The 72,089-nt window shown below is 44.3% G+C and overlaps 3 protein-coding genes across 6 annotated transcripts; 1 reads left to right on the top strand and 2 right to left on the bottom strand.

Annotated features, from left to right (window-relative positions):
• The first annotated feature begins 47,245 nt into the window (after positions 1-47,245).
• On the top strand, positions 47,246-48,095 carry LOC124649494 (transcription factor WRKY19-like). Its single transcript, XM_047189116.1, has one exon. It carries the CDS (start codon positions 47,331-47,333, stop codon positions 48,093-48,095), a length of 765 nt encoding a protein of 254 aa, XP_047045072.1. The 5' UTR covers positions 47,246-47,330.
• A 123-nt stretch (positions 48,096-48,218) lies between these two features.
• Positions 48,219-50,683, bottom strand: LOC124649493. 4 transcript variants are annotated; one of them, XM_047189112.1, is made up of 3 exons: positions 50,350-50,683; positions 48,709-48,759; positions 48,219-48,617 (listed from the first exon to the last, which is right to left on the bottom strand). In XM_047189112.1, the coding sequence occupies exons 1-3, from the start codon at positions 50,666-50,668 to the stop codon at positions 48,433-48,435; spliced, it is 555 nt and encodes a 184-aa protein (XP_047045068.1). In that variant the 5' UTR covers positions 50,669-50,683; the 3' UTR covers positions 48,219-48,432. The 4 variants fall into 4 exon arrangements, with proteins under 4 accessions (XP_047045068.1, XP_047045071.1, XP_047045069.1 ...); XM_047189115.1 differs by having other exon boundaries at positions 48,709-48,746; XM_047189113.1 differs by having other exon boundaries at positions 48,709-48,726.
• A 10,362-nt stretch (positions 50,684-61,045) lies between these two features.
• On the bottom strand, positions 61,046-62,352 carry LOC124650460 (ethylene-responsive transcription factor ERF061-like). Its single transcript, XM_047189978.1, has one exon. The coding sequence runs from the start codon at positions 62,239-62,241 to the stop codon at positions 61,342-61,344; it is 900 nt and encodes a 299-aa protein (XP_047045934.1). The 5' UTR covers positions 62,242-62,352; the 3' UTR covers positions 61,046-61,341.
• Positions 62,353-72,089: the final 9,737 nt, after the last annotated feature.

Here is a 72,089-nt window from a genome sequence, read left to right as displayed (position 1 = left end):
ACCAGAGAAGCGCCAGGACGACGCAAAGGAGCCCCGGTCACTGATCCGGTCTGACCGGCCTCACGGCCGGGCTGTCCGGTCTGTGGCCCGGTCAACCGGGTTTGTCGAGGAAAAATGCTGAGGTGGCAAGTGGCAACGGCCAGATTTTTAAGAACACTATAAATACCCCTTCTTCTACCTTGGAAGGGTTAGGCAACATACTACAAGCTGTTCTTGAGCTCTCTCTCTCTTACTCCATTGATAGAAACACCAAAAGCCTCAGATCTCCCTCCTCCTCCACCCAAACTCAAATCCCTCCGGGGAATCATTAGAGGAGGACCCGATCTACCGTTCTACCAAGCCAAATCTCATTCCCCCTTGTATTCATTGAGAAGCTTGCTTCCTAGGGTTCCTTGGAAACCCTAGGTGGGCAAGAGGAGTCCGAAGCATCCAGGCCGTGGATTTGCTCCGGGCAAGATTGTGAAGGTTTGGAGGCTACCTCAAAGTCTACCACAAGTGAGTGAGCTATTCCTTCGTGGGATAGGCTCCGGAGAATAGGGTGAGCCTTCGTGGCGCGGGGAATCCTTCGTGGGACCTCCACTCCTCCAAACGTGACGTACCTTGTTGCAAAGCAAGGGAACACGGGAATACATCCTCGTCTCCGCGTGCTATCGGTTATCTCTAACCGATCTCCTTACTTGTGATTTAACTGCCTGTGAGAGCCTTCATGCTCGAGTTAGTTGTATCCTCATATAGGTTGCTTCACCTAGTTTGCATTAGGCTCACCTTTATATTCCACAAAGCCTAATATTGCAAAGAAAGAATTAAAATCTGTAGAAACCTATTCACCCCACCTCTAGGTTTACCATATCTATACTTTCAATTGGTATCAGAGCCTGGACTCTTATTAAGGGCTTCACCGCCTTAAGAGTGAGATGGATAAACTCTTCGAAGGTCTAGATGACGACTCTAACCTTTCGGTTAAAGAGATGAAATCTAGATTCTTGGCATATGATGCCGAGAAGAAGAAAAAGGAGGATGAGCTACAAAACCAAATGACGTAAATGACCGCCATGCTTAAGAACCTAACTGCTAGGTGGAACTCCTAGTGGGGCTTCGGCCTCTAAGGAAACCTACCATGAAGCTAACCATGACTATCCCAAAAACACTTCACCCATGCCTCATATAAACCATATTGGGACCGTTCCCCATTTTGATGGAACTCACTTTCCACATTGGAAATCTGCTATGGAATCTCATATTCACAGCTGCAGTGTGGAGCTATGGGAGCTCATTGTTCATGGACATCGGGAGCCACAAGATCCTACTCGGCGACCTCCACCGAGTTCTACAACCGTCAACTCAATGCCTCCGCACGTGACAAGATTAGAAGTGGCATCAACCGCAAGCTCCTTGATCAAGTCGATGACATTGTCTCCGCTAAAGAGTTGTGGGATCGGATCATAGTACTCCAAGAGGGAACCGATTTGATCCAATCAGCTCTCTATGAGACCGCAAAGCAAGAGGCCCACCAGTTCATGATTCGAGATGGAGAATCCGTATCCGATGCCTATGCTAGGCTTGGTGCTCTTAGAGTAAGGGTCAAGGGACTTGGTGTTGAGAAGTGCAATGATGGCTTCGAGATGAATGAAGCATTCATAAAGTCCAAGGTCATTTCTATGATTGCCGTCAAGCAAGAAGACACCAACCTTGCACTCAACTTGCAAATCATGACCAAGAGTGCCGATCTCAACTCCGATGATCTCGTCTCCTATGTGGCCGCCAATGAAAACATGGCCAAAGCGGGAAAGAGGCTCATGGCAATGAACCGTGTGGATGAAGCCTCGCACAACCATGAAGGGTCACACAACCTTGCTCTCAAAGCTAGGGCCGATCATGGGAGCAAAGAAGACTATGAAATTGAAGAAGAAGAAGAGATGACTTCAACTAGTGACATGGCTACCGACTTTGCTTTCTTTGCCAAGAAATACAAGGCAAAGTTTCCAATGCTCCTCAATGACAAGAAGAAGAAGAGAACTTGCTACAATTGTGATGAAGATAGCCACTTTGCAAATGAGTGCCCTTATGAGAAAAGGGTAGACAAGCCAAGATTCATCAAAGGGGTCAAGCCAAGATTGAAGCCAAACCCAATCAACGATCGATTCAAGAAGAACAAGGGAAGAGCTTTTGTTGGAGCCGAGTACTTGTCCGATGATGAAGATGAAGATGAGGAGAAGGAGGCCGGGGTGGCCGGTTTGGCTTTCTCCAAGCCCGGGTCACTCTTCACATATGACTACTCCAAGGACTACTCCACGGAGAATGATGTTGGTTCCTTCTTCATGGCAAGAATCACTCAAGATGATGACTCCGATGACTCTTCCTCCTCTACAATCGTTGGCTCTTGTCTTATGGCAAGGGAAACCAAGGTAATGGAACCTCCACCTTCCCTATCTAGTGTTCTTGATGATGAAAATGAAAATCAAGATGAACTAATTGTGCTTAAGGAACTTTACAATGTTAGATGCACCCTTCGTGGTGAAGCTCTTGTCAAGTTTGATTTCTTGATGGACTCTCTCAAAGAAAAGGATGAGTCCATTGAGGAATTAGAATATCAACTGGATGAAAAGGAACGGAGATTCAATCTCCTAAGAAAAGAGCTAAAAACCGAAAGGTGCATATCTCAAGGCCTTAAGCAACAAATTGAAACCTATGAACTTGATAAAGTTAAGGACCTAGAAACTATTGATAGGGCTCAATCTTTGACTCAAGTGCTCCATACCTCAAAGGAGGAACTTGAAGTTGCTCATGCTTCTCTCACTAGGGATCTTGACCACCTTGAAAGAGCTAACAAGCTTGTAAAGGATGAGCTCAAGAAACTTGGAGAGAACCATGACCTACTCCAAGAAACCTACATGAAAGCACTTGAATCAATGAAGGATCCCATTGTTGTTGAAAAGCATGCTAGTTCCCCTACATCTTTTACTAGTGAGCATGCTAAGCTTGTTGAGGAACATGTTCGTTTACAAGAGGAACTCTCTTTGCATGTTGAGACCAATGCATATCTTGAATCCTTGGTGACTAAATATGGTCTCGACTATCATCCTAATGAATCCTCTTGTGAGCATGCATCTATTCTTGAGGAAAATGTTAGGTTAACAAAGGAACTTGCAAAGTTCACCACCGCCAAGAACAAGATGGGATTGGATGACCTCTTCGAGTAAGCAAAGGTCAAACCATCAAAAGTTTGGACTTGGATACGTTCCCAAGTCTCACAAGAAGAAGAACTACAACAAGGAGAAACCCGCTCAAGATAAGAACAAGAAGGTCACTAATAATGGCAAAGCCTCAAGGGGCAAAGCCACTAGTGGTGACCGCACGGGCCAAACGATCACTATGCATTATTTGTTGATTATTATGGTGATGTTTATGCTAACTATGTTGGCCCTCCTAATGGCTATGCTTATAGAGAGTACTCAATTTGGGTACCAAAAGATATTGTTGCCATTGCAAAGGAACCCATTAATCGATGGGTTCCTAAATCTTCTACTTGATTTTGTAGGGGTATGCCTCCGGTGGTCCAAAATGGGTGTTTGATAGTGGATGCACCAATCATATGACCGGAGGAAGAGGTGTACTTGATCAATTTATTGAGGATATCAACAAGAAGTCAAGCATTACCTTTGGTGACAACTCAAAGGGAAAGGTACTTGGGTATGGCAAGGTAGCAATCTCTAAGGACTTGTGCCTTGAGACGGTTATGCTTGTTGAACACCTTGGCTATAACTTACTTTCTATATATCATCTTGCCGATGCCGGTTACAATTCATATTTCACTAAATATTATGTGCAAGTCTTTAGGAGTGACAATCTCAAATTGGTCCTTGTTGGATATGTGGAGAACAACCTTTACGTGGTTGACCTCTCGAAAGAGAGCCCCTCCTTCTCCACATGTCTAATGGCGGCCAAGCATGACGAAGGTTGGTTGTGGCATCGCCACCTTGGTCATGTTAACATGAGGAATCTTAAACAACTCCTAAAGGGTGAGCATATTGTGGGACTAACCGGCGTTTCTTTTGAGAAAGATCGTGTTTGTAGTGCATGTGTAGCCGGAAAGCAACTCAAGAAGAAGCATCCCATCAAGAGTATTGTTACCACATCTAGGCCTTTGGAGCTCCTTCATTTGGATCTCTTTGGGCCATCACATTATGATACTCTTGGTGGGAGCAAGTATGGACTTGTCATTGTTGATGATTACTCAAGATACTCTTGGGTCTTTCTCCTTAAGTCTAAGGACGAGACCCATAGAGAGTTCATCACCTTCGCCAAGAAAGCTCAACGTATGTATGAATCCGAGATCAAGGCAATTAGGACCGACAATGGCACCGAGTTCAATAACTACACTATGCAAGAGTTTGTTGATGATGAGGGCATCAAGCATGAGTTTTCGGCGCCATACACCCCTCAACAAAACGGTGTTGTTGAAAGGAAGAACCGGACTATCATTGAGATGGCAAGAACCATGTTGAGTGAATTCAACTCACCCCACAACTTTTGGGGAGAAGCCATCTCTACGGCCGTCCACTACTCCAACCGGCTCTTCCTCCGTCCCCTCCACAACAAAACCCCATATGAGCTCCTTACCGGTAACAAGCCTAATGTCATGTATATTCGTGTCTTTGGATGCAAATGCCTTGTTAAGAACAACAAAGGAAAACTTGGTAAATTTGAAACTAGAACCATAGAGGGTATATTTGTTGGATATGCGGAGAACTCTCACGCCTATAGATACTACAACCGGTCCTCCGGGACTATTGAAGTATCTTGTGACGTGGTGTTCTGTGGTGACCCGGCATACCACTGCATGGTGTAGTATGCAAGTCTGATATAACACCAATGAAACACCGTTCCACTAGTATTATATCGCTCAGAGTGGTACAACAGAAACATATGCGGGTCCAAGGTATGTCTATAGAATTACACCATTGACTTTGTTACATAAGATCATCACAGCCTCCTACTTTACAATGAGGTAAATCTGCAAATAAACTCCAGAAGAACGACTCGTAGTCTAATCCTATCACGAACTCTATTTGTAGAGTATTTGACTAGCTATAGAGGCTATGAATAGATTCTAGCTAATTAGGAGCTAGGTATAGGAAGCTAGTTCCCTTCTATGGCTAAACTAGATTTTCTCCTTGTTGGATGTGTAATCGACTCCTCCGACGAGGTCCCGTCTCTTGAAGTAGTTGTTGACTCCTCGGTCTTCGAGTTGCACCGTAGATCCTCCTTCGATGCCTCCATATCTAAGCAGGGGATTTAAGAGTGGGATGAGTACGAGCGTACTCAACAAGTTCATTATAGGAAAGAGGTGTTTAATGCACTAGCTACAGCATTAGACCGTAAAGTCTAATACCAATGCAGGTTTTCATAATCATTTCTTCAAGAGGTTGCTTTTATTCGGAAGAGCTATGTCCGTCAGCCTTCACCGGTTTACTAGAACTTCATGGAGCTCCTTTCCGGCCGCGTTCGCAGCTTCCATATCCCGAACAGGGAGTGACAGGTCACGATTCATTACACTCGCAGAGGTGTGTTGCTTTACCCATAAGAGATCTTAACCTTGGTGCCAACCGGGTGATCTTCCCGTCCACACTTCCTTTGGTGTGAGGCCCGGTATAAGGTCATAGCCAATCATATTCCTCCGCTGCCTCATACACCCACCCGTTGTTGCAAACCCCGACCCTGGGTCCTCGCCAGTCCTCTTACTCCAATTAAGGATGGACCCCGACCACGACAACAGTTCAGGTCTCTACCATGAACTCCTTCGCCGGCAGCTGCAACCCATCATAGACCGCAATTACCGTGGGGACTTTATCGGGACCCCCACCCTACCACTTGTCCTCTCTTGGATCAAGGGTACCACTTGTCCTCTCTTGGATCAAGGGTCTACGGTAAAGCGCATCCGTTGATGTACAAGAGGTGGAAATACAATTGACTATTCCGTCCCACTCCGCATCTTATGGTTAACACGGGTATTACGGCACAAGAATCACTCGGCGACATTTGTTGTTTAATCCTAGATGGATATAAACCCTTGCAATGGAACCTCCACCATAACAACACAATCCATGGTTCCAATGCCCACCACATAGTCATATTCATAGTTATGAAAATAGTGGTTTTGCTTTTTATGCAATAGTGATAAACATAGTACTTTGCAAGTAATTTGGTAAAAATACTCAAATGACATGAGCAAGTGATGAACTTGCCTTTCTTGATCGCAAGATTATGCAGACAAGGTCTTCGATACGCGATAACTCCAAATTCTGAAATAGCATCATCGTCCGGTAAGGACGATGTTTAAAAGATTGGCAAGGATGCAATAATGCATAAGTATGAGATGCAATCGCTCTAAGCGTGATCTAACCCCGATGATTTAGGATCGGTGAGTTGTAATGATTGGTTCAGAGTGTGTTACACTTTTAGAGTGATTCACAAACAAGGTTCTTATTCGGGGTTGTGTTGTTTTAGAATTATAAGCGGTGGCAACATGAATAGTAACAATCATACACAACCAGGAATAGTAGCTGTATAATAAGTAAAGAGCAGGTTGTCAATTTTAAGTCCTATAATACATGGTTGATGATTACTTATTATATAATTTAAAAGAATAATTTTTGAAGGACATGTTCTTTAATAAAGAACAAGTATGATATCTAGGTTTGTGGGGTTCTATGGTTTTCTATGGTTCTAATTGGTTTCTGGAGTAAGTAGTAGATGGATCACAAAGTAAATTCCTACATATGGTTATTACCATGGTTAACCATATGATATTATATCAAAGCATGGTGATCAAGGTGGTGTCATGAGTTAATCATTAGAGTTCACTATTATTTATTGGCATTTGATTACCAAGGGTTTAGAAAGAGATGAAATGTCAACTCCATTTGTAGGTGGAACTTGTACTACTCTAGTAGAACAGGTGTATGCATTTATTTGTTGCATATATGTATCTATAAGTAAGGTTAAGTTTATATCATTAAGTTTTATAAGCTCCTAAGGTTTTAGAGTTGAAAGCAAACTAGGCTACATTTGAAATTATGGAATTAGGGTTTAATACATGGTGGAATTAGGTTTGATGACATGAAATTAAAGAGTTAAGGTTTATTCTTAAATGATCATATAAGGCTAACTCAACATGAGTGCATCAAATGACTACCTTATTGGCAAAAAAGAACTTGTATAATTCTAATAAGGCATGGACAAGCATTTCATTTGCTTGGCAGTGGTTTATAAGTAGAATATGATCATGATTTTGATTTGTTTATTAAGGATGATAGAATTACTTGTTTAGGATAATGCAATCACTATCAATATCCTTTTAGGTTCAAATAAAGGAAATAGTTTAAGATTTTTCTTAGGTTTATAAATCTTAAAATATTATGAACATATATTTAATTATTTATTAAAATCATGGAACATTTTAAAAAAATAGTATCAACGTAGTTAACATCTTTATATGTTTTTAGGTCTTATATTAAGTAGATAATTCATGAAATCAAAAATTTAAGAAGCTTAGGAATAGTAATAGAAATGTGATTCATACATATTAGTTAGAAGTTAGGAATTAAGTTCCTAGTTTAGCACTTAGTTGTACTTGATTTTATGTATTAAATTAATTGAGGAAAAATACATTTTAGAATTTAAGCCGTAATAATTTAGGACTTGAGAAATTTTATATATACATATATATATGTAATAAAGTAAACTTCCTATACGTATATATATATATGTTTGGAACTAGTAAATATTTTACTTTTCTATTTTTAGGAGTTTCTTATTATCAAGTGGAAATGGTGTGATGGGATTTATTTTATCCTTTTAATTTATCAAATCTATATTATTATTATTTTTTAAAAGAAAAATAGGCAAAATGATTTCTTGGGCTGGTCTAAGTGGACCAAAACGATCCAGATTTGGCTGTGGTCAAATCCCCACCGTGACCCATCTCTCTCACTCTCTCGTCTCTCTCCTTTTCTCCTCGTCTTCTCCCGTACGCGATGTCGCCGCCGCCGCTTGCTGCTCCGGCTACCGCCGGCCGCATCCGTCGCAACTGTTTTCCGATTCATATATGCCTCGGGTATCCTCCCTCGACTCCCTGCCGCCGCGACGCCTCTCCTCCGTCTCTCGTGCACCCAAGGCTAACCCTAGCCCGCCATGATTTGGCTCGCCGCCGGCGTGATTCTCGCGCCGCCGCGCCTCCGGATGGTTCCTCCTCGGCTACCTCGACTTCCACCTCGAGCCGCAGCTCGACCTTGCTGTGTCGGCCTCCTCTATTCTATGGTGGTTTGATGGTGTGGTGTGGTGTTGCTGCTGCTCGCTGACCGTGGCCTCTCGCAGCATGGTGCGGTCGGCCGACCCCTGCTTCGACGACCTCGCAGCAATTCCTTGCCGTGGCTCGGATCGCCGATTCGGCCGCTCGCCGGCCACCTCTGGCATCGCTGCCAGCCGGTCTCCTCCACTGATGCTGCTCCCCGGCGTGGTTTTGCCACGGATCTCCCTGCCATCTACCGCTGCCTCGACGCCGCCCCTTCCCCGCACGTGTGCCTTACGGCAACCCTAGCCGTTGCTAGGTCGCCGGTGTTGCCACGCCTCCCGCCGTGTGATGACGATTAACCGGTGCTGCGGTGCTGATGTACCGGTCGAGCAGCCGTGGTGTTGGGGTGACTACTGCATCCTCGACGCCGGCCGGACGGCGTCTGCGACTGCAACCCCGGCGTCGACGGCTTCATCTCCTCCCTGGAATGCACTGTGAGCTATCTCCCTCCTTACTCCTCTGCCTATGGTCATAGTGCTTGGCTGCATCCTTACTACTCGCTCCATTTGTGCTACATGGTGTATATATGCGTGTGTAGTGGGGCTAGATAAATTGTGCCCATGTAGTGGAGGCAAGGATTATTATTCCCTGTGAGGTGTGGCTTGATCTCGGCAATGCTTTGATCCATATATACACTCGCCATGTGCTATGGTTGTTGCCTCCATTTGAATAATTTGCCCATCTCTTGACATGATGGTTGGTCGCTACCTAACCGATCGAACCTCGGAAACTTCAACCAACTCGAAATACTCTAGTTATCCATCCGTGTTTTATTTTAATGGACTTTGACCTCGCAAGATGCAACTACCCTCCTTGCGGATACATGATTTACTTGACGTGTTAAATACTACTACTTGCTTAGGTTCTATTTGGTTGGCCTGGAACTTATTTTCTGGACCCCAAGTAGTTCCTGGAGTGGGTTATGTATTATTGGCTGCTTATGGTGATGACTAAATCAAGTTCATACATGATACTATACAATAAGTGGGTTTGGAATGCACAAAGTGAGACTTTGAGTTTCTTGAATATGATATAGTTGCTTATTAGCAACTAAGAAATGATTTTTGGCGTTGTTGGATTTTACTTGTGGATCTTGGTGCCCCTCGTCTAATTATAAACCGATAAGAACAGATATGACTTGCTTTCTTGGCTTAGCCTCGTGATGCATAGGCTGAGGAAAAATATTGGATAAGAACATATATTATGGCATAGCTCTTATTTCTCTCGTGATGATCTTGAATAGCATTTCTATTCAAAACCGAGAGAAAAATCTATCTCGTAACTCAACCGATGATTTTATAGTTTATGATTGATTCCTTTTTATTTGGCTTGCATAAACACATGTGCCATCTCGCTAGATCGTAGTTTCTCCGTGGTGCCTCATGCGAGTGTGCACGGAGTGACAACATGCATAGCAGGATTTGGTTTTCCATGTGTTTGTGTGGTGATTTAAATAGGATCCGAACATAGCTATGGTCGGATGATGTTAAAAACTGCCCCAAACAAGCTCCTTTTGATGCTTTATTAAAAAGATTGTTGATTCAACCTCGTCGTTGCGGAGAAGCTTGACCTTCCGGATTGTTGAAATAAAGCATCTCCTTGTGAGTTCCTCGCACCTCCTTGTGGCTTGACTTGCTTCCTGATGGTGAATCTTGATCAGCCTGTTACTTGTGGTTGTTGGCATGTTCCTCTTCCCACTTCTTGATCTACTCAAGTTGATCTTGCTCCCCTTCCGGAAGTCCTCCTCTTCTCGGTTGTTGTCTTGACCAGAACTATATCTATCTAACCATAATGGTTGTGTAATTTTTGGTGAGGAACCATGGATGAGCTGATGGTGTTCTTGGGTGGATATGGTGCGGTTTGTTGTGGAGAACTCGTGAAGAGTTTCTAGCAGCCTTAGCTGCGGCTGGTTTGCTTCTTTTATCTACTTTTTGTTGTTGTTGTTGTGTTGACAAGCACAACAGATTGCATGTGTGTGTGAGCTGCCGTTGTGTGGCCCCTCCTCCTGTGCAGGTTGACAAATTGGTTTGCTTCTACTCCCGCCGCAAGCAACGGCTGGTTGATCTTTATCCCTTGCCGGACCTTTTTTTTATGTGCCGCCAAGTGGTTAATCCTTATTGGCTAATATTATTATGTGAGCTAAATACCTCCAAGTATGCCCCTCAAAATATGATTAAGCTTTGCTTAATTATTAAGTGGTTTATGGTTAGTTGGCTTAGGATCATATTGACTATGCTATGTCAAAGATGATCCATTTAAAATAATTGGTGGGTTTTCTTAAAACAAGAACTTGACTAAGTTAGAGGGATTAATTATTTGCCTTGACGCCTAATAGAATCGGATCTTAATGTTGCCTCATGTCCTTGTTGCCCCGTGATCCTAATGATCCATTTGCCCCTTTTTATGATACAAAGATGATCCATAATCCGAAGTGGCTTATAGATTGAGATTGATCCCTCTAGGCTGACACTTAGATATTAGGACAAGTTCCTAATGTCTACTAGTTGAGTTCTAAAACATTAAGATGCCTCATCTTTGATGATGGCAACATTTTAATCATAACAAAATTATCTTCTTTGTCTTTGTTGTTTGTTTTGCAGGGAAAAGTAGAACAAGAATATCAAGATTAGATTTAGGGATTCTTTTTGTTTCTTTGTAATCTTCTATTTCTTTTGTAGCTTGTAAATAATTGAATTATGATAATTGTAATAAGATTCAAATTATTATCTACTTTGAATTATCAAATGTGTTAACTCTTATATATTGTATTTCATATTATAATCTAGAATTCAAATTTCAACCCAATATCTTATTTGAATTCATATTACCATATTTGATTTGGATTCAAATTTGTTCTCCCCAAAACACATGAATTCACAAAGGTCATGTCGAAATTTGTCACACCCACATCGATGACTAACTTAATTCCCTCGATGTAAGAGACCTCGATCACTTTGATGGTTTTAAACAAAAACGCGAAAATTCCCCGGATTTTCTATGCATGAATGCAATGCACACATCTGTTTCCTCTATTTTTGTAACCCCATTCCCTGGGATATTACAGTCTCTACCCCTTAAACTAAACTTCGTCCTCGAAGTTTGATATCTCTCACGTTTCGGAGTGTGGATCTGTCTTGTGCAGACTACATCTTTTCTCAAACTCTTTAACGATCTCATTGGATATAATTGAATATATCCCTTGTCCAGATTCTTCCTGGAATCCATTACTGTTTGACATCAAACAACTATTACTTCCTTTACTTCCATGATTTCCTCCAATATTATAAGCTTGTTTCCTTTCTCATTGAATATTCAATGATTGAGACTTCTTCTTGTTTTGACAGTCTTAATTGAGGACTAATTGGATAACATTCTCCTATTTGATAAAATAGGTCTTTCTTTTTCCCTTACTACCAAAATTGCAGTAATGGTGCTTGGTAAGGTACTTACCATAAAAATGGTCTTGATAGTTTATTTTCCTAGGAATGGATAGACTCATTTAGTCCATCCAATCATGGTTTATTATTGATACCTATAACTATTTTGGGTTCTTTAGGTTCCATGAAAGGAATCATTCAAAAACTTTGATATTGGTATATTCAATCTTCTTCATTCTTTGACCATCTTGGGCTTTATTGGTCTACGGTATTTCCTTCATCCAACTTCTTTATGCTTGATTTACTTGAGCTTTCGTACTTCTGAGTAAATATTACTTACTTGCTCAAGTTATAATCCACTTCTTACGTCCTCGAGGTATGAACCTCGGCTTCTGGTCTGACTTCCTTCTGAAAGTAATGTTCAACAATCTTATGAAAATAAGATCGAACTTCCTCTCAGTTCAGACCTTCTTCTTCTATCTAGCTTAAAGTATTGAGTCATTGTACCTACAACTCAATCTTTACTCTACCCCTTGGAGTTTTCTTATGGTCTTCAATTCCTTTTATTCCAACCATTGGATTGATGGTTAGAATATTAGTCTAGGTGTAGCTTGTGGTTTATATTCTTCTAAGGTCTTGTGAAGGATCCTTGTGGTGTATCCACTCAATTGTGGACATCCATTATGAATCCTCCAACTAAATGATTATAAGTTATAGTTATTTGGCTGATAGGATTTTTATTTGTTCACATACTTTTTTTTTTTTTTTTTTTTTTTTACAACTAATTAAATCGTGGACTATTTGTAATATCAACTGATACCAGCTGTGGTTATTATACCAACTGTGGCTATTTGATATCTAAAATTGGATTCTATTGTAGGTTCTGATCATCTGGATGAGACATCTTCTACTTTATCTCGCAGTATTGATCCTATACCAATTGTGGTCTTCTGATATCAACTATGGTCTTCTTATATCTGCTATGGTTTCATATGTTATCTTCCTTCCTTTAGGGTTTATTTTGCAAGAAAACCACTAGCTGACACTATGAATATAGTATCCTAAGTGATTTCCCATGCATTCCCTCTTCTATGTTGACTATGGATCTGCTTGAGCTTCACCATAATCACCAGCTTTCTCACCTTCATGCTTCTTATGTACTAAAGTACTTCTCTGTTGAGGTAAAGCATGAGTTTAGGTTGGTACTTCCTTCAGAGTATTGTGGTTGCTTCCCACAACTTTGTTTCCTTTATCTGATGAACCTTCTTCTTGTCTTCATAATCTTCCGAAATCGTCACTTCCTCACACGTTTACCATTACCCTCTAGATCTATAGCATCAAGTAAGGACTTGATATTGCAACATGCATTTGCATATCAAAGTCAAACTTCATGTATGGATCTAGTCAAACAATGAAAATCCAATAAAATCCAAGAAGATTCAGCTTTGTGCATATAATACACATCATCATAAGCCTGAATAAAATAGTTGAGTAAGACATCTCTAAACATCAGGCTCTGATGTGTAGTATATAACACCACATAAGATAGGTTTATATCGTGATACTCACGAATATAGGGAATTCTACTATTTGTCTCAACATTTACCTTAATTGCACAATTGCAATGAGATAAACTTGACACAAAGTGGTTTAGGATAGTTGTGGTTAACCTAATTTTCTTTGGAAGTACTAACAAAGTATTATATCATATATAAGTGTTGTTGAGGACTATTTTGTATGATACCACTAGTTCTAGTATGGTTACTCTAAACACATAATATTGGAATGTAGTTCCTATACTTCTATGTATTCTTACCATGTACTAGGGTTCTGATGTACTTGACACAGTTCCCATGGTTTTGGAACACAAATCTGGCTTTATTGTTGATGACCTGACTTCTTATTGTACTCCTCCTAAATACTTTAGATGTTCATCACATCATGATCCTCAGATGAATCATATATGATTACTACCTCTAATCTGTAAGGAGTCAGGTTTTATTTCTATTTCTCTTCCTTACTTTCCATGATTGACTCATCATGGTCTATACTACCTTAAATAACTATAGTTATTACTTTCTATCCACTGTTTCACATGTCTAGATAATTTTACTTACTTATTATTTGTATTGGTTTACACCTTCTAATAGGATATCCTGCTTATCTTTGTCACTTAATATTACTCCTATTACAGTTATGGATAACTCTTGTTTAATCAAAACATAAGTTGGTACACATCTTCCAATAGGATATCTTCCTTATGGTTGTATCCTCTCTTTGGACTACCAGGTATTGTATACCAACTGTGATCTACTCATCTATTGTTTAGGAACTTAATTGTGTACTACATGTTTGGGATTAGCTAACTAACTTCACTTAGGAAGGATAGGTAGGAAATGTTGACTCAAGTGTGTCAGGATTATTCTCAAGTGAATATCCATCTTAAGTCATAAAAATATTTGGTTCACTTAAGACAACTTCCTATAGACACTACCAATCCTATAGGTCTCCTTTAAAGGGTTTTAATCCTAGGGTCAAAGCATTTGCTCTGATACCAACTGTGGTGACCCGGCATACCACTGCATGGTGTAGTATGCAAGTCTGATATAACACCAATGAAACACCGTTCCACTAGTATTATATCGCTCAGAGTGGTACAACAGAAACATATGCGGGTCCAAGGTATGTCTATAGAATTACACCATTGACTTTGTTACATAAGATCATCACAGCCTCCTACTTTACAATGAGGTAAATCTGCAAATAAACTCCAGAAGAACGACTCGTAGTCTAATCCTATCACGAACTCTATTTGTAGAGTATTTGACTAGCTATAGAGGCTATGAATAGATTCTAGCTAATTAGGAGCTAGGTATAGGAAGCTAGTTCCCTTCTATGGCTAAACTAGATTTTCTCCTTGTTGGATGTGTAATCGACTCCTCCGACGGGGTCCTGTCTCTTGAAGTAGTTGTTGACTCCTCGGTCTTCGAGTTGCATCGTAGATCCTCCTTCGATGCCTCCATATCTAAGCAGGGGATTTAAGAGTGGGATGAGTACGAGCGTACTCAACAAGTTCATTATAGGAAAGAGGTGTTTAATGCACTAGCTACAGCATTAGACCGGAAAGTCTAATACCAATGCAGGTTTTCATAATCATTTCTTCAAGAGGTTGCTTTTATTCGGAAGAGCTATGTCCGTCGGCCTTCACCGGTTTACTAGAACTTCATGGAGCTCCTTTCCGGCCGCGTTCGCAGTTCCATATCCCGGAACAGGGAGTGACGGAGTCACGATTCATTACACTCTGCAGAGGTGTGTTGCTTTACCCATAAGAGATCTTAACCTTGGTGCCAACCGGGTGATCTTCCCGTCCACACTTCCTTTGGTGTGAGGCCCGGTATAAGGTCATAGCCAATCATATTCCTCCGCTGCCTCATACACCCACCCGTTGTTGCAAACCCCGACCCCGGGTCCTCGCCGATCCTCTTACTCCAATTAAGGATGGACCCCGACCACGACAACGGTTCAGGTCTCTACCATGAACTCCTTCGCCGGCAGCCGCAACCCATCATAGACCGCAATTACCGTGGGGACTTTATCGGGACCCCCACCCTACCACTTGTCCTCTCTTGGATCAAGGGTACCACTTGTCCTCTCTTGGATCAAGGGTCTACGGTAAAGCGCATCCGTTGATGTACAAGAGGTGGAAATACAATTGACTATTCCGTCCCACTCCAGATCTTATGGTTAACACGGGTATTACGGCACAAGAATCACTGGCGACATTTGTTGTTTAATCCTAGATGGATATAAACCCTTGCAATGGAACCTCCACCATAACAACACAATCCATGGTTCCAATGCCCACCACATAGTCATATTCATAGTTATGAAAATAGTGGTTTTGCTTTTTATGCAATAGTGATAAACATAGTACTTTGCAAGTAATTTGGTAAAAATACTCAAATGACATGAGCAAGTGATGAACTTGCCTTTCTTGATCGCAAGATTATGCGGACAAGGTCTTCGATACGCGATAACTCCAAATTCTGAAATAGCATCATCGTCCGGTAAGGACGATGTTTAAAAGATTGGCAAGGATGCAATAATGCATAAGTATGAGATGCAATCGCTCTAAGCGTGATCTAACCCCGATGATTTAGGATCAGTGAGTTGTAATGATTGGTTCAGAGTGTGTTACACTTTTAGAGTGATTCACAAACAAGGTTCTTATTCAGGGTTGTGTTGTTTTAGAATTATAAGCAGGTGGCAACATGAATAGTAACAATCATACACAACCAGGAATAGTAGCTGTATAATAAGTAAAGAGCAGATTGTCAATTTTAAGTCCTATAATACATGGTTGATGATTACTTATTATATAATTTAAAAGAATAATTTTTGAAGGACATGTTCTTTAATAAAGAACAAGTATGATATCTAGGTTTGTGGGGTTCTATGGTTTTCTATGGTTCTAATTGGTTTCTGGAGTAAGTAGTAGATGGATCACAAAGTAAATTCCTACATATGGTTATTACCATGGTTAACCATATGATATTATATCAAAGCATGGTGATCAAGGTGGTGTCATGAGTTAATCATTAGAGTTCACTATTATTTATTGGCATTTGATTACCAAGGGTTTAGAAAGAGATGAAATGTCAACTCCATTTGTAGGTGGAACTTGTACTACTCTAGTAGAACAGGTGTATGCATTTATTTGTTGCATATATGTATCTATAAGTAAGGTTAAGTTTATATCATTAAGTTTTATAAGCTCCTAAGGTTTTAGAGTTGAAAGCAAACTAGGCTACATTTGAAATTATGGAATTAGGGTTTAATACATGGTGGAATTAGGTTTGATGACATGAAATTAAAGAGTTAAGGTTTATTCTTAAATGATCATATAAGGCTAACTCAACATGAGTGCATCAAATGACTACCTTATTGGCAAAAAAGAACTTGTATAATTCTAATAAGGCATGGACAAGCATTTCATTTGCTTGGCAGGGTTTATAAGTAGAATATGATCATGATTTTGATTTGTTTATTAAGGATGATAGAATTACTTGTTTAGGATAATGCAATCACTATCAATATCCTTTTAGGTTCAAATAAAGGAAATAGTTTAAGATTTTTCTTAGGTTTATAAATCTTAAAATATTATGAACATATATTTAATTATTTATTAAAATCATGGAACATTTTAAAAAAATAGTATCAACGTAGTTAACATCTTTATATGTTTTTAGGTCTTATATTAAGTAGATAATTCATGAAATCAAAAATTTAAGAAGCTTAGGAATAGTAATAGAAATGTGATTCATACATATTAGTTAGAAGTTAGGAATTAAGTTCCTAGTTTAGCACTTAGTTGTACTTGATTTTATGTATTAAATTAATTGAGGAAAAATACATTTTAGAATTTAAGCCGTAATAATTTAGGACTTGAGAAATTTTATATATACATATATATATGTAATAAAGTAAACTTCCTATACGTATATATATATATGTTTGGAACTAGTAAATATTTTACTTTTCTATTTTTAGGAGTTTCTTATTATCAAGTGGAAATGGTGTGATGGGATTTATTTTATCCTTTTAATTTATCAAATCTATATTATTATTATTTTTTAAAAGAAAAATAGGCAAAATGATTTCTTGGGCTGGTCTAAGTGGACCAAAACGATCCAGATTTGGCTGTGGTCAAATCCCCACCGTGACCCATCTCTCTCACTCTCTCGTCTCTCTCCTTTTCTCCTGTCTTCTCCCGTACGCGATGTCGCCGCCGCCGCTTGCTGCTCCGGCTCATCGCCGGCCGCATCCGTCGCAACTGTTTTCCGATTCATATATGCCCGGGTATCCTCCCTCGACTCCTGCCGCCGCGACGCCTCTCCTCCGTCTCTCGTGCACCCAAGGCTAACCCTAGCCCGCCATGATTTGGCTCGCCGCCGGCGTGATTCTGCGCCGCTGCGCCTCCGGATGGTTCCTCCTCGGCTACCTCGACTTCCACCTCGAGCCGCAGCTCGACCTTGCTGTGTCGGCCTCCTCTATTCTATGGTGGTTTGATGGTGTGGTGTGGTGTTGCTGCTGCTCGCTGACCGTGGCCTCTCGCAGCATGGTGCGGTCGGCCGACCCCCGCTTCGACGACCTCGCAGCAATTCCTTGCCGTGGCTCGGATCGCCGATTCGGCCGCTCGCTGGCCACCTCTGGCATCGCTGCCAGCCGGTCTCCTCCATCGATGCTCGCTCCCCGGCGTGGTTTTGCCACGGATCTCCCTGCCATCTACCGCTGCCTCGACGCCGCCCCTTCCCCGCACGTGTGCCTTACGGCAACCCTAGCCGTTGCTAGGTCGCCGGTGTTGCCACGCCTCCTGCTGTGTGATGACGATTAACTGGTGCTGCGGTGCTGATGTACTGGTCGAGCAGCGTGGTGTTGGGGTGACTACTGCATCCTCGACGCCGGCCGGACGGCGTCTGCGACTGCAACCCCGGCGTCGACGGCTTCATCTCCTCCCTGGAATACACTGTGAGCTATCTCCCTCCTTACTCCTCTGCCTATGGTCATAGTGCTTGGCTGCATCCTTACTACTGCTCCATTTGTGCTACATGGTGTATATATGCGTGTGTAGTGGGGCTAGATAAATTGTGCCCATGTAGTGGAGGCAAGGATTATTATTCCCTGTGAGGTGTGGCTTGATCTGGCAATGCTTTGATCCATATATACACTGCCATGTGCTATGGTTGTTGCCTCCATTTGAATAATTTGCCCATCTCTTGACATGATGGTTGGTCGCTACCTAACTGACTGAACCTGGAAACTTCAACCAACTGAAATACTCTAGTTATCCATCTGTGTTTTATTTTAATGGACTTTGACCTGCAAGATGCAACTACCCTCCTTGCAGATACATGATTTACTTGACGTGTTAAATACTACTACTGCTTAGGTTCTATTTGGTTGGCCTGGAACTTATTTTCTGGACCCCAAGTAGTTCCCGGAGTGGGTTATGTATTATTGGCTGCTTATGGTGATGACTAAATCAAGTTCATACATGATACTATACAATAAGTGGGTTTGGAATGCACAAAGTGAGACTTTGAGTTTCTTGAATATGATATAGTTGCTTATTAGCAACTAAGAAATGATTTTTGGCGTTGTTGGATTTTACTTGTGGATCTTGGTGCCCCTGTCTAATTATAAACCGATAAGAACGAGATATGACTTGCTTTCTTGGCTTAGCCTGTGATGCATAGGCTGAGGAAAAAATATTGGATAAGAACATATATTATGGCATAGCTCTTATTTCTCTGTGATGATCTTGAATAGCATTTCTATTCAAAACTGAGAGAAAAATCTATCTCAGAACTCAACCGATGATTTTATAGTTTATGATTGATTCCTTTTTATTTGGCTTGCATAAACACATGTGCCATACTGCTAGATCGTAGTTTCTCCGTGGTGCCTCATGCGAGTGTGCACGGAGTGACAACATGCATAGCAGGATTTGGTTTTCCATGTGTTTGTGTGGTGATTTAAATAGGATCCGAACATAGCTATGGTCGGATGATGTTAAAAACTGCCCCAAACAAGCTCCTTTTGATGCTTTATTAAAAAGATTGTTGATTCAACCTCGTCGTTGCGAGAGAAGCTTGACCTTCGGATTGTTGAAATAAAGCATCTCCTTGTGAGTTCCTGCACCTCCTTGTGGCTTGACTTGCTTCTCGATGGTGAATCTTGATCAGACTGTTACTTGTGGTTGTTGGCATGTTCCTCTTCCCACTTCTTGATCTACTCAAGTTGATCTTGCTCCCCTTCCGGAAGTCCTCCTCTTTCGGCTGTTGTCTTGACCAGAACTATATCTATCTAACCATAATGGTTGTGTAATTTTTGGTGAGGAACCATGGATGAGCTGATGGTGTTCTTGGGTGGATATGGTGCGGTTTGTTGTGGAGAACTCTGTGAAGAGTTTCTAGCAGCTTAGCTGCGGCTGGTTTGCTTCTTTTATCTACTTTTTGTTGTTGTTGTTGTGTTGTCAGCACAACAGATTGCATGTGTGTGTGAGCTGCTGTTGTGTGGCCCCTCCTCCTGTGCAGGTTGACAAATTGGTTTGCTTCTACTCCTGCTGCAAGCAACGGCTGGTTGATCTTTATCCCTTGCCAGACCTTTTTTTTTTATGTGCTGCCAAGTGGTTAATCCTTATTGGCTAATATTATTATGTGAGCTAAATACCTCCAGTATGCCCCCAAAATATGATTAAGCTTTGCTTAATTATTAAGTGGTTTATGGTTAGTTGGCTTAGGATCATATTGACTATGCTATGTCAAAGATGATCCATTTAAAATAATTGGTGGGTTTTCTTAAAACAAGAACTTGACTAAGTTAGAGGGATTAATTATTTGCCTTGACGCCTAATAGAATCGGATCTTAATGTTGCCTCATGTCCTTGTTGCCCCGTGATCCTAATGATCCATTTGCCCCTTTTTATGATACAAAGATGATCCATAATCCGAAGTGGCTTATAGATTGAGATTGATCCCTCTAGCTGACACTTAGATATTAGGACAAGTTCCTAATGTCTACTAGTTGAGTTCTAAAACATTAAGATGCCTCATCTTTGATGATGGCAACATTTTAATCATAACAAAATTATCTTCTTTGTCTTTGTTGTTTGTTTTGCGGGGAAAAGTAGAACAAGAATATCAAGATTAGATTTAGGGATTCTTTTTGTTTCTTTGTAATCTTCTATTTCTTTTGTAGCTTGTAAATAATTGAATTATGATAATTGTAATAAGATTCAAATTATTATCTACTTTGAATTATCAAATGTGTTAACTCTTATATATTGTATTTCATATTATAATCTAGAATTCAAATTTCAACCCAATATCTTATTTGAATTCATATTACCATATTTGATTTGGATTCAAATTTGTTCTCCCCAAAACACATGAATTCACAAAGGTCATGTCGAAATTTGTCACACCCACATCGATGACTAACTTAATTCCCTCGATGTAAGAGACCTCGATCACTTTGATGGTTTTAAACAAAAACGCGAAAATTCCCCGGATTTTCTATGCATGAATGCAATGCACACATCTGTTTCCTCTATTTTTGTAACCCCATTCCCTGGGATATTACATGTTCTTGGAGGATAATGGCTCCCAAGTGGAGCAAGTTGTTCCATGTGTTGCAGGTAATGATGATGATCCATCTAGTGCCATCAAGCATATGGGCATTGGACACATCCGGCCCATGGAGGTTCATAATGATGATCAAGATGATGGAGTAGATGTTTCAAGCACGCCACAAGTGGAGCCTAGCTCAACTCAAGCCGAACCATCAAGTGCAACTCTAGAACCATCCTCTACTCAAGATGAGTCTCAATCCGAAGAACAAGAAGAAGATCCTCATTCCATGGAGCAAGATCATGATGACGATCAAGAAACATCCTCAACTCATGATCAAGCTCAAGTGGTCCCTCATGATCAAGTACTAGCAAGAGATGAATTCATTGATCATGAAGGAACCGTTCGGACGATCAAGGCCGCTACAAGGGCAAGTGACATGAAAGTGGATCAAGTCCTTGGTAGCATCTCAAGAGGAGTGGTAACTCGTAGACACCATGCATTACTTATCACTTATTGTCAACATCATGCTTTTGTGTCTAGTTTTGAACCACTTAAGGTACATGAAGCCTTGGTCGATCCGGATTGGGTAATTGCCATGCAAGAAGAATTGGAGTGTTTCACTCGTAATGAAGTATGGTCTCTAGTTGAGAGACCCAAGGATCATCGCATCAATGTCATTGGGACCAAATGGGTATTCAAGAACAAGCAAGATGAGAATGGCATTGTCATACGAAACAAAGCAAGGTTAGTGGCGCAAGGGTTTGCCCAAATAGAAGGTATGGATTTTGAGGATACCTTTGCGCCGGTAGCTCGATCTTGAAGCTATTCGTCTTTTGCTTGCATTTTCATCTTTCCACAATTTCAAATTATATCAAATGGATGTGAAAAGTGCATTTTTGAATGGTCCCCTCAAAGAAACCGCATATGTGGCTCAACCCCGGGTTTCGAAGACCCATGCCGACCCAACCACGTGTATTTACTCCATAAGGCACTCTACGGTCTCAAGCAAGCTCCACGTGCTTGGTATGAGTTCCTTAGGGATTTCTTACTACATGATGGGTTTTGCATGGGTACGGTCGATTCCACCCTTTTCACCAAGCGGGTTAAAGGGGTGGCCTCTTTATATGTCAAATATATGTTGATGATATTATCTTTGGTGGAACTAACCCCAATCATAACAAAGCTTTTGAGCTATTGATGACTAGGAAATTTGAGATGTCCATGATGGGAGAGTTGAAGTTCTTTCTAGGCTTCCAAGTGAGGCAACTTGCAAAAGGCACCTTCATCTCTCAAGAAAAGTATGTGAAGGACATGCTCAAGAAATTCAACATGACCAATGCGAGTCCAATGAAGACACCCATGCCCGTAAAGGGGCAACTTGGTTCATGTGACGGTGAGAAGGATGTGGACATAAAGGTATACCGCTCCATGATAGGATCCTTGCTCTACCTTTGTGCCTCTAGGCCGGATATCATGCTAAGTGTAGGGATGTGTGCTCGTTTTCAATCCGCTCCCAAGGAGAGCCATTTAGTGGCGGTCAAACGGATACTAAGATACCTTGTTCTCACTCCTACTCTCGGGCTATGGTATCCAAAGGGGTCAACCTTTGAACTCATTGGCTATTCGGACTCCGATTGGGCCGGTGATAAGGTTGATCGGAAGTCTACCTCCGGGGCTTGCCAATTTATTGGCCGGTCATTGGTGAGTTGGTCATCCAAGAAACGAAACCCCACCGCCCTATCCACCGCCGAAGCCGAATACATATCCGCGGCATCTTGTTGCACTCAATTGTTATGGATGAAGCAAACCTTGAAAGACTATGGTGTGTCTCTTGGTACGGTGCCTCTTCTTTGTGACAATGAAAGTGCAATAAAGATCGCCAACAACCCGGTTCAACATTGTCGCACCAAACATATTGACATTCGCCATCACTTCCTACGTGATCATGTTGCCAATAAGTATATTGATCTCACTCATGTGGGAACAACCTACCAATTGGCGGATATTTTCACTAAACCTTTGGATGAAGCCCGCTTTGTTAACTTGAGAGGAGAACTTGGTATTCTTGATCCTAAAAACTTGGATTGATTAACTTCTTGCACTATATTCTTGCATTTATCTTGCTATCTAGCTTAGAGGCATAGCACATATGGGGATAGTCATCTTACCATGTCTTGGTATGATGCATACCTATGTGTGCAACATCAATAGACCCAATGTCATTATATGGACCCAAGCATATCTCTTCGCGGTCACATGACATTTGTGCTTTCACATAGGGGGAGTAATTCCCCGCCCCTCATTGAGCCTTCATTACAAATTGATTTGACTATATAAGGCCCAATGATCTTATTGCGAGCATCATCTCCAAAATGACTTATGATTCTTGATATACACTTCGAATCATGCCCATTGTTGCTATTCACATCTTGTTTGGATTTTCTCTCCAATGGGTATGCCTAGAGAACTTTGTGTTTCCAACCCCATGTCTATGCTCATCTCATCATCATCTATCTATCTATATGTACATGTCATCATTTGAGCACTCACACACATTTACACAAAGCATAGGGGCAAAAACGAGGCAAAATTAGAAAATTATGGGCTGGCCGGTCCCTGGCCCGGTTGGACTGGGTCCCTGACCGGGCGGTAACCGGGGTCTGGGCCGGGTCAGCCGGTCACCAGCCTGGTCTGACCGGACTCCTGACCGGTCGCGCAGCCTCCTATATATTGGGAAAGGGATACCCCTTGGGGTCATCTTCCCCATTGTTCCCCAATCTCCAACCTCCATGGCCGGCGCCCTGACCATCTCCACCACAGCCTAGGTCCTACCCACCACTAGTTCCTCCCCAAACTTCACCCAACCGTAGATCGGGGTCTCTCAAGCTTCTTCACCGAGGGATTTGGTCCTTCTCGAGTTCGTTTGGAAGATCTTGGGGATTTGGCCCTCAAGCCCTCTTCACGTGTTCTTCTTGCTCACTTGGGCAACAAGGACAATGTCATCGGGTAAATTTCCCTTCTATTCCCTCTCCTTCTTGATTTCCCTCTCCCATTGCCACATGTTGAGGAAAGTTGAGAAAACTTAGGGTTAGGGTTAGGGTTTGTAAAGTCCTCATGCCTTTAGAGTGTCTCACACCACAATGCACTTCTCCACTATATTGCTATAGTCTATATTCAAGTTTATGAGCTTTTGCATGGTTTTGTGGTAGAAAATCTGGGCACAACATCACAACTCGACAGACCCGGTCACACGCCCGGTCGACCGGCCGCTCAACGGCCGGCCCGGTGCATGGCCCGGTCAACCGGGCGCAAACCGGCCAGTCCGGTCTGCTGCCCGGTTTGACCGGCCTGTGCGCCGAGCTGCCCAGTTTTCGCACAATTTCATCACTACACTTGAATATATGCTATGCTCTTTTGGCTTCCCTCTTACTGATGACATGTACACTTACCCCACTGCTATCCTTGCTCTATTTTCTCATTCACAGATAGTTGGAGTGGTGAGCACAACCGTGGCAATGTTGCCAAGCGAGGAAGGACTGTTGATCCTCCCCGCCGTTCTAGTAGTCGCGCACCACCTCAAGCTCATCAAGGCACTGACATTGGCAGCTCAGCTCGGGGTAGAACCAAGTCTGTTGCTAACAAGCACAAGGATAAGCATGTTGCCCACGAGGATGATGAGGTAGTGCCAACCATCAATGTTGGGGCTGGAAACCGTCTTGAGTGGCAGGAATGGAGGACAGTGAATCTGTAACGCTTTGAGAAGCCAACTTACACTCGTGCGGACAAGGCCTTCTGGACCAACACACAAGCAGCCCTCTGGGAGGGTTTCTATGATTCTCATGAGTATATGAAGCATGGTAATATTGTATCACCCAAGGCCATCAATCCTGACGAGCTTGTCTTGCATGAAGCCACAAAGTACCGTTTTGTGGTTCAAACCTTGAAGAATCTGGGATTGTATGACCTCGTGTGCCTCAAGCCTGATGATACCCAAGATGATCCTACCTTTTGTCCCCTCCTTGTCCGTCAGTTTCACTGCACCGTCTTCTTCCATGATGATGAGGACCGCACCCTCACCTGGATGACCGACAAGACGAAGTACTCATGCTCCTACTCTCAGTTCCGTGCAGCCATGGGTTGTGGTGATGACAGTAATCCAGGGTACATGATTCATTCACGGTCCAGGCTTACTAGGGGTGACATCTCTTCTCGCTATCCTGCGAACCCTTCGCCTGGACCTCCCACTATCTCTGGGATGTACTACTCCTATCTGGTACTTGCCAAGCTGTTCCGTGAGAACCTCATCGGCAAGTCCGGCGACCACAGTGAAGTCCGGAACTATCACCTCAACTTGATGTACTATTATCATCCTGACAGGGTAAGGAAGATTGATGGCTGTGATCTTATCTACTGTGAACTGAAGAGAGCAATTATGGACCGCATGACTCCCAACTACGCCCAGTACGTTCAGCGGCTCATCAACTACATTGTTCCCGCTCCTCGGAACGTTATTGGTGAAAGAGTCATCATGGACCCTTTCAGGTTCCCCATTCGGGAGGCCACTCGTCCAGACGTTCCCTCCATGATGCCCACCACTGAGCGCCGTTCCAAGGCACACCATGATCATGATGCTAGCTCCAGTCACTCTCGGCGTTCCCAGCATGGGGCCGCTCGATTCTTCACATGCATGTTCCAAATGTGCAAGAACAGCAATGATGTTGCACATCAGACCCTTTCTATGACCCAGGTGACATAGGCATCCCAAATGGGCCTGCCGAAGATAGTACCCGGGGTTTACTGAAGGCCCACTACCCGAGGAATAAGAAGATTCGGGAGCCCAAGATATATTAAGGAAAGTTAGAATTGTAATAGGAAGTGCTATTTGTAATCCGGCGGGATGAGTTAGAAACCGTCCCGGACTCTGTAACTTGTACAAAACGAAACCCTTGGCTCCGCCTCCTATATAAAGGGGAGTCGAGGGACGAAGAGATCATCGAATCATTGTTTACAAACCCTAGTTTTCATAATCGTCGAGCACTTTTCGATCTGAAACCTTCGAGATCTACTTGCCCTCTACTTCCAACTAAACCCTAGCCTACAATCCATAGGCATTGACAAGTTGATACCTTGTCAATTGGCGCCGTCCGTGGGAACTAGAGGCGTAAGGATCCGATCTCGATGGCACGTTCAAGATCTTCGACATCGTCAACCGCAAGCAACGCAATGGATCGAGGTAAACAGATCGCTGCTGGTCCTGTCGATTTTGTTCCTCACCCACCCTCCCGTTTGGATGCATATGCGTATTTGGCGGAGCCCATGGAGATGACGTTCGGAAGGTTTCACTTTCGCGTCGAGAAGGAAGGATCGTATCGTGTCGAAATTCCGATTTCGTCGGGATCGTCGGCGGTCGATTCCGATTTTTCAAGCTATACATCGTCAACCGAGTCAGGAGAAGAACACTACAACAGGAACCCCCCTTCAGCAACGTATTGATGCGTTGCCAAATGTTCATATAAGCGTTGCTAGGGTCTACACCAACGGATTACTATGCGTTGCCGTTGGTGCCGTTGCAAGGGTCTACAACAATGCATATACATGCGTTGGTAAATGACATGAAAAAGCGTTGTTAGCTAGCAACGTATATAGCTGGAGCCTCACAACACTTCACATGCGTTGGTGATTGCCCTGCACAAACGAGTTCCAAAACATATATAACCGACCATTACAAGGCGTAGACACGTTGATGCATAGCTAACATGGAAAATTATTGGAACTTCTATATTGCCAACCACAATTATTAGGTGGTCAATGGTGATAGCACAAGAGCCACAGTATAATACATAGTAATATGGCATACATTAAATCAACATTGTTGCATTACAAAGACCATGATCCAAAGAATACATCTTCTATATATAATTTATGTCCTAAACATTGACCATTGAAATGACATTCTAAAATCAGATGTATCACTATCTCTCGGTAGCAACATTCTCATTCTCCACCTCATGAGAACCATCTCTATGCATCGTCCATTTGTCTTGGAAAACTAAAACAACGAAAACTGAGATCAGCAACCTAATATGAGATAAAACAAAAATATCACCAGGTTGGTAATTTAAAAGAGGAGTAACTTACAAAGGGTGAAGTCCTGCAATAATGCATCTTTATACATGGCAAATAATTTTGACTGGCTGTATCAACTGATCAGATTTTGGTAATTTAGCAATGATACACACTAAGGAAAACTCATTTCCGAACTTAGCAACCTATATTTTATTATCCAGCTGTCCAATTATGAGTGTATCATGACAAGCATTCTGGCAACCATGCTAATGACAAAATACAAAATTATCAGAAGTAATCCAAGTAGAAATAGGAATGCACACATTTTTAATGATAAGGTACCATGCTCAGAATAAAATTTAAACTGTCAATTTTTTCTTTTATGTTGGGGTTTAATTTCTTGGTCCTAAAGTGAAAATAACAGTTCATTTACAAAATAAAAAGTTCATTAACATGACATGCTTAAAATGGATTCAAACACTACCAAGATAACATGGATGGAAATAAATAAGCACAAGCAAAGAGATACGTACATAATGAACGGGAACAACAACGGCTACATATTACATAAGGGACTCCACTCCATCACCTACAGGAATAAATTATGTTATCGTATCACTGGAGTTATTTTCAATACCATGAAAACAAGGTCAACAAAGATTTATCGAGAACAAAGAACTCATTTCACTGCCCTCTGTAGTTAATCTGCATGATACCAATAATTTATTGGTACACTATAGAAAAAACTGGTTACAACTCAGCAATAGGGCTAAGAACAATAGGGCTAATGTACAAAACCTGGAGTTGGAACAATAAACTTATATAACATGATGTACATTATTTCATTATCTTAATGAGCTGAAGTAGCTAGAAGTAATGTGGTATAGGCACTTTAGATTTTACTGCACTTGTAGATTGGAAGCTAGCACTAGAGCTTCGGTGTCAGCTGGCACCTCTGAAACTATGTAAATGCAATAGAGTTGTACCTGTTGTGTACACGAAGGTAACCCCATGAAATGTTTTGGCTGGCTGCCTCCCTGCTTGTGGATAAAAAAATTCTTACGGTGTTGAACACATGATTCTTGACATTGGCATTATATATGTACGTAAAAGCAAAGAAATATACTACTTAGCTGCACATTTTCATAATGGACCAATGTTTCTATATTCTATGTCAAAAGTCATATCGTAAGATTGGCTAGAATAAATTCTAGTAGTGCAAAAAGTATGAGAAATACTAAATTGTTCTTCAGCAATGCTGGGTTTCAACCAAACACAATATACAAATGAGCATACCTTATCCACATTTGTTTGATGGTTGCATTGCGTCTCCATATGACGAGAAAGTTTTCCTTGATCTTAAGTGAGAGTATTCCCCTTTTCACACAGCTCCCTGAGAACATACGAGTCTTTTCTACAAAATACAAACATGAATATATTTACTAATGCATTCATACGCTTCGATCACACTACTCTACTGTTCAACTATACAAGTTGTTGGGTCACCATATAAACTCTTTACCGATTAAAAACCAAATAGGAGTAAGATCATACCTATTGAAATCACTTCCAATTTTTTAATTATACTTTCCTAAAATACGTACTTCCCTATTTAAATTTCTATCTTGTGATACAAAGAACATTAATTTGGTATGCAGATTTATGTCGGATCCAATGAACCGTAGATCTGACTCAAATAACCTTAAAATTTGAAATACTGGTTGCAGACTAGTAACAATGTCAATGAGTAATTAAAATGTATGAATACTACAACATGAAGAGACAAATACAAAATCTCACAACAGGACCCATTATGGATGTAGTAGATCGTAAGTACAGAGAAGAAATTAAAGTAGGGAGCTGATGATCCCTGAGATCTAGGATCTTGAGCTACAACTCAACTGCCTTTAACATGAGGACGATGTAGTCGGCTAGGGCGAGGAAGAGGTTGCCCACATCGTCTTCATGAATCCACCATCCCGGCCAACACTAACGGTGGTTTCCCTCCGGCGGGAGGTGCGCGCGGTGGAGATGGTGCTACCCGGGAGGCCATCGGACGTGAACATGCGCTCATAGCGAAGAAAGCGCCGACGAGGACATCAAGAACGGCGACAGCATCGGGGCCAAGCATGGCTAAAATGATGCAGCGGGCGGCGCTGCACGTTATGGGGAAATTAGATCGAGTAGCGTGGATATGGTGGCGGATCGATCAGATCGGAAGGAAGTCGAATGCGAGAGGAGAGACTAGGGGAGGAACTAGGAAGTAATGACCTGCAGTCGGAGATAATGGCTCAGAATAGCCTGCCTCCACTAGCCGGAAGAGATTTCCGTTAGGGTGTTGTTGGAGAAGATAATTTGCCCACGACTTGTGCAACTAATGTAGAGAAGACTACGGAGATTCTATTGGCAGTTACCTTACTTTTTTTTTCTTTATTATTTACAATTGTGATAACCATTCACGGGTAGTCTTATGGAAAGTGGGGTCACTAGGCCAATGCCATGTCTAACAGATCGTGGGTATCAACCATGTAAAAAAGAACTGCGGGTGGGTATGAACCATGCATGTAAAAAAATAGTGGGTATCAATTAACGTTAAATTACTGGGAGGAAAATAAGGGAGGGAAAAGGGAAAGTAGAGGAAGAAATGGACGGATTAATCGACTAGTACAGGAAGAAATGGAGGGATCTAACCAGCCTCCATATTTGTATCGTTTCATTTTGCTCTGAAATTTTCTTGCAACGCATGGGCTTGCCAACGTAAATAAGCGTAGCTAGGATAATATTTTGCAACGTATACCTAAAGCGCTGCAAAGTATGCATTGCTATATGGGGGGTCCTGTTGTAGTGGAAGAAACTTCGGAAACACGTTACGTCAGTGACAAGGGATTAACTTGTCAATGCCTATGGATTGTAGGCTAGGGTTTAGTTAGAAGTAGAGGGCAAGTAGATCTCGAAGGTTTCAGCCGAAAAGTACTCGACGATTATGAAAACTAGAGTTTGCAGACAATGATTGGATGATCTCTTCGTCCCTCGACCCCCCCTTTATATAAGAGGTGGAGCCGAGGGTTTCGTTTTGTACAAGTTACAGAGTCCGGGACGGTTTCTAACTCATCCCGCTAGATTTACAAACAACACTTCCTATTACAATTCTACTTTCCTTAATATATCTTGGGCTCTCGAACCTTCTTATTCTTCGGGTAGTGGGCCTTCATTAAACCCCGGGTACTATCTTTGGCAGGCCCATTCGGGATGCCTATGTCAGTCAGCACCAGAGCAAGAGAGAAACTCGCCAAGATCTTCGGCGACATGTCGTTTGAGTCATCTGCGGACTCATATATAAGCGATGACTCAAGCGATGTCGACAGTTACGACTTCATCGACAAATCTATCACGATGGGCAAGGTCTTCATCAATCTCAACGATGATGTCACCAAACCCAACATAGATCCGAGTACAAAATATCATCAGATTTATGCCATTGAGGATCAAGAGGAAACATCAGAGGCCTTCGACGATTTGGGCAATCCCTATGTCGATCCCTCAGATCTAAGGAGAGGTATGGGCACTAAATATGTCGGGCCCACACCACGCGTCAGAGTTCAACTTCCACAAACAGCCTGGGATAGAGCTGCAAAAGCTTTAGATAGTTCGGAGCCAATGACGACAACTGCTACAGTCCAAGAACTACAAGCTTATCAATATAGACTCGCCAGAGCTGGAAGAGAACTGGAAAAACAGACAGAAGCTTTAAATAAAAGAAAGGAGGCAGCCTCCGCGTCAAGCAGACGAAGGGCAGATCTAAGTCGACAATCTAGAACCTCGGGAGATAGTCATAGAGAAGCTCGGAACAGAGCAAGGTCCAGATTGCAACACATACATGAAGGAGAAAGAGAGTACCTGGTTCAAAATCTCGACATGTCTTTTATGTCGATAGACACAAGAGGGAATATTATCCCTAAAACACCGGAAAGCTGGGTATATGGCGACACAAGCCTTTATCCTTGCATCCGAGGCCACCTCCAGGAGATCCAAGGGAGGCTTTGTACAACATGGCGATAGCAGGAGCTGAAGCCATGGGAACGGCGTTTGTATCAACACCGCCAGAAGGAGCTGCAAGGCAAAATAGTCCACGACCTACGGCAGCGGCAGCAGCAAATGTCGAAGGAACAAGTGGAGCAAGAGATACGGCAGCACAAGCAAGGGTAGACAGAGCACGACAAGGCAGAAGGGAACATCGACAATCCCCAGAACTAAACGACGAGGATATGTGCGGTTTGCCGTGCTTCACAAGGAGAGTACGAAAAACTCGAGTCCCTTCGGGATTTAAGTTGCATGATCACTTCAAAAAATTCGACGGCCTGCAAGATCCAGAGGATTGGCTAGTTGATTACCTCGAGACGGTGAAGTTAACTGGAGGGACTAGGGCAACAGCCATGCAAAGTATTCAGGTGCACTTAAGTGGAGCTGCACGATCTTGGATCAAGAAGCTTCCTCCAGGATCTATCGACAGCTGGGAAAGTTTCGAGGACGTATTCGTCAAAAACTTCAGATCCACGTGCAAAAAACCTGCGTCGTTACAAGAGTTGAGAGCATGTCGACAAAAGCCAGATGAGTCAATGAGAAAGTACATCCAAAGGTGGAACATCATAAAAAACTCGGCAGAAAATATATCTGACGAGAGAGCAATAGATGCGTTTGTCGCAGGAATTAGGCGTGGAGGTTTTGTCGAGGACTTGGGAAGGACCAATCCAAAGACGAGTATCCGCGTTAATGGAGATAGCAAACGGATGGGCAGATGGAGAGGATGCTGTCCACAACAAACGGCACAGGTCGCCGGAGGAGGACCGTGGTCGAAATTACCAACCGAGGCGACGATTTCCTCGACGTACCCGAACTATGACGCCCCGGGGAAAATTTCGGCAGAGCTTTCGGGCAAACACGGGAGGAAACAATAGAGATGATTATCGGAGAAGCGGTGAGCAGCGAGGCGATAACGGGGACGACTCTCGCAACGAGGCAAAATAGCGGGCCTAGGTTCCCAAGGCCTTTCGTGTCCCCCAAAGAAATGATGAACGGACCGTGCCGGATGCATTTTTTCCTCGACGACAACGGAAAAAGACAGTCGGGGCACCTGCGAAAAGGCCGTCGAAATTTTCGGGCAATGTTCGGGTATGCGGAGAACGCTAACGCTCGAGCGGCACGAGAGAAATCCTCGGGAGCCCGGGAGCGAGATTCACCTGCCACCACCTCCCGCGATTACGGACGACAATCGGCATCGGCTCGGAATAGCGGCAGCACCTCCACCACCACCTTATGTCGATCCTAACTCAAACGGAGCGATGTCGATGATTCAGAAGGGAAGGCCGTCCAACAGAACTCAAAAAGTAATCTCGCGACAGGTGTTCATGGCAGAGAAAATGCCTCCACCAACAGTTGAGTACCTCAATTGGTCAGGGCAAGACATCGGCTTCACCATAGCGAGATCATCCGCAGCAAGTTCCTCGACCAGGGCGGTCAGCACTTATACTACCGGCGGTCATCGCGAGGATTTGACGTGTCTCGCATATTTATAGATGGCGGCAGCAGCTTGAACCTCATGTACGCAGATACATTAAGGAAGATGAACATCTCCCTAGCAAACCTGAAACCAACAGACACGAGATTCCACGGCATCACACCGGAGAAACCAAGTTATCCATTGGGGAAGATCAATCTCGACGTTCAGTTTGGAACCCGAGAAAATTATAGAATCGAGAAGCTGGAATTTGAAGTCGTGGATTTTCCATCGCGAGTACCACGCTTTGTTGGGACGACCAGCATATGCTAGATTTATGGCGGTACCACACTATACATACCTGTTGTGGAGATTGCCCGGACCAAAGGGACCAATCACGGTTAAAGGAAGCTTCGCCTTAGCCGATAAGTGCGACAAGGATTTTCATCGGTTATCGAAACTTTCGGGATGCAAGCTGAGTATTTGGCGTCAAAAAGTATGACTGATTACGACGTACGCCGGACGTTGGAAGGCCAAATAAAGAATCAACTTTCAATACCGAGAAAAATTCTAAGGAGGTGCAGATTCACCCGACAGGACCCGAAAAAGACGACATCTATCGCAAACGACATGGATATCGCATAGGAAAGCGCGCTCGTCGAGTTCCTCCGTGAGAACTGGAAAATCTTCGCATGGTGTCCAGCTGACATGCCGGGAGTACCCGGGGAACTTGCCGAGCACCACCTAAATTTGGATCCATTAGCGAGACCAATCAAACAACCTTTGCGGCGTTTTTCGAACCAAACCGCAAAGCTATGCTGTCGGAAATCAATCGACTACAAGAAGCTGGTTTTATCAAAGAGATATTCACGAAGCCACATGGGTAGCAAATCCCGTGTTGGTGCCAAAGAAAAACACTAAGGTCCTTCGCATGTGCGTCGACTTTACGTGTCTCAATAAACATTGTCCAAAGGATCACTTTCCCTCCCGAGGATCGATCAAATTATCGACTCCACGGCTGGATGTGAACGTCTTTCCTTCCTGGACGCATATTCTGGTTATAACCAGATCAGATTGAAAGAAGAAGATGAAGTAAAGACCGCGTTTATTACACCTTACGGCGTGTTTTGCTACAGAACAATGCCCTTTGGTCTAAAAAATGCGGGAGCAACATATCAGAGGATGATGCAGAAGTGTTTGGCGACACAGATTGGGAAAAACATGCAAGTATATATCGACGATGTCGTCATAACATCAAAAAAGGGGACAACACTGATCGAGGATCTCAAGGAAACTTTTGACAATCTCGACAAATTCTGCCTGAAGTTGAACCCGACGAAGTGTTCCTTTGGCGTCCCAGCAGAAGAACTTCTGGGGTTTCTAGTCTCAGCAAGAGGAATTGAAGCAAATCCCGATAAAATACAAGCTATCGTAACAATGAGAAAGCCAACAAAGTTGAAAGAAATACAACGACTAAGCTGGGCGAGTCGCAGCTTTGAGCGGATTCGTCGCCGAGCTGGGAGAAAAAGCATTACCATTCTATGCTCCGATAAAGCAAGGAGACAAATTCCGGTGGAACGAAGAGGCCGACGAGCTTTCGAAGATTTGAAGCGCACAATCTCGACACCACCAATTTTGGTGGCGCCGAAGGAAAAGGAACCTCTCCTGCTATATATCGCAGCCACGCCCTAAGTGGTGAGCACGGTTCTAGTTGTCGAAAGAGAAGAAGAAGAAGGAAAACTCCACGGAGTACAGAGGCCAGTATACTTCGTCAGCGAAGTTTTATCGCCATCCAAACAAAGGTACCCTCAGTACCAAAAGCTAGCATACGGAGTGTTCACAACGGCACGAAAATTGCGCCACTATTTTTCGGCACACCCGATCACGGTGGTCAATGAAGCTCCCTTGTCAAATATACTAAACAATCCGGAAGCTACGGGTCGTGTCTCCCTTTGGGGAATAGAACTTTCCCCTCGGGACATCACGTATGAAAAAAGAAAAGCAATCAAGTCGCAAGTTCCGCCGGACTTCATCGCGAGTGGATGGAGCTGCAAAACACAGGACCCCCGAGACTTGTCGAGAACACGGACCATGAATTTCGACGGGTCCAAGAGAGTAGAAGGGGCTGGCGCAGGAGTAGTACTTATATCACCTGAAGGCGACAAGTTGAAGTACATCCTTCGGATGACGTTCCCTAACGCATCTAACAATGAAGCAGAATATGAAGCCCTCATACACGGGATGAAGATGGCGAAAGCTTGCGGTGTAACTCGACTAAAAATCTTTGGCGACTCACAATTGGTGGCTCGGCAAGTTATGAACCAATGTGACGCGATCAATGATAGCATGGTAGCATACAAGGAGGTGTATAATGAACTCGAGAAGCTATTTGATGGATGCGAGGTAAATCACATCAGTAGATTGAGCAACGATGAAGTCGACGTCCTCGCAAATATCGGGTCGCAATGCCTCCCAATCCCGCCAGGAGTATTTTGGGAAGAAATAGCGGAGAGATCTACAAAGCCAAAAAAGGTGCAGAAAAAAGCAAAAGAAGAAAAAACGTCGACACCCCTCGCAGAAACCACGGATGATGAAGAGGAACAAGAGCTTGTGATGATGGTACAGGTCCCTTGGATGCAAGCATATATATCATACATCCTCAGGAAAGAAATACCCGATGATCCAGTTGAGGCAAGGCGAGTAATTCGACGCTCTAAAGCTTTCACGGTGATCAAAGGAGAATTGTACAAGCGAAGTATTTCAGGCGTTCTGCAAAGGTGTGTCACACCCGAAGAAGGAAGAATAATTCTGAAGGATGTACACGAAGGAATATGCGGCCACCACGCGAGTAGTCGAGCCATTGCAGCCAAGGATTTTCGGGCAGGATTCTACTGGTTGACAGCAATCGAGGACGCCAAAGAAATAGTAAGGACTTGCGATGCGTGTCAAAGGTTTGCCGCAAAACCTCACTCCCCGGCGACGAGAACTAACACCAATACCATTGTCGTGGCCCTTTGCACAATGGGGACTCGATATGGTGGGCAAGTTACACAAATCATGGCCAGGAGGAAAGGAATACATGCTAGTAGTTGTCGACAAATTTACAAAGTGGATAGAAGCAAAGCCGATAAATTCACCAGACGGAGCATCCGCGAGTAAAATTCATAAAAGGCCTCGTCTTCGATTTGGAGTGCCCCACAGCATCGTCACGGACAATGGCAGTAACTTCACCTCCCATGAATTCAAAGATTATTGCGAAGAAGTGGGTATCAAGTTGCACTTTGCGTCAGTTGCACATCCTCAAACCAATGGGCAAGTCGAGAAAGCCAATGGCATCATCTGCAATGGCATCAAGAAACGCATGTTGGGACCATCGGAAAAAGCTCGACATACTTGGCCAGAAGAACTACCAAGTGTGTTGTGGAGCATCCGAACAACACCAAATACAGCGACACAGGAGACCCCGTTTTTCCTGGTCCATGGAGCGAGAGCGGTACTACCAATAGAAATAGAGCACGACTCCCCGGAGTCACGAGTATAATGAAGAAACTTCCGGGATAGCATTGGAAGACGACGTAGACGCACTCGACGAAGCTCGAGACGAAGTATTATCAAGGGTAACCAAATACCAACAGGACTTGAAGAATTACCACAGTCGACGTTTGCGGCCAAGATCTTTTCAGGTGGGAGACCTAGTTCTTCGGCTCACACAAAAAAATCATGAAAAACTCGAGTCACCATGGCTTGGCCCTTACATTGTCACGGAAGTAATCGGAGGAGGAGCATACAGGATAAAGGACAAGAAGACAGGGGTGGAGGAGCAAAACCCCTGGAACGTGGCGCAACTCAGGCGGTTCTACGCCTAGAGCTAAAATATAGTCCTTGTAAAACTTCAATGTACTGAAACGCCCGCGAGTTTTCAGACGCACTCTTTTCCTTTTTCGGGGAACCGAGTGGGGCCGGGAAAGGTTTTTAATGAGGCGGGCTCGCGGTGCTACAATATAATAAAGATAGTGTCAATATAACTTTTCTTTATCGACATGCTCAAAATCCCCAACCCGACGAATTTCAATATAGTTCCTCGAAAAAAGAAAAGCCTTGCCTTGGTATTAAACTACCTCGCGAGTCAATCAAAATGCAAAATAGTACTCAATAAAGAAGCTCGGGGGCTGATATTCGCCAAAACTACATATTGAATAAATGCCTTGGTTCAAAACCTCGCATTATACAAATACAGTGAATAGCCACCGAAAACACTCGGGGGCTAGACAAATATAGAAATATGATGTTTGCTTCACAATATAATCACAATCATGATTTACAAGGAAGAATTATCTACCAAAGGAAAATAATTAGTCATGATTCAATATATCATCAAGGGTAATCCTGTTTTCTTCAGGAGCAGCGCCAAGAAAATCAGCATAATGACCATCTGCAAAAAAGTCGGCATCCATCCGAAGAAGGTCTTCAATCATTTTTTCAGCTATAGGAGAAACCTTCGTGTTAATACGATCGACACCAACTCTTCGGCGCCGTACCTTCTCGTGAACTTTCGCAACAACTTGGGTCAGGTCAAGCTTTGAGTGGCAGATCTGAAGCATGATAAGGGCAAATCTGGCGCCAGCTACCAGTTGAGCTTTGACAAAGTCATGGATCCTGTGGGCATCCTTAAATTTCTCCATTAACTCGGGAAGAGTTTTTGGTTGAACGTTCCGAGGAAACATGGAGTTATAAACCATAGACAAGGTTTTGGTACAGAAGTCAAGGAAGTCGCGAGTTTGAGAGGTGCGATCCTGAAATCTGACAATCTGGCGGGTCCTCTCTGGGGTAGCCCAAAACAGAGAACCATGATCAAGGGAAAGGTTAACAAGGAGGTTTGTCCTAGTATTTACCCTCTCCTCTTCGGCAACAGCATCAGTAAAGGAACCTATTAACACAAAGGAGCAGAAAATTTTAAGAGACGTAGCATGAAGACGGAAGATATTGAGGATGGAACAAGCATACCCGACATATCCGCACTGGCTTCATTCATTAACTCGAGCATGAAATTTTCTCGAGTAGTCGCCTTTTCAGCCTCGGAAGCGACAATTTCCCTAGCAGCCACGGCCTCGCGAGCTTGCTGAAGTGCAATTTTTCGGCTTCGGATGACTTACGAGACTTTTCCAACATCACAAGTGTTTGCTTCTTCGCATACTGAAGTTGCTTGCCGAAGTTCATCCAATTCTTGCGGCAAGGAATCTTCGACGGGGGTAGTATCGGCAAGAGCTCTCCTTGAGCGAGAAGAAGAAGGCGAAATATTGGAAGGAGCGGAAGATGGAGTATAGTTATCAAATACCAACTGAAATTTAATAAAACAAGACAATATCAATCAACAAGCAAAGATAGAGTTTTCATTAATCTTTCGGGATAATTACAAAGACCTTACAGTGGAGCTAAAGAAGTACGTATCGCCAAATAACTACTTTGGCGACAAGAGCAAAAGAAACAGAGAAAGAAAAAACAAGGAGGCATGCAACTAGACCTCCGGCCTCGATGAGCTAGGAGTCGAAGGTGGCTTGATCCCGAGATATGCCAAGATTTTCTTCGTGTTGGGCTTGGCTGCCTTAATCAACGACCTCCATCTCGATTGCTCTATTTGATCGGTGTCGCCAACTTTCATCCAATCAATAGTCTGTTGGCTGTCAGCAACCAGTGCAACAGTGTTTTCGACAGCAATCTTCATGTTTTCCTGACGCATCTTCAGTCCAAGGTCTTCCGATGAATTGAAGCTCTTGGCAAGGGCAAGGAAAGTCGGGGGCTCCTCTTTCTTCGGGAAGAAGTAGGGGAACAGCGTCGACAATCCTGCACTAGCATTTGCCACGCCTTCACGAATTTCGGACCCATGAAGCTCCAGATAAGAAAGTGCGTCAAGGAGAGGGTCATTGTCGGGATTCTCCGAGATCAAAATCTTGGTTTGTTTGGGCTGCCACAGGAAACAAAACATTAATCAAAAAACAAGAAACAGGAAGTCCACTAAAAAATAGAAGGGATCGATAATATTACTCAAAGTACGTCGACTTTGTGACTTCAGACGCTTGAGGATCCCCTGTTCACGAGCAGCTTGTGCAGCTTTATGCTCGTTTAAAGCCGATTCAGCATCCTTAAGTCTTTTCGCGGTTCCTCGACACTAGCGGCTTTTGCTCTGGCTTCATCAGCCTCGGCTTTAGCTTCGCTAGCAACAAGTTCGGCTTTCTTGCGAGCCGCCTCACTTTGCTCCAGTTTTTGAGCAAGTGCGTCGGCATGTTTATTGGCCTCTGCAAGTTTCTCTGTCGAGATAAAAAAAAAGGAGGACAGATCACAAAATTACGACAAACAATAGGAGCAAAAAGTCAGAAAGAATGGCAAGTATAAAGGTTGTTACCTTCAGTTCTGCTGGCATACTCACGGTACCCAATGAATTGGGATCCGATGCGGATAAGATCTTTGATCATGGGCTGTCAAAGAAGAACAAAGCAAGGGAAACATCGGCATGAAAAAAGAGTGAAGGCATTAAAAAGCAAAATAGAGGAAATATAGATATCGACAAACTTACATCATCCAAGAGCAGGGCCGAAGAGCTGCCCAATTGAGGGGCAGGTTCAAGACTTGTTTCAGTCCTTGTCCTTTTTGGTGAAGGAGCAAGGGGGCTTGATGGTGGAGTAGTGGTGACGACGTTTTGTTGAGGAGGCGAGGATTCTTCTCCTTCAACTAGCGTGTCTGAGGAAAGTACAGTATGTGACGTGCTTGTCCGAGGAGCCACGTCAACAGTTGGTACTTCTTCCTCGTCATCACTCGTTGATTAAAAATCGACAGCATAAAAAGCAAGACAAGATAAACATTTCGAGTACGTAAATGCGGAGAAATAAAAATGCCTTACGAGCGGACGAGGGATTCAATATAAGGATCATAAGCTGCCTTCGGATGAGAAGGAACAACTTCTTCGGCTTTGGACGTGCCGGAATCTTCGGCGTTACTCCTCTTCCTTTTCCTTTGTGGAGAAACAGCGGGAGGAGGAGATTGGACCGACGTAGTGTCCTCGGAAGATCCCGCAGATTTTCGAGAATCCACGGGATCATTCACAAAAGATGGAGCTTCTTGATTGTCATCAGTGACAATGCCCCTTTCTTCGACTTCTCCATCCTCAGGAAGAGGAGGAAGGGAAGCCATAGTAGGATGGTTCTGCAGGAAAATAGCGACAAAAGAAAAATTAGAGAGATATCAATACAATGAGATGCAGGGAAAGTTCGGAACAAGATAAAAATTCGAGAAGACAAAATACCTCGGGGAGAGGATTGGCGGAGCTGTATGGTTCCACGCGACAGGAGGAGGGAATAGGATCCTTCTTGTTCAGCGAGGAAATTCTTCGAATCAGCTTCTCCAAGTCCTTCAAAGAAAGATCATTGGAGAGCCTATTGGCGTCATTTTCACCAGCATACGTCCAAAGGGGATTTTTGCGAGCCTGAAGAGGCTGCACTCTAATCCGAAGAAAGTAGGCAGTGATTTGAACACCAGACAGCTCTTTGCCTCGAGTATTTTGAAGCTGATGAATACGAGACATAAGTGCTTCTGTCGCCTTTTTCTCTTCTTCGGAAGCTTCAGCATCCCAGGAGCGGCGGCGTTGAACTTTGGCACTTCCGTCGAAAGGGATTATGTTGTGTTCCACAGAATTGGCACTTTCTTCGTGTATGTAGAGCCATCTTTTGCGCCATCCTTGGACAGAATCAGGAAATTGACGTCGAAGTAATCAACGTCAGTTCAGACACAGATAACAACGCCGCCTATGTTATAGGTGGCGTTGTGGGAGCCATTGCGGCGGAGGCAGAAAATGCGTTTCCACAAAGCCCAGTTAGGAGGGATTCCGAGGAAGCATTCGCACAGCGTGATAAAAATGGAAATATGGAGGATGGAATTGGGAGTCAACTGGTGCAGTTGAATCCCATAAACAAAAAGAAGGCCGCGGAGGAAATCGTGAATTGGGGTAGAAAGGCCGCGGATGAGGTGATCAACGAAACTAACCCGGTACTCCATTGGAGGGTTTGGGTAGCTTTCTTCGCCGGGAAAGCGTATGGCGTCCTCTTTCTTCATCGGGCCAAGCCTCTTCGGCATGTTGACGTCTTGGTTGGAGATTTTAGATCTCTCCCACTCAAGATCTTCGGCGGCCATCTTGGACTACGGAGTACTCGTGGCGAGTGAGTCGCGTGCGCGGTGGCATCAACGGCCTTTGGAAAAGCAACGTTTCGTGCGTGCGGAAGATCAAAGAGAGTTGGGCGCGAGGGAAGTTTTTGCAAAGAGGAACAGATGTGCGGCGCAAGCGAAGGAGTGAACCGAGGTTGAAGAAAGGTTTATATAGGAATTGGGCGAAGCAATGCACCGTTGGATGAAGAAATCGTGTGGTGAAAAAGGATCTTGTAGATAAAAGGGTAAAAAGGTATTTTTACTGTGATGGAATGGAACAGGCGTTACCGTACGTGCGCCAGGAAAAGCAGAGGACGTGTGTCCCCCACTTGTACGACGTGTCAACGTGGTGGAAACAATGGACCCACAAGGCAGAAAAATCCCGACTATTAATAGAGATGAAGTGAATTTGACTAAGGGAAGCGTGCCGACAAGAAAAATAAAAAAGAAGATTGGCGACAGGAGAAGTTATTTGAATACTTCGGGAGCCTTTGGTCACATACAAGTTTTTTCCCAAATGCTCGGGGGCTACTTCGATAAAAGTAAAATTTCGAGTATGGCAATATAGAAATTGTGGGAGCCTACATCCAAGCACAAGTTCTTGGCTGTAGCCTCGGGGGCTACTCCCATCGGGAGCGCTGTTCGCGCACCCGAGAGATGAAAAGAAGATCATATCGGGAAATAATGACAATATAGCGACAAGGTGGACTAAAATGTTGAGCCTACAACCAAGCACAAGTTCTTGGCTGTAGCCTCGGGAGCTACTCCCACCGGGAACGCTGTTCGCGTGCCCGATGAAATTAAAAAAGAAAAAAGATAGAAAAGCAAGAAAGTATATTTCGAGTTATAATTAACTCTACATATACTCCCATCGGGAGAGCAATATAAGTCATATTTGACTCAATAAAATGTGCCATTCCAACAGCCGAAAAGCACTCGACAATATATTCTCAGAACGCCAAAGTTGCGATCAATTTCTGAATGCCGCAAATTTGCGAAGGTAAGACCCCAGATCCGTTCTGCCGGGCGTGGCATCGCCGAAGACCGCGCTCTGCTACTTTTATCCGTATCAACGGATACGAAGAAAAATCCTAACGGACGCGTTAGGTACTCGATAAATTTGATCGGGACTCGACAGAATGGTAAGACCTTAAGCGGCACCTGTCGAAGTTTGCATCGGTATCCCGAGATCATGTCCGGGGACGTGATCTTGAAGTAGGTTTTTGCGGATTGCCACTAGAGCAGTTAACTAGTACCCGATCCGTCGGATGAACTAGCCCCAATTACCATTATCCCTGTACAATATAGAATTTTATATGAAGGAATATAAAAAAGTTAAAGCTCTCGAATAAAAATAAACGAGTGGAGATTTTCCACGATTCTACGATTCAAGCAAAATCTCGGGGCTACTGACATAGGCATCCCAAATGGGCCTGCCGAAGATAGTACCCGGGGTTTATCGAAGGCCCACTACCCGAGGAATAAGAAGATTCGGGAGCCCAAGATATATTAAGGAAAGTTAGAATTGTAATAGGAAGTGCTATTTGTAATCCGGCGGGATGAGTTAGAAACCGTCCCGGACTCTGTAACTTGTACAAAACGAAACCCTTGGCTCCGCCTCCTATATAAAGGGGGAGTCGAGGGACGAAGAGATCATCGAATCATTGTTTACAAACCCTAGTTTTCATAATCGTCGAGCACTTTTCGGCTGAAACCTTCGAGATCTACTTGCCCTCTACTTCCAACTAAACCCTAGCCTACAATCCATAGGCATTGACAAGTTGATACCTTGTCACCAGGAGACACGGAGGCGCCAGAATGAATTCATGGCCTCAAGGAACCACCCTGTTCCTCCTCCTGGACCTGAGATGGAGCCTGTGGTAGCTCCTCAGTGGGAGATGCCTCTTCTTACCGATGAGATGCTCCAGAACTTCGACTTCTCCGTGTACGCTCATGGTGCTCTTCCTACTAGGACTGCTCGTGCTCCCACTCCTACTGCTGATGATGCTGATGATGATGCGGATGATGATGATGCACGCGAGAGCTCCTCCTCGCTTGGGTTTGGTCACTACTGATGGGTGCGATAGCATCTCTCCTCTTTTCTTCGCCTTTTTTGGTGTTCCGATGCCAAAGGGGGAGAAGAGAGTAGAGTCTAGGACCACGGGGTTCTTTGAGTGCCACAAGCCATGGGAGTTGCCTTATTTGGATTTTATATGGCTTGTGCTTGTTTACTTTGAGTTTTTTTCAAGAACCATTTGCTATTTCCAATAATTCATGTATGGATGTGTATGGACGACTATTATGTGTGCTACTCTATGTTAGGATGATTATGTGTGCTATGCTTATATATCTTGATATGCACATCTCCATACCATGCTTGTTTCCTAAAGATATTGGGGGAGCTTCTCATGTTTCACAAATGGTGCACTTTGCATTCAAACGCAAATTCTCCAAGTGCACACATTATGGGGGAGCTTTCGTAATATCTTATATGGAATCAAGGTTTAGAGCTTATCATAATATCTATTTGTGACTCTAGCTCGGTTTGTCATCGTATACCAAAAAGGGGAGATTGTAAGGGTATTTCACCCTTATCCATTATTTTGGTAACGATGACACCGTGCTAAAGTATTTGGCCTAATGTGTTTATAAGGATAATCTCGTGTATTAGGCAATGAGGCGTAAATGGTGTATCAAAGGAACAAGAAGGCTAAAGGAGACCCCCCATTTCAACAACAATCAAAAAGGGGTTACAGGAGAAATCCGGTCACCAGCCCGGTCAAACCGGGCCAGCAACCGGCCAGTCCGGCGTGCTGGCCGGTCAACCGGGCTCCAAAGGAGGAGCCAGCAGATCCGGTTTGCGCCCGGTCAACCGGGCTCCTCACCGGCGGGTCCGGTGCTCCGTCCGGTCGACCGGGCGGCAACCGGCCACCAACCGGAGAAGCGCCAGGACGACGCAAAGGAGCCCCGGTCACTGATCCGGTCTGACCGGCCTCACGACCGGGCTGTCCGGTCTGTGGCCCGGTCAACCGGGTTTGTCGAGGAAAAATGCTGAGGTGGAAAGTGGCAACGGCCAGATTTTGAAGAACACTATAAATACCCCTTCTTCTACCTTGGAAGGGTTAGGCAACATACCACAAGCTGTTCTTGAGCACTCTCTCTTACTCCATTGATAGAAACACCAAAAGCCTCAGATCTCCCTCCTCCTCCACCCAAACTCAAATCCCTCCGGGGAATCATTAGAGGAGGACCCGATCTACCGTTCTACCAAGCCAAATCTCATTCCCCCTTGTATTCATTGAGAAGCTTGCTTCCTAGGGTTCCTTGGAAACCCTAGGTGGGCAAGAGGAGTCCGGAAGCATCCGGCCGTGGATTTGCTCCGGGCAAGATTGTGAAGGTTTGGAGGCTACCTCAAAGTCTACCACAAGTGAGTGAGCTATTCCTTCGTGGGATAGGCTCCGGAGAATAGGGTGAGCCTTCGTGGCGCGGGGAATCCTTCGTGGGACCTCCACTCCTCCAAACGTGACGTACCTTGTTGCAAAGCAAGGGAACACGGGAATACATCCTCGTCTCCGCGTGCTATCGGTTATCTCTAACCGATCTCCTTACTTGTGATTTAACTGCCTGTGAGAGCCTTCGTGTTCGAGTTAGTTGTATCCTCATATAGGTTGCTTCACCTAGTTTGCATTAGGCTCACCTTTATATTCCGCAAAGCCTAATATTGCAAAGAAAGAATTAAAATCTGTAGAAACCTATTCACCCCCCCCTCTAGGTTTACCATCTCTATACTTTCACCATCGAAATTCATCTGGCTCTGGCGATAATTGAATATCTCCAAGCCGCAGAATTAGGTTGTTCCATGCCACGAGCCTTTGTCCTAGTAAAACCCGTCTGAACGTCACATTCGGGGGTGAGGTAGCCATTACAGCTTGCAATGGTATCACCTTGGCGACGCGCAATTCTATACAAAGCGGGATACTGTTCACATAGGGGTGCATTGTCGAGCCAAGCATCTTCCCGTAACCGTATCTCAGTGCACCATTCTTAATGGAGAAAGTCCCATGTCGAAAAAGACATTTTTTGTCGCCATAAGACCAGCCCGAAGTGTGAATCCCCGTGTTTCCAAACCACTTGAGATAATGTCTTCGAGCCGATGTACTTTCTCCGAAGTATAGTTTGCCAGATCCCATCCTCAGTAAGTAGCTTAAAAAGCCATTTACCCAGTAGCGCTGAGTTCTTGACCTCCAGGTCATGAACCCCAAGCCCTTCTTGATCTTTGGGACTACAAACTATACTCCATTTAACCGACCGATATTTCTTTTCTCGTTGTCCCCTTGCCAAAAGAATCTGGATCGATAATAATCGAGTTTGTGCAGAATTCCTTTGGGTAAGATGAAGAATGATAACATATACAGTACCATATTAGTTAGTACTGAATTAATGAGTACCAATCTTCCACCCAGGGACAACATTTTACCTTTCCAACTACTGAGGCGTTTTTGTAATCTTTCTTCCACTAATTTCCATTCCGCAATTGTAAGTCTCTGATAGTGAATCGGAATACCTAAATAGCAAATCGGAAATTGGCCTTGCCCGCAACCAAATAGCTCTGTATACAGAGCTACATCGTCTTGGGCATCACCGAAGCAGAACAATTCACTTTTATGGAAGTTAATTTTCAATCCCGATAATTGCTCAAAAGCTGCTAAAATTAATTTCAGATTTCGAGCTTTTTCAAGATCATGATCCATAAAAAGAATTGTGTCATCGGCGTATTGACGGATAGATAAGCCACCATCAACTAGATGTGGAATCACCCCTTCAATTTGACCATCAGACTTGGCCCGCTCTATGAGTATCGCCAACATATCCGCTACGATGTTAAACAACATCGGAGATAACGGATCCCCTTGGCGTAACCCTTTTCGCGTTTGGAAGTAGTGTCCGGTGTCAACATTGACCCGTATAGCCACACTACCACCATACACAAAATCATTAATTAGAGCTCGCCACTCAGGCGAAAAGCCTTTCATCATGAGTGTCTGTTGAAGGAAAGACCATTTAACTTTATCATACGCCTTCTCAAAATCAAGCTTTAAAATAACCCCATTTAATTTCTTAGAATGCATCTCATGTACCGTCTCATGCAAAACCACCACTCCATCAAGGATATTCCGTCCTTGCATAAAGGCTGTTTGCGATGGTAAAACCACATGATCCGCAACCGTATTAAGTCTAATGGTGGCCACTTTAGTGAAAATCTTGAAACTTACATTTAATAGGCAAATGGGTCTATATTGTTGGATCCTTTCTGCCTCATTAATTTTCGGTAACAAGATAACTTCACCAAAATTTAGACGAAATAATTCTAGTTGTCCAATGTGTAAATCATCGAACAAATCTAGAAGGTCCGATTTAATAGTATCCCAGAAGGTTTGATAAAACTCTGCTGGAAAACCATTTGGACCCGGTGCTTTGTTGCATTCCATTTGGAAAACTGCCTTGTTAACCTCTTCCTCAGTATAAGGTGCGGTTAGCAAGCCGTTTTCTTCCAAAGAAACTTCGGGTATATCATTCGTTAGGTCCTCGTTAAGAGTAAAATTACTTTCCTCCGGAGGACCAAACAGACCCTTATAATAGTTAGTAATGTAAGACTTGAGTTGCTCTTGGCCTTCAATCAACCTTTCATCTTGAATAAGAGAGTGAATACGTTTTTTCCGGTGTCTCCCATTGGCTAAGCCATGGACATACCTCGTATTTGAGTCTCCTTCCAAGATGAATTGAGCCTTGGATCGTTGATACCATTTGAGTTCCTCTTCGTGGAGAAGACTGGCCATCTGTTCATTGGATTGATTTTTAATTTCAATCTCATGTGTAGACAGTGGTCTAATCTCCGCAACAGTCTCAAGCTCATCAATCACATTTGATAAGCGAGTCTTTTCTTTTTTAAAAATGATGAGCAAACTATACGTTGACCAATTTTCCCTTTGCCAATGGTCAAATGACTTTCCGAACTCTTGATAGCGAAAGTAGCTTCAGGCTCAAACAAAGCATACGCTAAAGGTTTCCAGCGACCCACGAAGTATGAGAGCCTTCCGGCCATCTTCCTGCTCCTGCTCCCTGTTGGATCAGTTCAGCACCATCACAAATTTCATCGAGGAATCGGCAGTATCAGTGCCACACAACACCTACTGACACGACGTAACACCAAGGCGTACGCGAACTGGTTCTTTTCCATCCTCCTCCACTGTTACAATCCATGAATCTTCCAGGAAAAACACACTCGACTTCATGCCATTTTACCTTTGCCATCACCCTGACCGGTGATGGTGACGCCGCTGGCCACTGCGGCCAGCCACGTCACGGTGCCTGTGTTGGAAGTTAATCATTCAGTTAAGACCGAAGTCTAGCAAGTGGTCAGAGATTATGGATAGACAGTCTCGTTGCCTAGGAGCAGATGACAGATGTGTATTATTCTCCTGTGTTATGTTAGTCACAAACTTTTCAACGGTCTTCAGTCAAACCTCGAGACTGATCAATTCCCAGCCAAGAACAGTAGCTCGTACCATACTCAGTCCAGCACTATAAAACCTCACGACCCGACGACTCCCCGTCAAAGACACACCAATCATCACAAGAACAAACCCACGAACGCGCATACACTCTCATGAGACAACACTGATCGATCGATCAAGTCCAGCCGAGTAGCGGGCATGGAGGACATGGCGCTAGCATCGGAGCTGGACCGGCTACAGGCGATGGCGAGGGAGCTGGGTGCGCAGGTCGACAACAACGACGCGCCGGCAGCCGCGAGGGAGCTCTGCGGCGCGCTGGCCGCGTCCGTCGACAGGGCCGTCTGCCTAGCCGGCTACGGAGGCGGCAATGCCGGCGCCGGTAAGAACAGTGGCCAGCCGAGGAACAGCAGCAGGAAGGCGGCCACGGCGGCGAAGACCAGAAGGCAGGTGCGGGTGGCGTCGGTGCAGGACACGGCGCCGCTCGACGACGGGCTCAGCTGGCGGAAGTACGGCCAGAAGGACATCCTCGGCGCCCCGTACCCGAGGGCATACTTCCGGTGCACGCACCGGCACTCCCGGGGCTGCCAAGCCACCAAGCAGGTGCAGCGCGCCGCCGGCGACCCGCTGCTCTTCGAAGTCGTGTACCACGGCGACCACACCTGCGCCCAGCCCCCCGCGCTATCGCTCCTAAGCGCGCAGCAGCCACCTGCCTCCGGCCAGGAGCAGGGATTGCCGGCTGCGACACAGGAAGAGATGCATATGCATTGGTGGGCGGCAGAGCCCGTGACGCCACCCGAGTCCATGGACGTCTGCTGCCCGCCAACAAACTCCTGGTACCAGCATGCCGGTAGCTATGGCTACGCGGCTGGTGCCGGCCTTGGGACTGACATGGACTTTGAGGCTCAGCTCGACGAGTTCTTGAATCCTACAAAGTTTTTCCAGCCAGAGATTCAGACCCTGTAAGGCGCCGCGCTAGAATTAGATTCAGACAGGTGACAGGTGGTACACTTATCATATGATCAGTTATCACTACGGCAGCTACATATAGTATCTCTATTGGTCATACACCGGCCACTGGAGCAAGAATTTAGAAGAAATGGCACTACCTCCATAACTCCAATATATTATGGATCAGCATATGCACAAGAGCCAACCTGTGCAGTTTATTAAACATGCCTTTATAAACTACTCCAATTGGGCAAAACAAATGCACACTCCTAGGCTACAATGTCATCACAACACGTACCAAAAGATATTCTCAATGATTTACAAGTACCGTCTCGGAAGCTAACGAGAGCATCTACACAGAACTCTTTTCCTTGTTGTCCTGAGAAGCTTCGGAATTGCTCTCCTCTCCATCCTTCAGCTTTCTTAGGGCACCCCTCAGCCCCAGCACGATGAACAGATTGGTGAGCGTAAGTAACGATTCCGCCGTCCCGTGTAGCAAGTCCACATTAGAAAGAGAGGTCCCATAGTGAACTTTGGCTGAAAAAGGACGTCACCTTATCGGTAAATACTTGTTGTAGGGATTTAGACGAGGTATGTTAAGATTCACTCAGAATTATGATGCAATTACCATATATCCCAGCAGGTACTGCTCCGGGGATAAAAGGCCGGTGAAATGTGCATGAAACAACAGGGAAATAATTAATAATGTGAGACACAATTTTCTGCTGGCTAAGCTAATTAGAGAGAGTGATAGTAAGATTTAAAACATAACAGGCCTATGTGTAGAGCAGGCGAACAAAAGTACACGTTTTGTTCAACATTGAGTCCCAACAAAATTGCAAGGCTGTGATCTAGGAATAAACTATCACTAGTATCTTTTTCGTGGACCGTGCAGTGTGCACTCTACTGATTTCAACAACCCATTTTCCTACCACTGTGTTAACAAAAATCAATTCAGTAGCAAAATTCACATACTAGAATTTCACTAGTCATCTCTTTTCCGACCTCCCCTAAATTATGTAATGAAAATTGATCCAAAAGAGACGAGCATTTTTTAAAGAAAATAGTACATGCTCGTGAATTATCGCAAACAATATCAGGCAGTTTTTATAACCTGCAGTGAACATTGTGTGTTTAAATTTATCCATTCCACACACTTAACGTGTTTACACACCTAATAATGCTACCACTTGCAATGTTTTGTGGAGCATCTAAGAAACAAATTGTTCAAATGTAACCTGAATACATATTCCTTTTATTTTGTTCAAATATTTCTGACAGCCACATAATGTGTGTCATTTTTTTTTCAAGTTCTCCCACTATACCCTTCCTCTAATTACTTGAGACAGTTCTCATCATGAAGACATGAAATCAATTTCCATGTACAGCATCATGCCTTCATCTATACTACTCCCTCCGTTCGTCTTTAATTGACACGGAGTGGCATGCACACAGGTATGTAATTAGCTGATGGCTGCGTCAATTAAAGGCGAAGTGTTAAACTTCTGAACATAACGAAATTAACGAAAATGTGTTTTATGTGGGGAACAGGAGACTATTCAGAACCTTTTTATTGAATGCCCTTTAGCTATAAGCTCTTATGGCGTACGGTTAATTTCACTTATGATCTTCCACCTCCAACCAATATTACTAATATGTTTGGTAATTGGTTAAATGGAGTAGGTAGACAATCTAAGACTTTTATCCGGATTGGGGTTTCTGCTTTATGTTGGTCTTTTCATTTCTTGCAGGTTATCCATATGGTCTCACATTGGGTCCAGCTTTGGGCCCTCCTCTCTCCGAAGGGGCAGCGGGATGCCATGGCTTCTGGATGAACACGGCTCCTGATGGTCGCTCAAGATATCTTGTGCCAGACTGGTTGACGATATACTAGAAGTCTATGTTGATGTGTAGTCATAGTATGGGTTGTTTTCGATGGTTGATTCTTGTATCAACCCTCGGTGATGCGTGAGTTGTAAACGATACATTTTTGAACCTTTTCTAATAAATGGCCGTGTGCATCGTCATGATGCAGAAGCCGGGGTATATCCCCATTTCGAAAAAACGAAATTAACGAATAATACATCATTCAGGTCTAACAATTTTGAACAATAGTTGGTCTTAAATTGCTGCTGCTGATGTACTCTACCAACGAACATAGCAACCATCTGCATCAAGCATCACCATTACTTTTTCATGTTTAGTCAGTGTCATTCTACTGTATAACTAGACTGACATGTGAAAACAAGAGAAGGAGGAGGACGCGTACTGGTGGCGCCGACGAAGGCGAGGAGGAAGTAGAAGCCGAAGAGCGTGAGGCCGGGCGCCGTCTTGGACCTGGTCATGAAGTAGAGGAAGCCGAGGTAGGGGAACAGCGAGACGGCGAAGAGCTGCGACGCGATGCTCTGGGAGTCCATGGTGGGCGCCCACGGGTCCACGGGGAGCAGCCCGCACCGCACCACCGCGCTTCTCCTGCTCGTCGGCGCCCTCCGCTTGGAGATGCGGACCCGGCCAAGGAGGTAGCCGCCGCCGGGTCTCGCGGCGGGGAGCGCCGGCGCTGACCAGCGACAGGCGGCGGTGGCCAACATTTGGGCGTGTGGAAGGAAGGAGCTGCTCTTTTTTTTTTCGAGAGGAAGCTTTCCCGGTTTTGTGTGGCTCGCGTTGTTCTCTGGTGGATGACGCCCAGAAATGGGCTGGGCCGTTAGGGAGGATCGTATGCCCAACGTTTAGCCCGGCTTGTATGGTTTCTTGAGTATCCGCGGATGGCAAACCCTATTCGACGCATTAAGCGTTGATTATTGACGCGACACCAGTGTAGGGAGAGTGGTGGGCTGAGGCCTGCTTAGCATTCGATGATGGCCGAAGATGGGAGAGACGATTCGCCGATGGCAAGGAAGACAACCCGTCGACTTCGCAGGAGATAGGGACGACACGGCTGGTTGCGGCATGGCCGGAGCACGTGAGGCCTAAACTTAGGGGTGGGTGGGTGCAGTGCGAGTATGTAGCTCACCAACGACGAGGCTAACATTTCTGGGTGGAGACTCACTAGTGTTGGAGGGGTGGGGGCTTTAGATGGATGCCAGGGTGGCGGAAGACTGGTGGTGGGCGGTGGATCGAGGAGGGTGGGATCGCAATGCGCCGCAGATGCCCGAAATGGAGTCTCCCCTCTGAGTCACCATGGAAAAATTATGTGAGCAGGTGTTCACTGAACACCCTAAATTTTTGTGTGAAAAATAGTTTGATTTCTTTTTGTGCAATTTAACATTTCAAATTATTTAAAATTCAAAACAAATTCTTAATAGATATATATATATATATATATATATATGTGTGTGTGTGTGTGTGTGTGTGTGTGTGTGTGTGTGTGTGTGTGTAATGTCACTAAAATCCAAATAAATTTTCGCACATTTTAGTTGCTATGTATATTTCAAATTCAAAGATGTATGGTGTGAGAGATAACAGAAAAAAAAATGTCTAAGAGGTGGGAAAAGCTAGTGTAGATCTTGATGCACCGATAAGCGCTCCAGATACGTGTGTAGTGAGCATATGCTTAGAGACTCCTCTCTCGAGTGGCCAGGCTTGTGTGCAACCACACTTGTGAAGTGAGGCTTCACAAGTGTTCGCTGTGTTTTTTTCTAGAGCAATCTGGCAAGTGTTCGCTGTGTTTCATAGTAACTCTTCATTACATGCCATAATCAGAATCTGGAGACGCGTTGAGCTGCCTAGAATTTTCTGCTGTAAAACAGCTAGTACAGCGCAGGAGCACAGCAAAATCGGGAAAGGAATTATAGCTACGCGCATAACTGATCAGGCAATATTTGGTCCTATACTCCTATATTAACAAGGTAAGAGAACTCCACAGTAGTAGCATAGGAGATGGGAGGAGAGCAGAATCAGAAGGAGGCGGCGGCGGCGGCGGCGGCGGTGTTCCGCCGCGGATGGGACTGCGGGAGCCAGCTGTACGACTCCGTCGAGCTCGCGTCAGTGTACCGCGTCCTCGACCGCCACCTCATGACGCCGCCGCACGCGCGGGGATCGGCGGCGGTGCGGGGTGCCAACGGTGTGATGGAGCGAACGCAAAGCAGGAGGAGGACGGCGCCGGCAAAGACCACGAAAGGGTCTCGACGGAGCAAGGCGTTGAAGAGGACGGGCACGGCGGTGCTCCGCTCCGTCTTCAGATCCGTCATCTGCAGCAGGCCGGAGGCTGTGGATCGAAGGAATCGTGGCGATGAATCATCCAACGTGCATGCTGCTCATGCTCTCGATCGTTGATTCAGTGTGATGATCGAACGAGCCGATGATATGTGCTTGTCTGTTTTGGATTTGAATTCTCAGCGTGCGCTGCAGATTTCGTGGTTAATAAAGATGTATTGTTTGCACTGAGAGGATTAATTGATCGATCGAGATTAGTGTTTTTTACGGATGCGTCCCATTTGTCATGAATATCTTCTTCAACGCAATCTGACTAAACTGATATGACACGACTAACTCGAACAGTAAAGCAGGTAGGCTGCTCCCCAAATTCCAAATTGACAGCGCGTCCTCCTGAAATGTTGGACATGGCACTGACCTGAAGCATCTGACCAATGTTCCTTACATGAACCAGTCAGACTCTCATAGAAAGTTTCACTGTACTTGTGGACTTTCATTTTCAAAATGTACTTGTGAGCGTTGAAAATCACGAGGGAATAAAGCAAAAGTTTACAATTAAAATTATATGCTGCTGTTATACCGTTCAAACATTCGAAGCACGAATACCCTGGCCAGATTTCTGACGATTGGTTGAGAACTGGGAGGTCGATCTTCAGCAGTGGAGCCCAGCTCAGCCAACCACTGAGTCATATATGCTTGCAGCGGCATATGCTTCAGTTCAATCCCTCGTTTCTCAATGGACCACACCGGCAAGGTTCCTTTCAGAAAATCAAATGAACCAAAAGTCATAGGATTTGGGAGGTGGCAACATGGGAATGCCGAAACCCTGCCATGGCATTTCTACTGCTCGAGTTTCTCTTCTGCTCTGCAGTTCAGCTGAACCGAAGATTTGCACTCATATACTTCTGAAGCATGAACTGCTAAATATGGAGAAAACAATAACTCATCGGTGCAATTTTCTTGCCTAATTACTCGCACAAGTATGTCTTCTCTCACTGTAGCATAAGCTGGAGTGTGAAAAAAGAAAACTGAGCAGGAAGCAGGAAGAACAGTGGTTACTATCTGAAGAACACTGAAAATAACAACAATTCAGTAGAGCTATTGTTTTCAGAAACAGTTTCTCAACCCATGACCGATGTGTTCGATTGACTTTGATTTTTTGTTTTAGATGTTGAAGTGCACAGTATTAGCAAATATCAAAGCAAACAAAGGAAGACCCGAACGCACAATATTTCTAAAATATCAATAACAAGCGAAAAGCTATTTTCCCAAGTACAGAGCATGTTGGTGATACCAGTAGAGTTGATCGATGCTATTTTAGTACCGAGCTAAAAGTATGTACTCCTCTTTTGCCAAAATGTAGTACGTCTTATTTTTGGACAAAGTTAAACTTCGTGAAGTTTAACGAAGTATGTAGAAAAATATATCAACATCTACACCATAAAATTATTATTATTATTATTATTATTATTATTATTAGAATCATTAAGTAGGATACTTTCATACTTATACATATTTTACACCGTAGATGTCGGTGAATCTTTCTACATCATTTGGTCAAACCGTACGAAGTTTGATTTGACTAAAACTAAGATGCCCCGCATTCTGGGAAAGAGGAAGTAAGTGTTGCTAGAAAATTACCATACCTACAAAGATGAAGGATATATTTGTGCACAAAAAACCCAATAATGACCGAATGGAAATAAACCAAATACAAACAATCGCTATATACCATTTATATTCTAGAATTTTCTTCTTACGTATGTTTAATATACATGACAATCATACATTATGAAAAATATTATCAATATATTTTCAACCATTCATTGAAGAGCGCTCCACCAAGATATAAAAACTCTGTAACATGCATGATGGTGTACATATACCCACAATCTATCCAAGTGGCCAAATTAATCTAAGAACCAAAATATTTTGTTTGTTTGCTTCCCATCGAGAAGAATTCAACAAACCAAAAGATTTTTTAAGGACAAAGTAATCAAAAGGAAAATAAATAACATAAAAAATATGCAAAAAATGAATTAAATTTATTGGAAGTATAATGGTGAACATAAAAATGTATACTAAAAATATTGGGCCTTAATATTTTTAGAAATTGTTCTATCGTTACGTTCGGTATGTGTGAAGAGAAGATATATGATCTAAGGTCGGTAATAGTAAAATAAAATATTTTGTGATTAGAAAATAAGAAATATAATAAACATATCCTGGGAGAATTGATAATAAACAATTATAAAATTTTATTATAAATGAGTCTTATTTTAGTTGGGGCCACTTGTATTTGGAAGCCACTGTTGACACTTGTTTTGGGCCGATAGCTAATCAAGGATAGAATCCCGCCGTGACAAATGAAAATAGATGAGGCGCAATTTGAAAGATTCACTTGGTGAATTTTTATTGCTCATTCAGGAGACATAATGTCCACCCTGTCAAGTTTTGCCATTATCCAGTTTGATAGCCGATTATGCTAACAGTCAGAGGTAACCTCGAGAATCAAGATATGAAGGATTCCACTAGAGCTCATTTAAGATGACCTCAAATGAAGAAGTGATAGAAACGAAAGTTGTGCTTCTCGTTGAAACAAGCAACTTTAATTTTTGGTTCATCACGATCCGAGTTAGTATGCAACTTTTAGAGCTAAATTATTTCTAAAACCGGAATAATCACAGACGGGGCGCCGACCATAGAGGCCTCTAGGGTAAGCCGCGAGCCAAATTAGAGAAGAGACAAAAACGTCAGAATTGATATATTTTCTTGCGACCTTGATAAAACGGTCAAGATGAACTCGGATGGAAAAGTTTTCAACATGAATGTTCTTCGTTTTTTTGAGACGAACAACTTTATTGTTTACAATATTTTGATTTGAGGACATTTACTGCCTCATAGTTGCCACGCAAAGTACTGCCAGTTTTAAACCGAATAATTTTAGAAAGTTTGGTCCGAACCATCCGAATTGGACTCAAACTAGGGTTTTGGACGTGAATCCAACCCCCATCTTGTACGGAAAGTCCAGCCGCCCTTTATATACATGAGGGGTGACAGCCGATTGAAACAACACCAATCGAACAAACACATCTACTACTTTTTCGTGTTCATCAACTTTTATCTCTCTTCTCTTGTATTTTCTTCGTTGTTCTTCTGGATTGGAGGCTGCGAATTCACGAGGTCCTAGGGGCGGTCAGGCCGACCTAGGGTAGCCCAAAGCCGCCGCAAGCCCTGACGGGGTCCCTTCCAGGCGAGCGGGGTTTCGGGTCTGAAAAGAGCCCGCCGGACTATCTTGCGTACCATGTTTTCGGCGAGCCTCCCTCGGCGCGTGCTGCCGCGCATCGCGCTCGGCGTCAAGCGAACACGGCGACGTGGTCGTGTGCGAACTGCCACAAAACACTTACTTGTCATAGCACCAATTTATTTTACGTATGTAGCAGACTGAAAACAAATAGCTTTCATTCTTAAGAAACTAGCAGAAGTGCCCGTGCGTTGCATCGGGAAATAAATACTCAAACGCGTCAACGAACCATTCTATGTTGCACTTTTTATAGGAAAACAAATATTTTGTTGCCTTATTCATATTGACAGTGAGAATAAACTTGTCTGTTAACTAAAGTTTGGTCAGCTAATAAGAATACCCTAACATTAAGAGCTAGAGCATGAATCTATTGTTCACGAATAATTGTTCTATTAAATTTATACAAAAAACTCAAGGTTTTAAAACTTCACTCAAATTATTTACGGTGGGCTTCGTAGGCCATGGTTCATGGTTGGGACTACGTGATCAAAATTAAATATTTCCCAAATAAATTGTATATTTTCAGATGTTTGGTTAAAATTAAGTAAGCAAGGTTTTAAAAAACCATGAGTGTTTAAAACTGTTTTAAAGCCCTAAACCTTCCTATCTTTTTTCTCGGAATGAAAAATCCAAAATATTTCATGAATAAAAAAGGGACAAGCCTCGACTAAACTTGTCGACCAGCTAGGCCGTAGCCCCAACAGCAGCCCAAACGCCACCTCCCGAAACCAACCTAGAACCCTGCCTCGGTCCGCTCGCTCCCCTCCTCCACTGGTCGGTCGTATACCATCGCACGTGTCACCACCCAGCTTTCCCATCCCCACGCCGACCTTGAGATCCTAGAGCCCCGAGGCCGTCCATCCCCCAAGGAAGGCAACAATCAGAGCCGCGCCTCCCCGCTGGCATTGCGCCGCGCGGTCGACGGAGAAGTATGCACGGTGCTCCTCTTGTTGATTCCCCCAAGCTTGGATCCCGTGTCCATGTCACACAGCGGACGTCATCAATCTCGTGCTCGTCCTCAAGCGGAGCCACCGGCTCCCCCAACCACCACCATCGTATTTCTCAATCTGAGCTTCTTCGTGGCTCAACAGTATTTCTCTAGGGTCGTGGTACCTTTGCACTAACCATGTATTCCGTACAGTTTGCTCTGGCCTTCTTTATATGGCTCTCTCTTCCATCCAACACGGGACAACTGAAGCTCTGGGCTCTGCGCTAAATCGCTTTGCTGCTGCTTGTTGTTTCCAAGACAACTTGTTGATGTCCTAGAACCTGACGTATATAAAGCGGCCAGACTCGGTATATTCTAGCGAGGTGGGATTATTGAAGGGCTTTATTTTGTAGCGATATCCAGACTTTTAATGACGAACGTAGCTTCTCTGCTCATATGGACAAATTAGAAACGTGGCTTATGGCCCATACACAACGAGCGCTTTAACGCAGAGCCCAGCAACACATCTGCTCCAGCTAACCACTGATTCTAATCCAGACCGGCGCACGCCCGCGGAGTTGGGCGAGGGCGGTCGTTCTCGGGGGAACGCGGACGGCGCCATTCTCTGTCGCGCTAAGAAATACAAGAGACAAGAGAGAAGCCCATGCGGCCGCACCTCCCCTGCCTCGCCCTGAATCGGCAGCATTCATGATCCATTGCAGTGGAGAGGCGGCCTGGGATCCATGGCCCTGCGCGCCCCGCCCCATGAGGAGAACCTCTGGTCGACCTCGTCGCTCCATAGGAAATCGCCAATCCAGAGCGGGCAAGCCTCTCCTCCATCTCCCTCTCCCCCTCTGGGCGGTCGGGTGAGGGCGGCGGCTCCGGTCTGGCCGGAGATTGAGGAGGTGGGGCAGTGTTCCCCTGTTCGTGAGGGTGAGAGAAATAACGGTTCAATGGCATTAATGTGTAAAATGTGGTTTGGTGGGAGGGTAAAACGGTCCAATGAAAAGTTGGACGAAAATTTTGGCAGAAACCTTAGCTCCTTTATTATTAGGTATAGATATCCTAATTAATTTTTCACAGTTTGCTCCTTAGGTGTTGGCATGTTTTTTTAGTCAATTGTTTTGATCAGATGGTGACTTTTTTATCTTATGTTGTCTATTTAGTAAACTCATTTTATTTTTGTGTTTTTATGAACCTCCCGATCCCCCAAGCATGACCGCACTCCGCAATTAATATGATGCTTATGGTGTCATATGGACATGACATCTCTGCATGGGGTTAGACCCACTTCTTTTCGGCTTCTACAGTGGTTTATGGGAGAAGCTTCTTCCAGAAGCCCATATTTCAAATTTCTTTCGGCTTATACTTGAGTTCAGATCAAACTAGATGATAAGCTAAAACAAATGTTGGATTCGGGCTTCTAGGAGAAGCTGGTGGAGAGAAGCTTCTCCCAGAAGAACCGAAAAGAAGTGGCCCTTAGTTGTGCACGTACCTAATTGTTCTATCTCCACTTTTGTACCATTATCTAGTGCAATATCAACTAAAATACAACTTTCTTCGGAGTTGTTTGCTAGACTGGACAATGTGTAAAACATGTGGGAAATATAATTTTGTTGTATAACTTTTAGAGCATGACCACAAAATATTCCTATTGTCTAGAACTGGCCATAATACATTTTTCGATAATGGACGCTTTATTACTTGATCAAGCAATTACACCCGGCCTCTGCATAACCAGGATGCACACAGCCGTTCGAGAGTCTCAAAAATCTCATAATAAAAACGACAAAGGCGAATTACATATCAATCATGAGCAATTGTAGAACGCCTAAGATGATATTGGTGGCACAATCCGTAGATTATGCTGCCACCAATCCGTAGATTATGCTGCCACCCATGTAGGGAAAAAGTATCCCTCGTCGTATCCTCTAACCGTGTATAGACCTCCGTAAAAAGGTCTCGGTTCTCCATTCTCTGCAGCGCAGACCATGAACGGAGAACAGCGGTGCATATGTATATAATCTGCAAAATGTAACAATTATTATCATTAAAAACTTCGTCATTTTTGCATAGCCATAGCGATCATAGAACGGCAAGCGCTCCCACCTTAATAAGCGTTCTAAACCTGTGATCAATACCATGAAGCCAATTCCCAAAGATATTGGCTACACTAGTCGGAGGATACAAATCCGAAGCTACTTGGATGCATGACCATATAGATCTGTCAAAGCGGCACTAAAAGAGCAAGTGTTTAGTTGTCTCATTGTGATGACATAATACACACTTAGTACTCCCAAGCCAATTCCGTTTTACAAGATTATCTTTGGTTAGTATTACCCCTCGACGTAAATACCATCCAATTTTTTTTTATTTCTTAGCGGTATTTTCATCTTCCAGATCTTCTTGTTCTACGTAAATACCATCCATTTTTTAATTATCTTTGGCCACAATACATGAAGTTGCTTGTTGGTTATGGTCAATATATTTGTGTTCTTCTTCAAAAAATGAGAATTTTCCATCAGTAGACCTTCTAGTTTTAACCATGTCATAATTATGTCTAGGTAGTATATCTGCATAGTCTGTCATTGATCTCTTATTTGAAAGAGATTTCAAATTTAGTAGGAGTATAAATCTTACTAACTTGATGTATCATGGGTACGAAAATTAACATTTAAGGTACACTCTTTGTAGAATCGTACTCTGAAAACTGTTTTCACTTCCATAGATCTTTCAAAACGATAAAAAATTGGCTGGTATCTAAATCTGACTTAAGGTTCTTTAGGTCCTTGTTGAGACATTCACTTAGTTGTGTGCTTCTCATTCTCATTTTGAGAAACACAATACAAACGCAGACGCTCACATACACGCGCATAAATTCACCGCTATGAATGCACACGCGCACACCCTGCCCCTATGAGTACCTTCGAAAGACTGAGCCGGCAGATTGGATCTTGAAATTGACGAAATCACCACAGACGCCTCGTTATCGACGGGAACGTTGCCTCCCATTGAATATATATTCCACCTTTATGAGACACACAGATGTTAAACCTAGGGTTTGAACTCTGGTGGACTGGGGGTATAACCACGCTCCTAACCACCCAACCTCAGGTTGGTTCTCTTCTCTCATGAATCATTGTGCAAATTTTTCTTTTACCTTATAAATAATATGCATCTATATTTTATTTTGTTCCCTTTCCTTCTCATCACGGTTAATTAAAAGCTTCTTCAAATATTTTCGGTGACGCCTGAGGCGATTCTGAATCTTCACATGTGCGAAGCAAGGCTGGAGAGGCTGACGCGGATGCAGGCGGCAAAGGGAAAGAATGATGACGAGATGGTCCCGTAGCGCGCCTCGACTGATGTCTAGTGGAGTAGGGTTGCTTCCAATTTTACTTTAGTTTCAATCAAATTTCTCCTAAGTATGAAAGACTTTCATCAAATTTCATTTGAAATTGCCCAAATTCGCCTATTTATTTTTATTCATCGAAATTTGAATTTACTGGGAGGCTGAAAAACCATAGGTCCCCATAAATCGGACCACCGACGCCTCCCATATAGCGCAAAACGGCTTTGTTGGAGGTCGTATCGTATGGTGTCGCCGAGTGAACATGCTCTCCTGAAACAAAAATGTGGAAGGATGTGAAGGAAATCTTGTCGATGAATCGATGCTGCTGGTGCTTTCATTGTGTGTTATTTGGAATCGTTGATCTAGTGTGATGATCGAGCTAGTAAACGATATGTGATCTTCGATTTGGACATGAACTGTCAATTTACGATGCAGATTTCGTGATTTTTCTTCTGTTTGATTTCTGGTGCGGAGCTAATTGATCGATCGAGATTAGTTTCTTTTTGGTTCTTCCCGGATGCTTGTCTGTTGTCAGGACTCGCGCGTCTTCTTCAAGGCAATCTGACTCAACTGATACGAGACAACTATAACTAGAACCGTACTGCAGGTACACTGCTCCCCCAAAGTCCAAATTGACTGCACGGCCTCCTGAATTGTTGGATAGGGTATTGACCTGAAACATTTGAGCAGTTTTTCTGCATGTGCTTGTCAGACTAAATACTTTCACTGTACTTGAGAATGTTGAAAAATCTCGAGGGGAGTCAACAAAGTTTTTAGAATTATGGACTTAAGGGTGCTGCTGCAGTGCTGTTACCCTCCAAACATTCCAATCATAGATGCCTTGGCCAGAGCTATGGGGATTGGCTCAGAACTGGGAGATCGATCTCCAGCGGTGGAGCCCAGATCAACCAACCACTGTTTGTGCCACATGCTTGCAGCGAAAAATGCTGCACATGGTTGAATTCAATCTCTGGACCACAACTGTAATGTTCCTTTCAGAAAATCAAATGAACCACGAGGGACCTAAAAGATTTGTGAAGTGGCTACATGGGAATGCTGGAACCCGGCCATTTGCACTCATGCAGTCATGCTTCTGTTAAACATGGATAAAATTGTCACTACCCAGTGCAGGTTTTCTTGTCTAAAATTGCAGCACAAATATCTCATCTCTTACTGTATCGTAAGGCTGGAAGGTAATTAGGAAACTGAGCAAGAAACAGAGGAGAGCAGAACAGGTGGTGCTATCTGAAGAACACTGCAATTAACACATAAGAAAATGAGCTATATAATTCAGGGAACAGTTTTCACATTTTGTCGATGCAACCCAGAGACAGATGCAGTTACTAATTAACAGTCTCTAGGGCGCCCAGTTTTTCTGGGCATTTTTATTGCTCATACTATATCCTTGTAGTACTATGTTAACTGTATCCTCACAGATGAAAAATCCGGTACCTGCTACCTGCAAATCCTACGAGCTCGGACACTCCAACCATGGTTGGCTTCGTGTCTTGTCCTAATTTCCCAGCTAGAAGTTGAGCATCTCCCATATCAGCTCCGGGTCGAACGATGGCATCTTCTCAAGCGAGCAGTCGACGTCGGCCACGGAGAACGCCCCCTCCGGCGACCCGTACGACGACGTCGTTGTTGTGGTCGTCGTCTCGGACGTCGCGGCGCTCTCCGAGAGGACGGGGCGGGCGGTCGTCGGAGGCAGCTGGGCGGAGTCGTCTGTGGCACTCGCCGAGAGGACAGGGCGGGCAGGTGTCGGCGTCCGCTGGGAAGACTCGGCGTCTGCACGCCGACCGCTCTGCTTGCTCTCCTCACGCAAGCGCCTGGCTCGCGCGCGCTTGCGGGCCATGCGGACGCGGATGGCCTGGATCTTGGCGTCGACGGCGTCGCGGAGGGGCCGGAGGGCGTCGGGGCAGGCGTCGTCGCCGGGGCAGTCCATGACGCCGGGGAAGTTGAGGCGCGCGTACTCGCCGCGGAGCCTGTAGGCGGCGCGGTCGTAGGCGTGCGCGGCGGTCTCGGGCGAGTCGTAGGTGCCGAGCCAGACGCGCACGCGGTTCTGCGGCAGCCGGATCTCCGCCACCCACTTGCCCCACTGCCGCTGCCGCACGCCGCGGTACGTCTTCGTCGTGCGCAGCGCCTCTCCGTCGTGCCTCGCGCTGAGGAAGGGGAGACTCGACGAAGGGCTGGCGACGGCGCTCGAGTGGTGGTGCGGCTGCGTGGCGGCGAAGGAGCGGAGGAGCTCGCACTGGCGGTAGTAGACGCTGGAGCCGAGCGGCGGGATGGTGACCGGGGGCGGGAGGTGGGAGTAGACGGTGTCGAACGCGCTGGCGCCGTCCCGAGAGAGGAGGAGCGACGACATCGCCGAGCGTACCTCGCCGGTGAAGCTCGCCTGAGACAGAGTGCGGAGGCTGCCGTCCATTGTGCCGCCGGAATTGGAGTGTGGTGAGCTTGGTTCGGTAATCGCGAGAAGATTTTTCACGGGCGAGGCGGGAAGCGCATCCTCAGCTCGGGTAAGAGTGTGAGATTAGCGTCTGAGAATCCGTTGATAGTCAGGTGGGTGTCGTGTGGCTTTATATAAGCCAGCACCGCCAACGCGTGTTTTTTACACTTGTACTGCCCTCTAGTCCGTCTGCTATACGTATGAACTCGAGGCCGTCCATACAGACTGCTAACCAGCTGAGTGATTAGATGCACGGGAGTGTTAATGTGATGCCACTTGGTCAATTTCTGAGGATGTTTACACCCGTGGATCCATGACCGTCATGATTAATCACTCCAAAAAAAAAACCCTTCCCGTGGAGTAGCTCCCACGAGCGACGGAGTGGAACCCTAACCACCGGCGGACTTCAACACCAAACTCGGCCATACCCCCTCCTCGCCGCTGTCGGGCAATGCTTGGAGCAGGGGCGAACCGAGCCAATTTTTTGAACTTCAACCAATTGGTTCATATTTGAAGAAAAAGTTATATTAAAAAAAAAATTCATACTAGGATCGCCTCCACTCATCTGAGTTGCACGCACTAAAATTATTATTTTTGGGTCCGCCCTTGGATTGGAGGTCCCCCGTCGTTGTTGGGTGGTTGTCGTTCGATGGTGGGATGGTCGTGACCTGCATGGTCGATGGTCGTCTCAGCTGAGACGTGGCTGCGAAGACCTCCCTAGCCCGATCCTCACCTAGATCTCGGCTAGGGCTGCGGTTGTTGACGCGTTCAAGTTCACTCCTATGTCAAACACCCACGAAAGCAAGAACTCCATCATTCCATTTTTTGCAAGTATACCAACACAGTAAGTAAATTGAGTCAGCAGGTGTTGAATTATGCTGCCTACGGATTGCCATGACCATGAGCCGTGGCCGATTTGGCAGTTGGCGGGTGGGTGTGGCCAGGGAGGGACACGCGGCCTCAGCCCTGCGTTCGGGTATGCCAATCCTAGCTAAGCTAGGGCTAGCGGAGGTCGTCGGAACGGAACGGAACACCAGGACGAGCTGATCATGGATGGGTGATCACAGCCGTGAAGAAGGCCTGAAAAGCAAACTTTTGGCATTTATATGGGGGTTAGTTGCGGCGACAGCACCGTCGCCGGCGCCACGTCGCCTCCCGTACGATGGGAAGCGGTCATGATCCGGCGACACGTCGTCGGCCCCGCGTATCGCGCGCCGGAGCGATTTCCTTCCCGGGGGAGACGGGCACATGTGCTGCTGATCGTTACCGCTGGCCATGTTTCGTGCACGCATTCTGGCTCGTACAGTGCTTGCCCGGGGTTCGCGTAGCGCCATATGTCTCATGTCACCCCGTTCCTTTCTACTGTACTAGTACCGGCACCATTATCTTCATATCCGAGGACACACGTTTTACTTCAAAAAACTGCATATCTAGGTTCAAAATCTGCTACACGTTGGAAGTACGAAAAATCCTAAATTTAAGAATAACAGCGACAGACAACACGAAAATCACTACTCAGGCATAAGTTATTTTTATTACATGATAGATGAATATGAGTTTGAAATTCAGATTTTAACAGAAACTTTTATTTTAACTTTGTGTTCACTTCATGTTCTCTTTGATTTTTCATGAACTTTTATTTTAACTTTGTTTTCACTTCATATTTTCTTTGATTTTTCCAGAAATATTATTTTAACTTTGTTTTCACTTCATATAGTTTTGATTTTTTTCTATAATTTTTTGAAGGATAGGCCATACTCGTCAGTGCCCTCGGTTTTTTTTTAAATTGTGCTTCAAAAAGTTCTGGAAAAAATGTGTATGTAGTTAACGATGTATCCCATAAACATGAAAAGATCACTTTCAAATACTTTATATTTTAAACTACACAAAAATGAAAAAAGTGTAGATCGGAGTAGTGCATTTTCAAATCTCTAAACCATATCAGATTTATCTTTTTTTTTTGTCCAGAACAAAATAAAAAGTATTTTAGGTTAAGATTTTACATGCTTGTGAGATGTATCACTGACAATCTTCATAATTATTTTCAGATTTTTTTAGAACTTGCAAAAATATCTTTTAAATGGCGAGAGCACTTGAGCTCGAAAGCCAAAAACACTTTCCGGTTAGAAAATCACTATACCTTTTCCATTCCTGCCTATCTATCGGTGAGTCAAATTATGCAAGTAAGCATATATGTACAAATCGCGTGCCCCTGCAATCATAAAAGGAACAGGTCAACGCGTTCTAAACCAAATTGGCAGATGGATATTACTCATCGGTTGTTTCTTAGCTGAAATGAGAGGTCCTGATTGTAACTGACGCTCATTCCGGTCACCTCATCTCATGGTCCCGTGGAACGCCTGGCGAAGAAGCAACCGGAAAGTACTTGTTTGTCCTCTAGGCATGGGACCTGTTCACACTTACCTCTCTCCCTTTCAGCCTCTGAAATAGCTTATGCGGCAAGAAAATAGTACTCCTCCATACTCGTTTATTAGGGTATTATTACATATTTTGAAAAAAAAATTGACCATTAATTTTATCAACAAAATATAGAAAAATATATCACAAAAATATATCATTGGAAACTTTTTAAAAATATTCAGTGGTATAATTTTATGGCATATATCTCCTATTTTATTTGATTTAATTAATGGTTATATTTTTTGAAATACGTAATACACTAATAAACCTGTATGGAGGTAATAGAAAATAAACAAGATTATCTGGCGGGCCATTCTGAAATGAAACATTGCCATACACACCAGAAAAGATAATTGTGGACTTCGGTAGTAAACAATGATAGGATGTTGCGAAAATATTAATTGCACTTAGCCTTATGGGCTATTATATACACTACAAAATCTGTAGGGCAAAAAGACTATTCTGTAGTTGAAAGAGATTTTAATTACCTAATTACAGAATATAACATTGCCACATATATACTCTAACAAAAAATCAAAAAAAAAATGCAGCCAAACCATACTCATCCACACGACTTTGTACACTGTTTGGCAATTTAATTCTGAGGACAAATTCAGATAATAATTGATTGAGAAAGGAGCATGATTGCCAATTATGCATCTAGATTGTACACTTGGCCCGTTGCTAGCGAGATGTTGGTGCTTGCCAGCCAGTGAGCTGAATGGATCCAAGTCAAAGGGGTGGCCATGCATGCACGGCCGGGACCACCGGTGTTTGCTCCTACGGGGTACAAGCCACAGCATTCCGTCGATCGACCGACACCGACCACAACCTACCTCCCCTTCGCCGTGTAAATTCCAGAGAAACCATGACTGGCCATCTCGAGAGCAGCTCATGAGGAAGACTCATGATTGATAGCTTACTTGATGACCCCTCGTCCATTTGTTCACATGCTTACATGTATCCAGGTGTTTCTGGGCATCACCTAGTTTTCAAACAGAGTACGGAGTATTTTTTTTTTTCTAAGATGTGTAATAACTTGGCTTCAGTTGATCATATACTTTTATTTTTTCAGAGAACTTTCTATCAGAATGATATGCAACAAGCGGGCATGCAGTGGTCTTAAAAAAATATGTATGTTTGTCCGTTTAAGTCAGCCCATAGATAGATATGCGGTCGTGTTCCCCTTATTCGTTTGTGTGAGGATGCACATAGTAGCCAACCGCATTTTTTAGATTAATATTTCATTACAAAATAATTTACATAGATGAAAAATAACAAAAATAGAAGTAAATAAGAAAAGTGTAGCTAGGGTTTTCACCGAACAAGCCTCCTGCTCCTCGTCATCACGGTGGCCAAGTCGAAGAATGCCAACGGATCCCACTAGAGCAAAATGGATCCAACGGTGCCGCAGCTGCAGCCTCACGCGCCGGTGCAGGAGCAGGCCACCCTGCCCGCGATGGAGTCACTGATAGCGTGAAGGACATCCCACCGCAAGCGTGGACTCCAGCGGCTGCACGGCCAGACCTTTCCACTTGGCCAGTGCCTCCACTAAGGGCTTCGTCGTTGACCAAGTTGAGCTGTTGTGCGGGGAGCTCCTCCTCCTGCTTCATAGCCACAACCATCTTCCGCTGGTACGCGGGGAAGCCGAGGTAGCCGAGCGTGTCATCCCACGGCTCCTAGCTCGATTAGTGTTGCCCCCAACCAGCGTCTCCTCCTCCTTCTTCACGGTTGTGGCCTCCACGCCATAGTCCCACACCTCCTCATCGAGGAAGTCGGCGCAACGTCGTGGGTCTGATTCCAATAGGGGAACGTGATCCATGCCGGCGAGTTGAGGGCCTAAACTGGGTTTCCCCGCAGATCAAGCAGGAGGAGCACCTGATGCCATCAAATCTCCTAGAGCCGCTCCCGCCCTACCCGTGGTACCGGCGGCATTGGCACCCACCACGTGTTGAGGTGCCAACCCACAGGGAGGTGGACGTCGAACCAATCTGTCGACGCTCTCGTCTCCCATAGCGACTACACCACGAGAATCGGTTGCGCTAGGAACAAGCGCGTAGAAGTAGAAGCTGACGCGGAAAGACACGCCTATTGTGCGACGCGTCTGCCGGATCAAGTATTTTTTTGTCCTTCTGCCCGCGCGGACTAAATCGGACGGACTGCTTCTGTCCGTCTAGGTCCCACCGAGGAGATGTGCTTAGATTCGTACCACTTTTTTTTTCGAAATGGGGGTTTTACCCCAGCCTCTGCATCAAAATGTTGAATATGTAAGCAAATTATTATATGAATTAATCCTAACTAATACTTAATAAATCATGACTACATAAACAGCAAATGAACTAATCATGCGAATGACATATATATGTACCGTCCAACGTTGGCAGCGGCAGCAACAACAAAGATGTTGGCGGCAGTAGCAGGATCCTGGTTGTCTCCCATGTTGAGGTTGCCGAAGAGGTTTTCGATGTCCGGGAAGAAGTCATCGTTTTGAAACTCGTCGTCGGACGATGTCGTGTTGCCAGTAGTCACGCGTAAACGCTTCCCAAAAACCTGATTACCCCTCACCCGTACAGGTCTACGAGAGGCAGGGTTCCGGAGGCCTACTGTCCCGTCGCTCGGTGCACGCCGAAGGACGGGATGAGGAAGACGAAGGCGGCGGTGCAATGAACTGGAAAGAGGCGGTTGCATCTGGTGTCTCGTAAAGGCTAGGGTTTGCGTCCACGCTTATATAGCTGTTCGGGAAGGTCGTGGGGCGCAGCCCACGTCCGAGTCCACGATCCAGAAAAACTGGAACAAAACGGCCGCGTTAACGTCCGTAAATGACTCGTAATTGATTACGCAATTAATTTTCCGAACAACAAAAAGATAAGCTCGGCTCGGCGAGATTCCCGCAACCCAAGGCGAGGCGAGGCGGGCGCGGAGGAGGAGGAGTGCGCGAGGGCTCTCTCTCTCTCTTCTCACTCACTTACAAGGACTAGAACAACCCACCTTATATACCACTCAAACTCTCTCCCAAGTAGCAACGTGGGACTAAACTTTAGTCCCACCTCTTGCCATTCTCACATGGGCCAAGAGATTTACAGAATTTGTATTGGGACATGGGCTAAGGCCCAAGGCCAATTCCAGCAATCCTCCACAAAGTCTCATTGGCACATCTAATACCATTATTTCAGAACATTGTTTTATATACCAGTACACAGTGGAGACTGTTAAGTTGAACTTCCACTAAGAACTTCATATTACACTAGTTTGCAACTTGAATAGTGGACTACACCTTGAACTATAAGTTTTGTGCAAACTAGCTTCACACAAAGCCTAGATCGATACAGGGCTGTCGCGAGGCTTCCTCGCGGTGTGGAGCTTATACGTCATACTTCATGGCCTTTCATGAGTTTATTAGAGAGCACCCAACTCAGAAGATGTTCTGCAGGACAACATCTTTGCTTGAATAAGCCACTTAGAACACATTAAGATAAATATCAACCTGCCATGCAGATCAGGAGAGTATTGCACCTTCATAGAGAGAGTAAACTCAGTATAGGGATACTCTCCTCCCAGCTGACTAATAGCTTGTCTCCTAGCTCTAATTCACGGGATCTCCGATCATATGGAGTGGGTTAACACTATAGGCAACTCATAGTGTGGGTCTCAAGCCCATCTCCCTTGATGCATTCTCTATCACATTTCGTGATAGACCCTTTGTGAAAGGATCTTCCAAGTTTCTAGACGTTTGGATATAATCCAACGCAATAGCTTCGAAGTTTCTCATTTTTCTAACAGATTTCAATCTCCTCTTCACATGCATTGATGACTTCGTATTATTCTTAGAACTATTTACTTTGATGATCACAGTTTGATTATCACAGTTCATAGGAATAACGGGTATTGGTTTCTCAACCACATGTAGGTCCATCAAAAGCTCACGAAGCCACTCTATTTCAACAGTGACATTGTCTAGTGTTGTGAGTTCTGCTTTTATCGTTGATCTCGTTAAGATGATCTGCTTGCAAAACTTTCAGAAAAAAGTGCCACCACCAAATTCCAGCACAAAATAGATTCGTACCACTGTTGAATGTTGATATCCCCTTTTCTCCGTGCCTAAGCAAAGGGACGACAATCGAGCCGAAGGGAAGCCGCTTAACTTTACAGCGGCACCTACGACTGAACGCCGTGCCCGTGAGCAAGTAGTCTCAGTACCAGAGGAAAACCGGCGTTCAAACACACAGGTCAGTAGCTACAGTATACAGCAACCGCGCGTGAACGGACACGGAGATGGAGACGGCAACGCGCAAGTCAATGGCCAAGGCATAGGCCGGGAACCCAGACAGCGAAGGCGAGCGTAGCTCGGCGACCACGCAAATGTTTCTTCCACTTCACGTGATCTGAGGCAACGACCGGAGAAGAAGCCCTTTCAGCTGCTGGTGCCGCTCGGCTGTCGCTGTGGGGCGCATCGATCCTGTCTGAAATTCTCTGAATTGGATGTCGGCACAGTTGGTTTCCCATAATATCTACGTACATGTATAATCAGGTCGGGTGTGCGTATGTCTCACATGTTTACCTGGACGGGTTGGGTTCCATCGATGCTCATGCCGTGGTATAATACCGTCAGCATGCTGTCATCTGTGACACTGAACTCAACTAGCGACAGGCCGACAGTAGTTCAAGGCGGTCAAAACCGGGGTGTCCCTGGCGTCGCGTTCGGGCCGGCCGGCAGCGAACGGGTCGTCGCGCCCGTGGCGTCGCATTCTGGCCAGCAGCGGCGCCGGAGACGGACACGGCCAAAATAACACTTTTTGTACAGGTCACGCTCCACAAGTCGGCGGCGAACGAGCCACCGCCGGCGTCACAGGTGACAGATGTCTGGCGCGCAGCAAGAGGTCGGCCTCCTCCGGCTTCCCTGTGGCTGCCGGAAAGAAGTTCCGTCCCAATCGGCCTGGCGTTTTTGGTCAAAACCTGAGAAAACACCGGCGACGATGGATGCCGATACTTTCGATCGATCGTCTCGCCGATGTAGCACATGATTGCTGAGAGGAGGGCGACAATCAAGTCGGCCCGTGAGGTGGGCATGTGGCCGCAGCGAGAAGAAGATCAAGCATATACTCCCTCCGTCCCAAATTGATTTCACCTACACGACGAAGTCTCCGATAGATTGATGATACTCCATCCATCCTAAAAGATGTCCTTAAATTTCGCCGAACAATGACTTACGACTTTAACTATAATTTGTATTTATTATATATCTACAAAATTTTGGACAAGTCACTGCGGGACTAGCACAAGGTGCCGGCGGCTATGTCCTGTACCGACGGCATTTTATCAGGATGTCGGCAAAGGCCCCGACCAGGCATGTCAGCACGATGGCCATCATCATAGGAATACTGTCGGTGTAGGCCAACCTGTGCCACATCATAAAAATGGCCGTCGGCACAACCCTGGTCTAGCCGTCGGCATAGCTCGTCTCGCGTGATGGAGGGGCAACAGCGTCAGAATTGGTTTTCATTTCTCTCTTCAATCGTCGGCATAGTTTTTTTATAATTTTTCGTCCCCCATACCCCCCTTGGATCACCTTTTCAGTTTCGAACGAATGGCAGAAAATTATAAAAACCTAAAACAAATCTTTTGAGATTCCTCTGTTAACCTAATATTAGGGTATATTAAAAAATTTGAATTTCGAATATTTTGCAAAAAAAAAAACTTTATTTCTCGGTAAAATGGCATTATCTTTTGCATACGACATCGGAAAAAATGTATAACCTATCAAAATGATCATCTCAAAAAGTTGCATCCAATTTTTATGGCCTTTGGCAGTGTGCGGGTTATTTAGATTTTCAAAATTTCATAGGGAAATATGATAGCAAGAATATTTTAATTTTTCCTAGAAATTCTTTTTTTATATTTTTTGATTTTCCTGAAATTTAGAATTAATAATTGAATTATGCATAAAGATTATTATTACTTAATCATTGATGTTTATTTAAATATATTTTTTCAATTCAAAATAATAAAGAGTTGTGACATCACAGTCTAAGGGTTAATAGGATTGATACGGTAGTATTATCAACAAGGTGTCATTTTTTTCACGGAAGCTTAATTGGAAGGAATGGAGAAGTTACGCATGTTGGGGCTAGAGCAGTATGAGGATGGGTGGTCGACCTGGAAGTTTGACCATGAGTGTAATTTGACCTCAGATTAAGTGTAGTTAGAGTTAAAAATGATCCATACGAGAGATTAAAAATTGAAAAATAATGATTTTTTTTTAGAACTTTTTAAAAAATTCGAGCCAAAATCGCCAAATGGCCATTAGTTCTATCCCGACGGCAAATGTACATGTGCCGAGAAGGGATTAGCCCGATGGTGAGGTGCCAACGGCTGTCGGCACAGCCTGTGCCGACGGCCGACCTCGACTGGTTCGAGTAGTGAATATATATGAAATGAAAGTGAATTGCAAGAGGAATGTCATAATATCCATTCTTTTTTCACCAAACCTCGTTAGAGGGTAGGGAGCACCCACATGGCACTATAAGAAGAGAGAAAATAATCTAGTTAATAAGAAAAATCGGATCCAAAAACCATACAAGATGTGGTTAATTAAGAAAAACCGGTGAAACTATGCACCACACACACTAAATAAATGAAGGCACATTGTCTGAGGAAGAAACAAGATTCCCTAAGTCTAGAACCTTCAGAGCCAACTCGTACCCAGCAAGGCGAACACTCGCAATCACACAGAACAAGACGGGTGCTCGCGAACCTCAATGATGTGGCTAAGTATTGGCCTCTACCAACTCATGAACAACATTGGTCGCCGTTGTCGTGATAGACTTCTTGTACATCCGCAAATAAGTTTTTATTTTCTCTTGCACATCTTCCTCTTATCCTTTCTTTGATGTTGCTCCCTGTGACAGATCCCCAAAAGATTCTGCCAATCTATACTCGGTGAGCTTGGCATCCAGGATGTTACAATCTTTGTTCTTCCTGTCGAGACGATCGCTACGTCTCCCAGCAAATGAGGATTCCCGTTCAATCCGCACGAGAATCAGAGGATCAAACAACGAAAGCGGCATAGTATAACTAAAAATTCTCAAGTACTCATGTAGCAAGGAAGACGGGACAGGGCCTATCGGCACTCCATTTCCACCGAACTGAGAGACATGCTCAAAAACGTCAGACACTTCCATGTAATTGCACAAAGGCACGGTTTCAGCAACAATAGCTTGTTCCTCCACGCCACGGATCTCCATCTGGGGCAGGGCACCATTTATACATTCTCAATCCATATATTTTAGTATATATTTATTGTCACGGCTATATTCAAAGACCGTCCAAAACAAGTTTGTGCCTCAGTATTTAGGTCAGAGGAAGTATGAATTTTCCGAAGCGTTAAAATAGTAGGAGTAGTGACTTTC

Source organism: Lolium rigidum, chromosome 4 (assembly GCF_022539505.1).
Source record: "Lolium rigidum isolate FL_2022 chromosome 4, APGP_CSIRO_Lrig_0.1, whole genome shotgun sequence".
NCBI lineage: Eukaryota > Viridiplantae > Streptophyta > Magnoliopsida > Poales > Poaceae > Lolium > Lolium rigidum.
This window is presented reverse-complemented; position numbering and strand designations above follow the sequence as displayed.

Excerpts from the sequence above, each read along its gene's own strand:
- LOC124649494 (XM_047189116.1), top strand. The coding sequence starts at position 47,331 with ATGGAGGACATGGCGCTAGCATCGGAGCTGGACCGGCTACAGGCGATG.
- LOC124649493 (XM_047189112.1), bottom strand. The coding sequence starts at position 50,668 with ATGTTGGCCACCGCCGCCTGTCGCTGGTCAGCGCCGGCGCTCCCCGCC. Across the intron at positions 48,760-50,349 it reads CGCCTTCGTCGGCGCCACCA|GCACATTTCACCGGCCTTTT; the intron begins GTACGCGTCCTC and ends CTGTTGTTTCAT. Across the intron at positions 48,618-48,708 it reads AGTACCTGCTGGGATATATG|CCAAAGTTCACTATGGGACC; the intron begins GTAATTGCATCA and ends GTCCTTTTTCAG.
- LOC124650460 (XM_047189978.1), bottom strand. The coding sequence starts at position 62,241 with ATGGACGGCAGCCTCCGCACTCTGTCTCAGGCGAGCTTCACCGGCGAG.